The sequence below is a fragment of the Podarcis cretensis genome (genome assembly GCF_951804945.1).
Source record: "Podarcis cretensis genome assembly, chromosome: 7".
Taxonomy (NCBI): domain Eukaryota; kingdom Metazoa; phylum Chordata; class Lepidosauria; order Squamata; family Lacertidae; genus Podarcis; species Podarcis cretensis.
Window position 1 is genome coordinate 88,002,818 of NC_137176.1, and position 72,089 is coordinate 88,074,906.

Sequence of the window (72,089 nt, forward strand, 5' to 3'; positions counted from 1 at the left end):
AGGCCAAGAGAGCTTTCCAGGTCATGTGGCCAGCAGGACTAAACCGCTTCTGGCGCAATGGAACACTGTGATGGAAACCAGAGTGCACGGAAATGCCGTTTACCTTCCCGCCACAGCGGTACCTATTTATCTACTTGCACTGGTGTGCTTTCGAAAAGCTAGGTTGGCAGGAGCTGGGACAGAGCAATGGGAGCTCACTCCATCATGGGGATTTGAACCACCGACCTTCTAATTGGCAAGCTCTAGAGGCTCAGTGGTTTAGACCACAGCACCACCTCCTTTACCTTCCCTAACTACCCCCAGCTGATTCCCTACAAGTTGACACAAGCCCTGCAGGGATGGAAATCAGATAAGAAGGGAAACCGCAGCGAAAAATCAGCAGGCAGAGAAGGGGTTAAGAATTCTCCCTCCCTCCCTCCCTCCCTCCCTCCCTCATTTCTTTGCGGAAATATCCTGGTTTTACTTTTTATCCCCAAAATAGTTCACTGGGGTCTTTCTTACATCCGAGTGCCTGAAAAACACAGTGTGCCCACAGCTATCTTGGGTGACTTTTTCCAGAAATAATAATATTCCTGAGAAACAAGCCTCATAGTGAATCGTGCTTATAAATCTCTTGTTTATTGCTCTCTTGACTTTTTGCATTCAGTTGGGATACACATTAAAAATAATAATAATACCACCACCAATTTCTCAAAATTGTTCATCTCCTTTATTATTATCCTTCAGAGTTCTAAGTTATTGGTTGCTTCCAGACAGCGTCCATTCTGATTTATTTGTGCAAAGTTTGTCGGGCGGTGAGACCATAGTGACTGTTTATTGAGCATCCATTCTGATTTTTTTGTGAGTCGATTGTACAAACGTTGCATAAAACAATTGTTATCTCACACTCTCCACTGCATTTCCCCATCAATCTCCTTATTGCAGAAAATTAACGATTTTGGAGAGAAAAGTGGATTTGCTGCATAAGAATGCCAAATCAACTGAAATTTGCCGGTCCATGGCTGACTTCCACTTGAACATAGCAATAGTCTGGAAGCACCCATTGTTAACATTTCCTTCGGTCGTAGTTGAAACTGTCTATAGGAGTGGCATCTGAACAAAAAAGCAAAACACTCTTCTATGTTTCAAGTTCTCTCCAGGTGATTGTGGAGAAGTGGACAGACCTGCCAAAATATGTAGCTGGTACTGTCCTTTGCTGTGCGATTCCCAGGTTGAGGGAGCTGGTGCTGCAAAGTCGGGATGCAGACTCCGTCCTAGGGTGCAAACCCAGGAACTGGCAATGAAGTGGAGACCTCGCCATATCATCCCCACAAGAGAAAGCCAGCCTGCCATTCTTGGTGCCACTGGAGAACCCAAGGAGTGTTGCTTCATATTTGATGAAGGTCCACGTGATGTTCTAAATTACTCTTAGGAAAGAGAATAGTGTCGCATAGTCTGACATTTACAACAATGTACATGGGGACGCACCAGCCTTTAAGAGCTCGCTGTACTATTTGGTGAGGGCAGGGCCAGTGGGGTCCCTACAGCATTTGAGAAGGCCATAATGGCATTTGAGCCCGAGCCCTTGTTTACGCTGATGATGTCTCCACTGGTCTGCTCAGGCTCAGACTTCCTGAAGATGTTCTTCATGGTTGACTGGAAGTTGTTGGTGACAAAGCAGTAGACGATGGGGTCCATGCAGCTGTTGAGGCTGCTCAAGGTGACGGTCACGTGGTAGACGACCAAGCTGATGTCATTGGGCATAGCCGGGTTGATGGAGATGGCCAGCTGGCGCACGTGGAAAGGAGTGAAGCAGATCATGAAGATGATGAGGACCGTGATGAGGAGCTGCACTGCCCTCATCCGCCGCTCGCGACTCTGGTGCATGAGCGTCGGCTTGGAGAGGGCGCACATGATCCTGGTGGTGAAGAAGGTGATGATGACAAGGGGGAACAGGTACTCACAGACCATGAGGGGCAGGATCTGGGCGATGCAGCAGTCTGAGAACTGCATGGCCATGGTGAGGATGGAGAAGGTGACCACGGTGGCAAAGACCCAGATGAAAATGCAGATGCCTTTGGCATAGTTGGGGTTCCTCCACCGGCGGGAGGCTTCCACCTGGACAATGGCCAGGTACCGGTCGATGCAGATGCAGGTGAGGAAGAGGATGCTGCAATACATGTTGACAAAGTAGGTGAAGATGTGGACGAGGGCACACCTCTGGCAGTTCCTGGCGCTATAGTGCATGATGATCCGGATGGGCAATGAGAAGCCCACCAGCAAGTCGGTGATGATCAGGTTGATGGTGTAGATGACCGAGGTGGTTTTCGTCTTGGTGCGGAAGCAAAAGACGTAAAGAGCCAGAGAGTTCAACACCACGCCCACCAGGAAAATGATGGCATTGATCACCACCAGCACTATCCACAGGGTATAAAACGTGTCCGACAGTTCTCCATCGAGGTGGACAAATTTGTTGAACAGGCTGTAAGTGGTGTAATTGGACGAGACTGTGGAATCATTGGAAGATGCCATGGTCGAGTGTTTTACAGGCACCTGCAAGACACCAAGCAAAGAGTCAGTCTCAGTTTCACATTTGCACAGAACTGTAATGTCAGATGCGGGTGGTGGTTGCTCGTGAGTAACCAGGCAGGACTCCGACCTGTCTTTTACAGGTTTCATTTGTGCAAACGATTTACAGTGCAGATCTACAAAATTCATGTCCGTCTTAGTCACTTGCAGAATCCAGGAGTGGCCCCTTCTGGTTTCTCCTCCAACATAAGAACATCGGCACCCCAAGCCTCCCCCCCCCTTGCGTTTCACCCGTCTGCGCAAGCTGGGCGACGGAAGGGGCGTGCATCCCTCCTGGCCAGCCTGGAGCTCTGGGGCTCTCAGCAGCATCCTCAAGCCCCCTCCTCGCTTGGCTGGCCCCTTCCCTCTGTCATAGCCTGGGATTCGGACTCAGAGGCTGAACCTGAGGGATCCCAGCCTGCATAGGATTCCCCGCCTCCAGAACCAGCTGAGCCGGGGCTGGGGCATGAGCCTGAAGGGTCCTCACCTGTGCTGGATCCTCAGGTGCAGGCACCAGCTGAGTCTGCTCTGGCTCCTGAGGTGATGGAGGACCCATTGCCCGCAGGTGCTCCACTCTCAGCCCCGTCAGAGGAAGCTGAGGCTGCCTCTGGGTCTGGTAACCCTCCAGCCTCTCCTGAGCTGCAGAGGCTCAGGGCAGAGAGGCGGAAGGAACTAAGTTCCCGCAGAAGGAGTGCTCGCCTCCAGGCCAGGAGAGGCGAGTCACCAGAGGATCGGGGCTGCCCTATGCCTCGGGGCAGATAAAAGCCAGCCAGCCCCAGTCCCAAGTTGCGGGAGCAACATTGTTGGTTGCTAGTTCCTGCCTAACCCTGTCCTGCTTTCCTGCCTGAGCTCCTGACCTGCCCTGGCTCCCTGCTTGCAAGCCTGTTCCTGACTTCACCCCACTCCCTGCCCTGCACCCAGCTTCAGCTACTACGGACTGCCTCCACGTTGCACCTTTGACCACAGACCGGACTTGGACCTCGCCTCTCGGGTAACCCACGGGACCAGCACACCCTCTCTTCTCCACTGGAGGTGTGGCTTTTATCACAGCTGGAAGAGGAACTGCTCCTCAGGAGTTTTGGAGGCTCTCTGTATCCCAACAGCCCCCCCCCCGCCTTCCTCCCCTGTTCCGATGGCAATCCCCTGACATGCAATGACCATAATACATGTTGAATCCCATGATTCTTTTTCAAATTTGGAGATGCAAGGACTCAAAACCTGGCCTGGCCCTGCCCTTATTTCCAGATATGTCTGGATGCTCAGTGGTGAGGGAAACGGCAATTTGCACATGCCCAGAGAAACTGTTGTTGCTGTTGCCATATTGTTCTTACATGAAACAGGTTGCAGGGCTTTTGTAGGGAAACTAGGCTGAAAACCAAGTCTTGACTGTGCAAGGACTCTGGGCCAGACTCCACACAGGCAATTGATCTGAACATGTTGTTTTGTGACCCAGCATAGGTCTTGGTGCAAAATCCCTCTACTTCCGTGTGCAAATCTTTCTACCTGAATAACAGTGCAAATGAGGAGGGTCAGTTGGGGACAGTGAGAAATGTCCCTATTTACCTTTCCTGGCCACAATGATCCATGCAACAGTCACCTCCAGGCTTGGCTACTGTAACTCGCTCTACGCGGGGCTGCCCTTGAGACTGTCCCAGAAACTCCAGTGGGTGCAGAATGCTGCAGCGAGGCTCCTCACTGGGTCCTTGCCATGGGAGCATATTCACCCAGTGCTCTACCAGCTGCACTAGCTCACGGTGGAGTACAGGGTCAGGTTTAATGTGCTGGTTTAAAGCCCTATGCAGCCTAGGATCCTCGTACCTACAGGACCGCCTCTCCTGGTCTGCCCCGCAGAGGACCCTAAGGTCCATGAATAATAATAGCTTAAAGGTCCTGGGCCCTAAGGAAGCCAGACTATCCTTCACCAGGGCCAGGGCTTTTTCAGTGATGGCTCCAACCTGGTGGAATGCTCTGTCCCATGAGACTAGGGCCCTGCAGGACTTGATCTCCTTCCGCAGGGCCTGTAAGACAGAGCTATTCCGCCTGGCCTTCAATATGAATTAGCCTGATCCTCTATTCCCTTTCCCCCTTTCCTCTTCTATGAAGAAACCCTCTCTGGGACCCCGCATTTAAATTCTTCCCTGGTCTCCTTGCTGGCCCTAGTAGGACCAACTTGGCCAGTTAGCCCTGGTGATCACTTGATGTCTACTGACTGGGTTCTTTCTTTCTTTCTTTCTTTCTTTCTTTCTTTCTTTCTTTCTTTCTTTCTTTCTTTCTTTCTTTCCCAAAATGACCCTTGAATTTTAGAATTTTATTGCTATTGACGCTGCATTTTATGTTGTATTTTATGCTGTTTTCAAGTCGCATTTTAATCAAAGTTTTATATTTGCTGTTAGCTGCCCCGAGCCCGGTTTTTAAACCTGGAAGGGCGGGGTATAAATAAAAATTTGTTTGTTTGTTTGTTATTTTGATCTGTGTTGTGTTGGAGGGTACATGCCTAACCCAGAGACTGTGAAGTTGCGGTGCTCATCTCGCTTTATCCAAGGGAGCCGGCGTACAGCTTCTGGGTCATGTGGCCAGCATGACTAAGCCGCTTCTGGCGAACCAGAGCAGCGCACGGAAACACCGTTTACCTTCCCGCCGGAGTGCTACCTATTTATCTACTTGCACTTTGACGTGCTTTTGCACTGCTAGGTTGGCAGGAGCAGGGACCGAGCAACGGGAGCTCACCCCGTGGTGGGGATTCAAACCACCGACCTTCTGATCGGCAAGTCCTAGGCTCTGTGGTTTAACCCACAGCGCCACCCGCGACCTTAAGGACCTGAAATCTCCAGCTGCCTATTGGACAACACTGGACTAGATGGATTGATTGTAAGACCACTCTGAGAATGGCATAGGGCACACCGGTTTTCTAACAACTCCCAGCTCCTCTAGCAAACTGCAGCTCCCAGAATTCTTTGGGAGAAGCCATGGCTGTTTAAAGAGGTATTGGAGCGAATTCAATGTATGGTGGGAACACAGCCTCAAGTATAAGGCACCCTCCTACATTCCTGAGAAAGAAGGCGAGATACAAAGATGCATTTTCCTGGCGTGAAAACTCAAAAGAGCGCAATTTAAACAAACGGTCTGCATTAACATTTCTGGCTTCCTGCATCTCCCAGACTTGAATCAAAGTTATTATTATTATTGCCTCTTCCTTGCTCCTGCTGCTGGGCAATCCCCCCCCCCCCAACCCTGTTTAATTCTACAAAACCTCTGTGTTTAAACTTTCTCCCAGTGATTTATCATTTTATTTATAAATGAAGGGTTAAAACTTTCTTTCTTTCTTTCATACGGTTCGCTTTGTCTCTTGGCAAGTTCTTGCTCTGCTCCAGCTCAGATTGGCCAAATATGGTATTTTACTTTTGTGGAAAGTGAGAAGGGCTGGCTGTGCCTTCAGAGAGGGCTCCCCCAGTGCCCTGGTGAAGGGTGAGAGGCAGGAAGAAGAGGCTGCTGTGAAGAGCAGAAGAGAGAATCTCTGCATGAAACTGGGAGAAAGGACTCAGAGCCAGGCAGGGCAGCAAGGGGAGCTGCAACAACCCTGAAGGCAGCGGCTGCTTTTGGTAACGTGGCACCCCCCGCAAGTAGACAAAATTTGGTGCCCCCCAAAAAATATTTCTTATTTTCACCACAATTCCTTTTGGTACAGTTGCTTTTTTTATTGATCTTCTCAGTAGGTTGTTTTTTTTTTTCAAATTTTTTTTTTTTTAATTTTGCACCCATTTGGCTGAGCACCATGTGCACCAACAGGACACTTTGGAACTCCTTGCTTATTAAAATCAGGAAAATGCCTTCATTGTCCCCTCTTTTGCGCTGGCGCTGTGAGTTAAACCACAGAGCCTAGGACTTGCTGATCAGAAGTTCGGCGGTTCGAATCCCCGCCATGGGGTGAGCTCCCGTTGCTCGGTCCCTGCTCCTGCCAATCTAGCAGTTCGAAATCACGTAAATGTGCAAGTAGATAAATAGGTACCGCTCCGATGGGAAGCTAAACGGCGTTTCCGTGCACTGCTCTGGTTCACCAGAAGTGGCTTAGTTAGTCATCCTGGCCACATGACCCGGAAGCTGTACGTCGGCTCCCTCGGCCAATAAAGCGAGATGAGCACTGCAACCCCAGAGTCGGCCATGACTGGACCTAATGGTCAGGGGTCCCCTTTACCTTTAAAATGTTTTTGTTTAGACAAGCCTACCGAGATGTTTAGAAAGGTGGTGTGAGTTTTCATCTGTTTCTTGTCTATTGTTAGTTTAACTTTTTTAAAAGCCTTGTGTTGCGTTATTCTTGCTAAATTTTCTTATCGATAATAGCATTGTTTTATCTTTTTAATAAACCGCTTTGCAGGTTGTTGTCCCCCCCCCCTTTTAAAAGTCAAGTGGTGTCACATTTTATGAAATCAACCAACAACCTAGTGTCTAGTGTCCAGTACAACTTATTACCAAACTGAAAACTATGGAGAGACCTGGTCTGAATAGAGATATTGGATTCTTGTCACATTACATATGCTAAAGCTATTTTTGATCACCTGCATACTATCCCTTCCTTCTTCCTGTAGGACTAATTGCAGTCATTATCAGTCGTCAACAGGTTTAACATACCCATTGAGCCAATCACCCATCTCCTACTACCCTTCTGAGAAATACCCCACCCTCCCACTATATATAAGGGTCTGGTGACTTCTGTTTCAGTGTATCTGAAGAACTGTGCATGCACATAAAAGCCCAACAAACTTAGTTGGTCTTTAAGGTGCTACTAGACTATTTTTTAATATTTTTAATCAGTTGAAGGGAAGTGATAGTGCCACTCTATTCTGCTTTAGTCAGACCACACCTGGAATACTGTGTCCAATTCTGGACACTGAAATCTAAGAAGGATGTTGACAAGCTGGAAGGTGTGCAGAGGAGGGCAACCAAGATGATCAAGGGTCTGGAAACCAAGCCTTATGAGGAACAGTTGAAGGAGCTGGGTATGTTTAGCCTGGAAAAGAGACTAAGAGGCGATATGATAACCATCCTCAAATATCTCAAGGGCTGTCCCATGGAAGATGGAGCAAGCTTGTTTTCTCCTGCTCTGAGGGATAGGACCTGAGAACCAATGACTTCAAGTAACAAGAGAGGAGATTTTGACTAGATATATGGAAGAGATTTCTGGCAGTAAAAACTGTTTGACAGTGGAACAGACTCCCTTGGGAGGTTATGGACCCTCCTTCCTTGGAGGCTTTTAAGCAGAGATTGGATGGCCATCTGACATGGATGCTTTAGTCGAGATTCCTGCATTGCAAGGGGTTCAACTAGATGATCCTGGGGGCATAGATGTCAACTTTTCCCATTTTTAAGGGAAATTCCCTTATTCCGAATAGGATTCCTCGCAAGAAAAGGGAAAAGTTGATAGCTATGCCTGGGGGTCCCTTCCAACTCCATAATTGTATGATTCAATCCATCAATCAAAATATCACAGAACTTGCTCCAGAACTTACCCCGCGCAAACCCGCTCTTTAAAGTTCAATTGGAGCAAACACAAATCTGTTGGGAAACCGGAATGGAAATTTGATCCAATTCAGCTTCAGAGAGTGGCTTTTTGCGGGAAAAGCTCTGATCCAAACAACCCACATACTCAGACATGGAACATTAAAGTGGGGAGCTCTCCCTGGAAAGAGCAGGGAGTGTGGCTAAGTCCTTCTTGTTGGGTGGCGCATTTGGGGTGGTTGTTGTTGTTTTTATCTCCCAAGCTTTGTCTTCTCAGGGTACTTTCCCTGCTGAAGTCACAGCGGCTAAAAATATTCCCTTGATTTGAAGAGCTCTCTTAAAAGAGACACTGAGTCGGGGCTGAGTGGAATTGGTTCCTCACTCATCTCTATATTTAACGGCGCACACACTTAAAGCCTCGTAAAAAACATTTTATTGGGGAGGCTGGGACAATTATATTGTGTGTACACATCCCCTCAGCTCCCACACACAAGCCCATCACAAGCTTTGGGAGGAAAAGTCAGATAGCAGCTCAGGGCCAAAACAAGACAGCCTCTAAATGTGTCACATTGAGCTACAAATCTTGATTTTTCTTCCCAAAGTATAGGTATACATGGGTTGGGCTGGGGGAGCAGGGAAGGATCTTAATAGGGAACACAGTACACAGAGCGGGAGGAGACACATATCTCTTCCCAGCACAGTACAATTGATTTCAGTCCCCAAACCAGGCCAGGCACCAACGATGGTCACCAACTTGGATGACTTCCAAAGAGGATTGGACAAATTCATACAGGAGAAAGCTATTGATGTCTTCTTGCCAGGATGGCTGTGTTGTGCCTCCACTGTTGGAGGCAGCAATTCTTCTGAATACCAGTTGCTGGAAACCACAGGAGGGGAGAGGTCCCTTGGGCATGAATCCGGCTTGCTGGTTTTCTGCAGGCATCTGGTTGGCCACTGGACTAGGTGGGCCATTGATCTAATCCAGCAGGTTCTTCTCGTGTTCTATGACGAGAATGGGTCCAGATCATCCATTTTACGCAAAAACACTTGGAACCTCACGGCCACCACCTACCAGAACACCTTGCCCCTCAAAAGGGAGGTTGACCATTGGCCAATAGTACCCCAGATCTCTTTCCTGCTATTGGCACCATATGTTGATGGATTCTTTTATTTTGCTGCATTCCCATCCCACCTTCCCTGCAAGAAGCTCAGGGCAACTTGCATGGCTCTCCTCCATTTTATCCTCCCAACAACCCTGCGAGGTATGACAGACTGAGAGGCGGTGATGGACCCCTTGGCCAAAAAAACAAGGACACCAGCCAGGAATACCAAAGCAAAACAGAAGCCAGTAGGCTTGGTCTTTATTGAAGACTGTCGCAACAGGACTCCTACCTGCGACCAGGTGAAACAAGATGGAAGCCCCAAACAAAAGAGAACCCAAACTTTTATTAGCTGCTAATCCCCTTGTTACCCCCCCCAAACTACATCACTCATACATCACAATTACATCATGAAAGGGGAGGTCTGGTTGCAGTAATCTGAGCATCCTGGACCCTGCCCCATGGTTCCCCTTGCCCTCCACCAAACACCCATCAAGTGTAACAAAAGAGATATTTACATTTCCCTGTTTCCCAGCCAAGTTACTCACACCCTTTTGTCTTCATCTGGGTTCGTTATTTCTGGAATGGCTACCTGTCTGGCACTCAGGTATCAGGATGCCAGGAATTATCACTCAGGCAGAGGGGCTGCTGAGGAGCTGAGCTCACATGTCTATATGAATTTCTGAAGTTTTCCCTGTGAGCCAGTACATAGATACATTTATCAGTGAATTCTTACATTTGGTATCGTGCAGCAAAGGCCCTTTGAATTGATAGGAAGAAACTGATGAAGTGTTTTGTAGGGACAAATCACAAAAGTCACAAAAGTGATTGTGCTGATTTTGGTAGTGGGCTGCATGTGCATGATATCTGCTGGAGGGGCAACCCCCCCCCAACATATACATGAATTCCTGCAACACACCCAGTGTCCTTCATTGTTGAAAGATTCAGTACACACATAAAAGGAACTGATTTCCCCCCTGCAGTGCAGCAAATATGGAACTTCCTTCCCCAAGAAGCAGTGAGGGCCACCAGTTTGGATGCCTTTAAAAAGAGGATTGGACAAATTCATGGAGGAGGGGAGGGCAATTGATGCCTACAGGCCGCGATGGCTCTGCTCTGCTTCTGGGTACCAGTTTCTGGAAACCACAGAAGAGGAGAATGCTCTTGTGCTTGAATCCAGCTTGATGGTTTCTCACAGGCATCTGGTCGGCCATGATGAGAACAGGATGCTGGACCAGATGGGCCACTGGCCTCATCCAGCAGGCTCTCCTCATGTTCTTACGTAGCACAAGATGCTGAGACTCCATAAGAAAATCAGAGCCCTGCTGAATCAGACCAAAGACCAAGCCAGTTTAGTGTCCTGATTCCTACATTGGCCAACTTCGCACCAAACAGGAAACCCATCTAAGCCGATGAGAAGAAGAAGAAGAAGAAGAAGAAGAAGAAGAAGAAGAAGAAGAGGAGGTGGAGGAGTTTGGATTTGATATCCCGCTTTATCACTACCCGAAGGAGTCTCAAAGCGGCTAACAACCTCCTTTCCCTTCCTCCCCCACAACAAACACTCTGTGAGGTGAGTGGGGCTGAGAGACTTCAGAGAAGTGTGACTAGCCCAAGGTCACCCAGCATGTGGAGGAGCGGAGATGCGAACCCGGTTCCCCAGATTATGAGTCCACTGCTCTTAACCACTCTTAACAACTACACCACACTGGTTCTCAGTGCTGCATCTTTTGGTACCGAATTCTGTAGTTTAACTATGCCAGGGGTCAGCAATTTTTTTCAGCAGGGGGCCGGTCCACTGTCCCTCAGACCTTGTGGGGGGCTAGACTATATTTTGTAGGGGGGGGGAAATGAACAAATTCCTATGCCCCACAAAGAACCCAAAGATGCATTTTAAATAAAAGGACAAATTCTACTCATGTAAAAACACGCTGATTCCCGGACCATCCACAGGCCAGATTTAGAAGGCGATTGGGCCACATCTGGTCCCTGGGCGTTAGTTTGCCTATCCATGAACTATAAAGAGGTGGCTCCTTTTTCCCTCTCCTGCATCTCCCTCCTGCCTCAGAATAAACACAGCACCGTCTTTCAACCACCAACAGGGCATCCCCATCAACAGGGCATGAAGGCTGTAGCAGGAACCCCCCACCCCAATCATTCAGTTTGTACAAACTTCACACACACTCACACTCACACTCAGACACTACATACGCTACGCTTCTGTTATAAATTCATAGAAAATCAACCATACATCGGTTTTGCACTGTTCCACTTTTATTTTACTCCATGAAGGAAGGACTCCAAAATGGGGAAGGTTTGATACAGGGCAGCCATAATCCCTTCACCATCCCAGCACATCCACAGGAGCCCTGCCCAGTTGCTATGCCAACCCTGATGGTCCTAGACAGAAGACAATCAAGATGACAAAGAACTTGCATATGGGAGTGGATTCAGCATGGACTGAAAAAAGGACAATGATCAGATCTTCCCTCTGGGGGCAGGAAACTGCCAACTCCCCTTTGTCTCCTGGAAGTGACTCATGGGGAGGGGGAGAGAAGGGAACCAGCCAAGTGACAAGACACTCAGGTTACCACCGCAACTCCTCCCTCAACCCCTCCTTTCTGTAATGTATGCATGATGTTTCTGGGGGTGGGCTTGACCTAGAGGAGGGGGATTTCAAAAGATTTATAAGGTCTTGCACACCATTTTTCTGTGTCTTTCCTCTCACCTGCAAGTGAGGGGAGCACCCTGTTGCAACAGTCAATAAAGGCCAAGCCTACAGGCTGCTGATTTGCTCCAATTTACTCTGGTTGGTGTCTTTACTTTTTGTCCAAGGGAGCCCTCGAATTTTTCCGGTAACAAGGCCATCTCTCCTAGAAATTTGGGTGCAGGGAATCCCGGCCTCTTGACCAAGAGGTTCCATCTCCCAGTAAAGAGCCGCTGATCCTCCTCTGTCTTCCCTTTGGAAGACGATGCGATGCTTAAATAATTTCCGCGCTCCCAGTTCTGTAGCACGGCATTCAACGGGGAGCGTGGCTTGTTGCCATATGGACGAGTTACCCGAATCCAGCTTTGAGTGGGGGAGGGGGTAGCCCCCACCCTCACACCATACTACATCTGGTCACCTTGAGTGCAATGAAAGGTGTTTATTCTAAGGACACAGTGGCAAATACACACACTGTAAACATCCTCTTGTTGCGCTAATCCCCAGACAGATGTACTATTTATATAAAACTGTTAACTGCCTAATAAGGGTGAAATGACACTGGGGAAGATTTACAGACACCACACGGACTCTCTCCCTCTTGGCTGGGCTTTGAGAGGACACTTTGCAGTTGCTGCAAGGCTGCTGACTTAAAGATACAAGGCTGCTGTGTTAAAAAACAACAACACAAACATCAGCACCCACAGGTTACTCTGAGCTTGAGCAGTTTCTGATGTACCCACAGCTGATTGCCTGGGGGGCAAAGATGGAAAGATTTAGAGCAGGCTAGCATAGTATAGTTAAAGCTATGGTTTTCCCAGTAGTGATGTATGGAAGTGAGAGCTGGAACATAAAGAAGGCTGATCGCCCAAGAACTGATGCTTTTGAATTATGGTGCTGGAGGAGACTCTTGAGAGCCCCATGGACTGCAAGAAGATCAAACCTCTCCATTCTGAAGGAAATCAGCCCTGAGTGCTCACTGGAAGGACAGATCCTGAAGCTGAGGCTCCAATACTTTGGCCACCTCGTGAGAAGAGAAGACTCCCTGGAAAAGACCCTGATGTTGGGAAAGATGGAGGGCACAAGGAGAAAGGGACGACAGAGGACGAGATGGTGGGACAGTGTTCTCGAAGCAACCAGCATGAGTTTGACCAAACTGCGGGAGGCAGTGGAAGACAGGAGTGCCTGGCGTGCTCTGGTCCAGGGGGTCACGAAGAGTCGGACACGACTAAACGACTAAACAACAACAACTACAAGCATTAATGATATGACCCTCCAAATCAAATGCCTGCAGCGGATCATGCCCTGACAGTCTCTCTGTTTGTCTAGTCCCAAGCAGGACCAAGGTCTGCCTTGCCCAACACCTGCACACCAGGTGCCCAGGAAAGGTCCCAACAAGGCATGTGTTAAAAACCCGTTGCCGGGCACTTGAGGGCAAAAAGACAACCCCAAAGGCCAAAGATGGAAGATCTCAAAAGCACCCAAGTACAGGTATTTGGAGGCGGGGGTAGGATTCCGGACTAGTCCTGCTTCTGTACCCCTCTTCTTCCTCTCTTACAGCAGCCGCAGCAACAGAAGCCAAGCTTCCAGGAAACACCGTGGATTTAGACAGCTGGCACCTTCCTGTATTACTAATGTTATTATTCAATTGACATTCATAGCCTTCAAAGAACTTCAGGATGTAGGCATGGATTTCCCCCACTAAATCATCACAACTGCCCTTCTAGTTGCTAAGTGTGAGAGCCAGTGTGGTGTAGTGGTTAAGAGTGGTAGACTCGTAATCTGGTGAACCGGGTTCGCGTCCCCGCTCCTCCACATGCAGCTGCTGGGTGACCTTCTTTGAAGTCTCTCAGCCCCACTCACCTCACAGAGTGTTTGTTGTGGAGGAAGAAGGGAAAGGAGATTGTTAGCCACTTTGAGACTCCTTAAGGGGAGTGAAAGGCAGGATATCAAGTCCAAACAACAACCCTTCTTCTTCTTCTTCTTCTTCTTCTTCTTCTTCTTCTTCTTCTTCTTCTTCTTCTTCAGTTGGACTGCCTGATGGTCCTCCAACAAGCTTCATGGCTGGATGGGGTTGTGCACAGGTGAGGCGCCAACAGCAGGTGTTTGTGTACGATGGGCAGGGAACCTTGGAAGGTGACTCGGAAACTACAACTAATCCAGAATGCAGCAGCAAGACTGTTGACTGTGGGTGGTTGCCTGGACCATATCACACTGGTTCTAAAGGATCTTCACTGACTCCCAGTACGTTTCTGAGCACAATTCAAAGTGTTGGTGCTGACCTTTAAAGCCCTGAACGGCCTCGGCCCAGTAGACCTGAAGGAGCGTCTCCACCTTCATCATTCAGCCCAGACACTGAGGTCCAGCTCTGAGGGTCTTCTGGCAGTTCCCTCACTGCGAGAAGTGAAGCTAAAGGGAACCAGGTAAAGGGCCTTCTCTGTGGTAGAGCCCTCCCATCAAGTGTCAAGGAGATAAAGAACTACAGTGGTACCTCAGGTTACATACGCTTCAGGTTACAGACGCTTCAGGTTACAGATTCCGCTAACCCAGAAATAGTACCTTGGGTTAAGAACTTTGCTTCAGGATGAGAACAGAAATCTTGCTCTGGTAGCGCGGCGGCAGCAGGAGGCCCCATTAGCTAAAGTGGTGCTTCAGGTTAAGAACAGTTTCAGGTTAAAAACGGACCTCCGGAACGAATTAAGTACTTAACCTGAGGTACCACTGTACACACGTTTTAAAAGACATTTGAAGGTAGTCCAGTATTAGGAATTTTTTTATGTTTGATTTTTTAAAATGTTTTTATATTCCGCTGGAAGCTGCCCAGAGTGGTTGGGGAAACCCAGCCAAATGGGTGGGATATAATAATAATAATAATAAGAAGAAGAAGAAGAAGAAGAAGAAGAAGAAGAAGAAGCATGTTCTCCACATGCAGGTGCAAGGCTGTTCTGGAAGCTGCTGTCCAGTTTGCAACTCTAAACCATCTTCCTTGCATGACCCATCTGGTTGGGTCCCTGCTTGGCTCGTGGATGGAGGATCTGCACAAAAACATACTTCTGGTTTCTGGTTGGCTCCTCAGAGAAACATTTGCTAAGGGATACTGAAGGGGAGCAGCTGGCATGGGGACCAGGGTTTGAAGGTAAAAAGGGTCTTGCCCACAGGATGTGTTATTGTTGTTGTTTAGTCGTTTAGTCGTGTCCAACTCTTCGTGACCCCATGGACCAGAGCACGCCAGGCACTCCTGTCTTCCACTGCCTCCCGCAGTTTGGTCAAACTCAAGCTGGTAGCTTCGAGAACACTGTCCCACCATCTCGTCCTCTGTCGTCCCCTTCTCCTTGTGCCCTCCATCTTTCCCAACATCAGGGTCTTTTCCAGGGAGTCTTCTCTTCTCATGAGGTGGCCAAAGTATTGGAGCCTCAGCTTCAGGATCTGTCCTTCCAGTGAGCACTCAGGGCTGATTTCCTTCAGAATGGAGAGGTTTGATCTTCTTGCAGTCCATGGGACTCTCAAGAGTCTTCTCCAGCACCATAATTCAAAAGCATCTATTCTTTGGTGATCAGTCTTCTTTATGGTCCAGCTCTCACTTCCATACATCACTACTGGGAAAACCAGTGAGATGATGCTTCTTGTCAAGGTGAGAGGTTTGTGGAGCCCCTGGGAGCTTCACATGGGTTTCTAGAAGGGATTCAACACACATAGGCTACTGTGGATAAAGAATGGAAAGAACTGTCTCATAGAGTTGGAAGGGATCCCAAAGGTCATCTAGGAGTGTCAGAGAAAGCATCCATGACAGATGGCCATCCAGTCTCTGCTTAAAAACACCCAAGAAAGGAGAGTCCACAACCCGGTGAGGAAGGTTGTCTCATCCTGAGTCAAACCGTCAGCCCCCACTAGTCTGCTGTGACTTGCAGAATCTCCCTTCAGCTAGAGATGTGGAAGAAATTTGGTTTACCTGATCTGCACACCCTGAAACACCTTTCTGCATGTGGCTTTCACTAATATATTATTTTTTTTGCATATTACTATTGCTAACACAATGCATTTTTTCTGCATATACCTCATTATACACATTTTGGAGTTGGGGAGCTGCGTTGGAAATTTTGGAGAAAAATAGAAGCTGGGTATTGCTTTAGCTAACGTTCATTTTGCATTATTATATATCTATTGTAAGTTGAGCACACGTATACCCTGGCCAGTTTAAGGGGGAAAAGTAGCAAAAAATCAGAATGTAAGTAATAATAAAAATCAAAACATTATATATTTTCCTTTGGGGGGGGGATGTCAAATTAAAACCAGAAGTCATTTCTTAAATGAGAAACAGAAAGCAAGTTGAGGTCTCTGACCAGGGTCAGATGAGGACATTCTTTCACCCCAACCAAAGGATTCTGGGAACTGTAGTTCACCCCCACAAAGCTGCTGTTCTCAGCACTAATTACAGCTCCCAGGGTTCTTTGGGGGTGAGGGGATGTGTGCTTTAAAAGTCCAGTGTCCATGCAGTCTGGGCTGCGGAGAAGCAGAGACAGTAAAAACAAGAATAAAATCTTACCTGTGGAATCGGTGCTTTTCATTCAAGATGCTTGGGAGTTATTCCGAATGGAAAGCAATGCCTCTAGTAGAAGGAGGGGGGAAATCCCTTTCTTTCTTTCTTTCTTTCTTTCTTTCTTTCTTTCTTTCTTTGGACGCAAAGACAGGCAGCAGAGTGTGGAATAGGCACTGGAAACCGAAAAGAGAGAGAGGAGGGGGGGGGGAATGAAACTCCTTGTCTTCTGTCTGTACTCCAAACTGCTTTGCAATCTCCTGGCTCGCTGCCTCAAATCTCTTGGAAATTTATGAAGTGGCATGGGACTTGCTGAGTATTTAAGCCTTGCGGGGTGGCTCTGTTTATTTATTTATTTATTCCGGGCCAAGCCATGGGGGGGGGGAGAGGAACCCTCTGTGTCCCTTTGCTTGTGAGCAAATATGCTCAAGGTGGCTTAGAGAGACACAGAGAGATACGAAGTTAAAACCCAATAAACATTAATCTAGAATCCAAACACACACACACACACACACACACACACACACACACAATATAAAGAGGGAGGCAAGGCTTAAAATCTAGATTCTAGCCGCACAAAGGCCACTGGAAAAGAAGAATGTGCTTCTGGTTTTTCTGAATGGGTGAGTGAAACAAGACTGGGAGAGGGTTCTTTAACCAATGGGGCCATCACTAAAAAGGCTTCTGCTCTGGAAGAACTGAAGTGAATCTCATCTCAGATGGTGGTATTATATTTATTTTTATTTATAAACTGCCCTATACCGGAGGTCTCAGGGCGGTTCACATAAAAAGACCACAGCATATAAAAAAGCAGTTCTCACTGCAGAGGGTATTTGGGGGAATATGCTCTCTCAACTATCCTGAATCCATCACACCCTTCTTTTTTAAAGCAAACACTTTGAGTCTAGCCTGGAAACTAAATGCTAACCAGTGGGATTCTTTAAAAACTGATGTCATGTGTGCTCAGCTCAGCATGAGAGCCATTTTGTCAAATTGCTGCAAGTCACATCACCACCTTACATTTAAAGTACATTTATGGTGCTTTTACAGTCCTGGCTTCCTCCAAAGAATCCTAGGAGTTGCAATTTATCCTTCACACAGCTACAATTCCCAGCACCCTTAACAAACTAAAGCTCCCAGGATGTTTTGAGGGAAGCCATGTCCCTCAAAATGGGTATTGCCAAAGTTCCTGAACTGTCTCCAAGGGCAATCTCTCTCTTTTTTAATATAATTTTTATTAGTTTTTTTAACATATCATTTTCAACAGTAATTAAACATACTTTTACATCTTATTCAAATTTTTGACTTCCATCAATCTTGTCTGAAATTTTTTCCAGTCTAATTTCTCAGTATGCATTTCTTATCTTCCCTATTAGATTTCAAACTCATAACCAATATCTCTATCTTTTTCCACTTTGTAACACTTCGTATATTTCTCCTTACAAAACTTCTTGTAGTCCTACTAGCATAATTTGATTACAGTTGCTCTTCAAATAATTCATATACTTCTTCCAATCTTCTGTAAATCTCTGGTCCCGCAAGTTTTGAATCCTTCCTGTCATTTTGTCCAATTCTGTGTAGTCCATTAATTTCATCTGCCATTCTTCTTTCGTCGGAATTTCTTCTTATTTCCATTTCTGGGCTAACAATACTCTTGCCGGTCTCCAAGGGAAATCTCATATAGATCACATCACAGAAGTCAAGATGAGAAGTTAGCAGGACATGCAAAACAATAGTGGGGTTTTTGTTTCCCAGGAAGGGGCATTGCTGGGATACTCAGCATTGAAAGAAAGAGTTTTTAGTCACAGTACTGTCTGTGCATTCTCAAGCACTCTAAAACAGACTCTCTCTCTCTCTCTCTCTCTCTCTCTCTCTCTCTCTCTCTCTCTGTGTGTGTGTGTGTGTCTGTGTGGTGCGACTGTAAAAGGTAAAGGGACCCCTGACCATTAGGTCCAGTCGTGATAGACTCTGGGGTTGTGGCACTCATCTCGCTTTATTGGCTTTATTGGCCAAGGGAGCCGGCGTACAGCTTCCGGGTCATGTGGCCAGCATGACTAAGCTGCTTCTGGCGAACCAGAGTACAGTGGCACCTTGGGTTAAGTACTTAATTCATTCCGGAGGTCCGTTCTTAACCTGAAACGGTTCTTAACCTGAAGCACCACTTTAGCTAATGGGGCCTCCTGCTGCCTCTACACCGCCAGAACACAATTTCTGTTCTCATCCTGAAGTAAAGTTCTTAACCTGAAGCACTATTTCTGGGTTAGCGGAGTCTGTAACCTGAAGCGTATGTAACCTGAAGTGAATGTAACCTGAGGTAGCACTGTAGTGCATGGAAATGCAATTTACCTTCCCGCCAGAGTGGTACCTATTTATCTACTTGTACTTTGACATGCTTTCAAACTGCTAGGTTGGCAGGAGCAGGGACTGAGCAACAGGAGCTCACCCCGTCGCGGAGATTCGAACTGCCAACCTTCTGATCGGCAAGTCCTAGGCTCTGTGGTTTAACCCACAGCGCCACACACATCCCGAGATAGAGATGTATGGAGGGTCAAATATAACACAGTCCAAAGTTGACATTCCCTATTAGCCGAAACACGATCTTCACAGACTTGGTTGAGTGTCATGCCTAATGAGCACAGCAGCTCATTTCCAGTGGGCAATCATAGACTGCGCCTGCTGGCAGCCATCTCTCCTCCACCCTTTTCATGCCTCTCCTGGTGCTGGGAGACAAGGTGGGTACAGGAGGAGGGGGAGACCCCCATGACTCTTCACCAGACCGATTCATTTCTGCGTCTTCACTTCCCCCCTCTCCCTCGCCTGCTTCAGCTTCTACCTCTGATTCTGGACTGCTCTCAGCCACAGACTCTCCCTGCTCACTAAACCCTGTTACCCCTTCAGCTTCCGACACCTTCTCCCTGTCTTCTCCCTCTGCCCACACATTGTCACCCCACCACCACTCCCCAGGCTCTGAACCTTCTTCCCTTGGGGTTCCCCAGCTGGTTCCTCCCAACTTTCCTCTGCATCCAACCAGTCCATGACCGCATGCATCCCTTTCCAGGACAGATATATTTACTACCTCTGCAGCCAATGAACCGACTGCTGTAAGCATCTCTGTACTGTAGGAAAGGAGCTTCAGTTTATCCCCTTTCTGGTCCATTATTCCCTTTCTGCTCCACCTGAATTTGATGAAAAGGGGAAACAGCTAGACATCATCAGCGCCGCCCCCAAATCCTCTGATGATCTCTCCCAGTGGATTCATAGCTTTAATTATACGGACCTTTGTCGGCAAGGTGATGTCTCTGCTTTTTAATATACTTAAAGGTAAAGGGTAAAGGGATCCCTGAAGATTAGGTCCAGTCGTGACTGACTCTGGGGTTGCGGCGCTCATCTCGCTTTATTGACCGAGGGAGCCGGCGTACAGCTTCCGGGTCATGTGGCCATCATGACTAAGCTGCTTCTGGTGAACCAGAGCAGCGCACGGAAACGCCGTTTACCTTCCCGCAGGAGCGGTACCTATTTATCTACTTGGACTTGATGTGCTTTTGAACTGCTAGGTTGGCAGGACCTGGGACTGAGCAACGAGAGCTCACCCCGTCGCGGGGATTTGAACCGCTGACCTTTTGATCGGCAAGTCCTAGGCTCTGTGGTTTAACCCACAATGCCACCCGTTAGGGCCCGTTAAGTCACTAAGAAACTTGCCTGGCTCCTTCAGCAATGGAATTCACCCCAGACACGCAACACTATTTTACAGGGCTGGAACCAGAAAGACTCTCTTCCAAGATCTTGGAAAGTCAGATCTCAGAGAGTCACCAACAGCCCTGAGTTCCACAAGCCTGACTCAATATAAAAAAGACAATGTTGTGCCTGATTCAAAACAGCCCACCGACCTCTTGACTATCAGCTTCTGTGAGATCCGGATGGCAAAGTGTTCTGTGGAACACCCTACAGAAGCAGTTTGTTGCAGCCATGTCCAAAGTTGGGCAGCCCCCATCTGTGGCGTTGCGTCACTTATTCCCACAAGTTCCATCTTGCTTTTTCGTTACGACGAGCCATAAATATGCCTGGCTGGGATGTTGTTGTGGTCCACTCCTCACGGAAGGAAACCCAAGGGCTCTCGTTCATCTTAATTGGTGTCACCAAGGGCTCCCTCTTGCTATGTGCTCCAGAGGCAGCTGAGGACGGAGTCTGTTTACCCAACCAATTCCGATGCATGGAAATCCATTTATCAAATTGCTGCTACTGGAACTAATGTTGTGCTAACAGCCCCCAGGCGCTTTGCTGTCCTCATTTGATTTCCCAGTGCAAACGGAGGACAGAAGGAATGACCTTCTTCCTGTCTCCAGACGTCTGCCCCTGGAAAGCTTCTACAAAAAAGGAAGACTTCATTCTCAACTTACCTTCTGTCCTGTACTTTCTAAGCAAAGGTCCACATTTTCAAGCTTTGCATCTGAGTGCTTTTTCTTTCCTTTCCTTGAAAAACTGCTCTTTAATGCTGAATCGGAATAGCAATTCAGGTTATCCATGAATTGCCATTTGCTCCACTTCAGCAGTAAAGAGCAGGGTTTTTAAAGATCCTTAAATAATAGGGACGTGGGTGGCGCTGTGGGTTAAACCATAGAGCCTAGGACTTGCCAATCAGAAGGTTGGTGGTTCGAATCCCCGCGATGGGATGAGCTCCCGTTGCTCGGTCCCTGCTCCTGCCAACCTAGCAGTTCGAAAGCATGTCAAAGTGCAAGTAGATAAATAGGTACCACTCCAGCGGGAAGGTAAACGGTGTTTCCGTGCTGCTCTGGTTTGCCAGTAGCGGCTTAGTGATGCTGGCCACATGACCCGGAAGCTGTACGCCAGCTCCTTCGGCCAATAAAGCGAGATGAGCACCGGAACCCCAGAGTCGGTCACAACTGGACCTAATGGTCAGGGGTCCCTTTACCTTTACCTAAATAATAATAATAACGTTGGACCATAACTTGAGACAATGGATTCCATATATTAATAACACCTTTGCAAAGGGTGCCAGGCTGCATGACTATGCACACGGCTGCATTGTCTTCACACAGCTGTGCAGGATTGTAACCTGGGGGAACAGCACTACGGAACTGCAGCTGGAGAACTCCCAGGAGCTGGGTGATTTGGGAAGCTGCAGTACCTCCTTCCCACCAGTCGCACTGGCGGTGCCCAAGAGCAGCAGGGCAGCAGCTCCCTCTTGTAGTGAAGTGTCACAGTTGCAGCAGGAGCATAGAAGTGGAAGGAGGAGGGTTAAGCACCAGCGCTGTCCCAATGAAGAGTTGGCAAAGCTCAAAATGCATTTGGATTAGGGCTGCAAGCATGCGTCTCTTTGACAGGTAGACCGAATCCAGGACAGTGCAGGACACGGTATGCCAGAGCAGGCAGAAAAGGACTTCCAGAGACTAAATTAGGGATCATAGAGTTGGAAGGGACCATCAATATCAATTAAATTAAATTAAATTAAATTAAATTAAATTAAATTAAATTAAATTAAAAGACTCCAGCTTCTTGGGAGAAAAGTGATGGCAAACCTACACAGCATCTTAAAAGCAGAGACATCACCTTGCTGACAAAGGTCTGTATAGTTCAAGCTATGGTTTTCCCAGTAGTGATGTATGGAAGTGAGAGCTGGACTATAAAGAAGGCTGATCGCCGAAGAGTGGATGCTTTTGAATTCTGGTGCTGGAGGAGACTCTTGAGAGTCCCATGGACTGCAAGAAGATCAAACCTATCCATTATGAAGGAAATCAGCCCTGAGTGCTCACTGGAAGGACAGATCCTGAAGCTGAGACTCCAATACTTTGGCGACCTCGTGAGAAGAGAAGACTCCCTGGAAAAGACCCTGATGTTGGGAAAGATGGAGGGCACAAGGAGAAGGGGACGACAGAGGACGAGATGGTTGGACAGTGTTCTTGAAGCTACCAGCATGAGTTTGACCAAACTGCGGGAGGCAGTGGAAGACAGGAGTGCCTGGCGTACTCTGGTCCATGGGGTCACAGAGAGTCGGACATGACTAAACGACTAAACAACAAAAGGCTGGTAAAGAAACTATAGTTAGGATACTAACAGGAATATTATCTGCGAAACCATAAACTTGTCGATGTTTGTAAAATAAACTTTTTTTTTGGTTCACTTTTAACAACTGACTGTTTTTTCCCCAAGGTCTATCCTTCAGTTTCAAAGGAAGGAAAATAAAAATAAGATCAGTAGAAGATAAAGTAAAGTTTTTGTATAAATATGAAGAAGATCTGCAGAAGGGACTTGGAAAAGAGCCAAGTGCATCGGATAGAAGATCACCAGGATGAAGTTAATCAACTATATGAACTATACGGAACTGGCGGAAATGACTGGCAGAATCTGAGACCAGGGAGAAGAGTTGGTGGAAGAAGACTGGAAACAGTTTAAAGATTATTTATGGAAATACTGTAAATTTAATGAATGTTAGAAAAATGTTGGAATGAAGTTATATGGCTTTAGTAGAAATGTTATAAGGAATTAAGTATAAATAGATTAATAGAGTATTAAAGATGAATGTTAGAAAAATGTTGGAATGAAGTTATACGGCTTTAGTAGAAATGTTATAAGGAATTAAGTATAAACAGATTAATAGAGTATTAAAGGGAAAATAAGGTTAGAATGTGCTAAGATCATTATAGGATAGAAAACAGAGGAAGATGGAAAGGAATTGCTGAAACAATTAACAGAAGTGGAATACAAAAAGAGAGGTGTGAGGAGGTTGTGGAAATAAGTGAATGAAAGTTAAAATATTGAAAATATTTGATGTGCTTTAAATTGTCTTTGTTTTGTTTTGTTAGTTTGTTAGTTTAATGTGTTAGTGTTATGTAGTGTTTGTGTATTGAATTGTATTGTTCTTTTTTTTTTGTAGTGTTTAAATTGTTGGAAAAGTAATAAATATTATGTTTTTAAAAAACAAACAAACAACTGACTGTTTTACCAGAGAGTAACTGGTTGGTGGCAGCGGGGAAGCGATCAGAGTGGTGGCACAGGGATCAATAGACCGTTAAACGTCTGGGGACCCTGTGTGATCGCCACACCTGCCCTGGTGAGGACAGCACCTCTGCCCCCATGTAGTCCTCCTGAAGTCCTTTAGAAAGGATTTGCTCACCCGGTGATGAACAGCTGCGCAGCTTCAAGCTGGCTGTTGAGGCTCTGCCAAAGGAAGGCAGGATTCCCAGGCTATCATGCCTGACAGATGCCAGGCATGTGGGAGGAGACAGCGACTCCCGATCTGCCCGCAGCTCCCAGGGCCGGGTGGGAACCGCGGAGGAGCCTTTGAGGGGCAGGAGCGAGCTGCTGTTGGAACGTGGTCGCAGGCAATAATAGCTTCCCAGAGAAATGACTGATGGGGCTTAAAATACATTTCCTCCTGCTTGATTGAAACAGAGTCATATCCAGCAGTGTCTTGGAGATGTCATAAGGCAGTGTGTGACTGAGCAACGGTCAGTGTGTGACTGAGCAAAATCAATAAAAAAGAAATTAAAAAAAGGCAGTGTGTGTGTGTGTGTGTGTGTGTGAGAGAGAGAGAGAGAGAGAGAGAGAGAGAGAGAGAGAGAGAGAGAATGTACCTTTCCCAGCCTGAGTACCACCAGGTCTAGGACACGGGTGGCGCTGTAGTCTAAACCACTAAGTCTCTTTGGCTTGCCAGTTGGAAGGTCGGTGGTTGGGGTGCGCTCCCATTGCTCGGTCCCTGCTCCTGCCAACCTAGCAGTTTGAAAGCACGCCAGTCCAAGTAGATAAATAGGTACCGCTGCAGCGGGAAGGTAAACGGCGTTTCCGTGCTCTCTGGCACTCGTCACACTGTCCTGTTGCGCCAGAAGTGGTTTAGTCATGCTGGCCACATGACCTGGAAATCTGCCTGCAGATGGCTCCTTCGGCCTGAAAGTGAGATGAGCACCACAACCCCATAGTCGCCTTTGACTGGATTTAACCATCCAGGGGTCCTTTTTAACTTTTTTTTAACCACCTGGTCTACTCATGCCACCCACGTTGTATGCAGGGCTGATGTACTGGGCAAATTAATTGGTTCAATTAATCAATTGAAAGAAATGTGCTGTGCTGGTCCCGTGGGTTACCCGAGAGGCGAGGTCCAAGTCCGGTCCATGGTCAAAGGTGCAACGTGGAGGCAGTCCGTAGTAGCTGAAGCTGGGTGCAGGGCAGGGAGTGGGGTGAAGTCAGGAACAGGCTTGCAAGCAGGGAGCCAGGGCGGGTCAGGAGCTCAGGCAGAAAAGCAGGACAGGGTTCAGGCAGGAACCAGCAACCAACAATGTTGCTCCCGCAACATTGGGACTGGGGCCGGCTGGCTTTTATCTGCCCCGAGGCATAGGGCGGCCCCGGTCCACAGGTGACTCACCTCTCCTGGCCTGGAGGCGAGCACAACTTTTGCGGGAGCTTAGTTCCCTCTGCCTCTCTGCCCTGAGCCTCTGCAGCTCAGGAGAGGCTGGAGGGTTACCGGACCCAGAGGCAACCTCAGCTTTCTCTGACGGGGCTGAGAGTGGAGCACCTGCGGGCAATGGGTCCTCCATCCCCTCAGGAGCCAGAGCAGACTCAGCTGATGCCTGCACCTGAGGATCCAGCACAGGTGAGGACCCTTCAGGCTCAGGCCCCAGCCCCGGCTCAGCTGGTTCTGGAGGCGGGGAATCCTGTGCAGGCTGGGATCCCTCAGGTTCAGCATCTGAGTCCGAATCCCAGGCCATCACATGTGCTCTTGCTAGTTCCGCCACCCTCATAAATTCAGGGTGGTGGTGGCAGCAGCCCAGAGGGGAAAGGCCAGCTCTGTGGTAGCCATCAAGTTGTGGAATTCCCTCTTCACAGAGGTGAGTCTGGCTCAGGGGTCTGCAACCTTTAAGACAAAAAGAGCCACTTGGACCCGTTTCCGAAGAAAAAAAAACTGGGAGCCGCAAAACTCGTCATTATAAAAATAACTTTTTTGTCACTTTTTTATTATTTCTTTGTTTGACCCCTCAGAATTACTCCTCCTCATAGAAATAAACATTAAATTAACAAGTTACCTTTTTGTGTGTGTGTGTTCTTCACTCCCCTTCAAAACAGTGACCAGCGTACATGCCCCCTTTCAATGCAGTGACCAGCGTACATGCCCCTTACAATGTAGCGGGCGGGCGGGAAGGTGACGTCAGGACGGTGCGTGACTAACGCACGCACTGCCCCCATGCGACGTCACAGCCAGTACAGCGCCCGCCACAGTGGGGAGTGTCGGGGCGCACAATGTGCCTCCTCCCCTCACTAGTATCTGCCCCAGAGCCGCAGCAAAGGTGTAAAAGAGCCACATGCGGCTCCGGAGCCGCGGGTTGCAGACCCCTGGTCTGGCTTGAAAAATATACAATATACAGCTGTCGACAAAAGCTGAAGGCCGACATTTTCACTTCGACACCTGATATGTGTGTTTTCAGGACCTGCCCTATTCAGCACCTCTGGGTCATGTCCACCTTTGGTCCCCACCCTGCACTCAGCTCTCACCTGTGGCTCCTAGAAGCTTTTAGCGTATGACAATGGCCACAATCCAGGAAATGGCTTTGACTGGCTGGCTAAACCAGGTGAGGGTAGCCTACGGTCTCAAACCCTCGGTCAGTTAGGGACTTTCCTTGCACATGTAGACGGGCTCTGGCAGTTCAAACGGATGATACCAATGGTGGGTCCATTGGTCAAGAAGACATTTGGACTACTGCAATGCGCTCTGTGTGGGGCTACCTTTGAAGGTGACCCGGAAACTACAACTAATCCAGAATGCGGCAGCTAGACTGGTGACTGGGAGCAGCCGCCGAGACCACATAACACCGGTCTTGAAAGACCTACACCGGCTCCCAGTACGTTTCTGAGCACAATTCAAAGTGTTGGTGTTGACCTTTAAAGCCCTAAATGGCCTTGGCCCAGTATATCTGAAGGAGCGTCTCCACCCCCATCGTTCTACCTGTACACTGAGGTCCAGCGCCGAGGGCCTTCTGGAGGTTCCCTCACTGCGAGAAGCCAAGTTACAGGGAACCAGGGAGAGGGCCTTCTTGGTAGTGGCACCCGCCCTGTGGAACGCCCGCCCACCAGATGTCAAAGAGAACAACAACTACCAGACCTTTAGAAGACATCTGAAGGCAGCCCTTTTTAGGGAAGCTTTTAATGTTTAATAGGTTATTGTATTTTAGTGTTTTGTTGGAAGCCACCCAGAGTAGCTGGGGAAGCCCAGACAGATGTGCGGGGTATAATTAAAAAATTATTATTATTATTATTATTATTATTATTATTATTATTATTATTATTATTGTTATTATTATTTTCTACACGTGCTGTAGAGGGAAGTGAGGGGAAGATGGGGCTCATTCACTTGGGAAAGGAGTCCATCTAGCAGAAGGAAAACTCTGAACCTCTAAACCTCCTCTGCCTTGCGGCAATACTCAGTTGGGAGTAAATCCAGAGGAAAAATTTGTACCCCCTGCCTTGTGGGACATCTTCGGGAGAAGAAAGAGCCAAGGTTGTGGAATTATGTCTGGTCAGGCGCTCAGTTTCCTTCACGAGTGACAAGATTTCATTTTTTCCTGTCCTGTAATGGGTTTTGAGGTAAGCAGCTTGGAGAAGAAGAAGACTTTGGATGTGATATCCCGCTTTATCACTACCCTAAGGAGTCTCAAAGTGGCTAACAATCTCCTTTTCCCTTCCTCCCCTACAACAAACACTCTGTGAGGTGAGTGAGGCTGAGAGACTTCAGAGAAGTGTGACTAGCCCAAGGTCACCCAGCAGCTGCATGTGGAGGAGCGGGGAATCGAACCCGGTTCACCAGATTACGAGTCTACCACTCTTAACCACTACACCACACTGGCTCTCAAGAGATTGGAAATACTTTCAGAGGAAGATGGGACAAAACGAACGCCGGCCAGACCTTCAAATACAGAGCAAACTGTTGTGTGTTGGGATAAGATTCCATTCTTATTTCCTAGATAGCGCATACCAAGCCTAGAGAACCTGTTGCCCTTGAGATGCTGCTGGATTATAATTTCCAGAGCTGGATTTAGGGCAGTTTTGGTGGTTCCTCCACACAGGAGGCCGAGCCAAAGGGGTACAAAATTGAGAAGATCCATAATGGAGAAGATCCATTTAGGGGTGCCAAATTTTGGGCTTGCATAGGGGCCAAAATTTGTATTATGAAAGATTACCTAAGCCCACCCAGTAACCTCTCATAATCCCTGACCCTTGCTACCAGGGCTTCCACTTCAGGCAACTGCTTTGTAACAGAGTTGGTTCACACATTCAGATGCTGAGTCTACATGGACTGCGAGCCCAAGTCACTGTGTAGGTGCATTTGTGAACCGGAGATACTTAGTCACAAATGCCAGCCACGATCTCTGTGTGAAAGTAGGGCACACTCTCATATTTCTCATATGATTATTCTATTTATCTATAAAACTTACTAGTCACTCCTCGGTTGCAGAAAAAGAAGATTAAAGCAGTAAAGACGGGGGGAAAGAACAGGCAACATTAAGACAACCAGCCAGCACACATGCAATTGGGAAACAAACTCTTGCCAGAACTGTCACTATCTTCCTAGTAAAGTTTATCAGAAAAATAGCTCTTGTGTTGACGGATGTTTGTGGGAAGCTTTTTCACACTGAGGGCCACATTTCCACATTTCCCATTGGGAAACCTTTTTGGGGGCACTTATCAGTGGGGAGTGTGGCAAAAATGGGTGTAGTCTGGCATACCACCATCCAGCAAAGCAAGAGTTTGAGTGCTGGAATTACAGTAGCAAGGACCATTCAGTTAGTAACCAAAGGGTTAATTCTCTTGACAGTTACTCCACCAATGAGAGAGTGGCGGAGGTGTTGCTTAACGACCCATCAGAGTGCCATGATGCTCACTGAGGTAACATGTGCTCTGATTGGCTGTGTGGTACTGAGGGAGTTTTCCTCAGTACGTGTGGTTGAATGTCTTCCTACTATGAACAAGGCCAGACAGGAGAAAGACATAATAATAATAATAATAATAATAATAATAATAATAATAATATCCTTTTCAGCATTCAAAGCATGTTGCAGCTAGGTAAAAATCACTTGAGGGGAGTGCAGCACAGGGCCAGAGTTATGTGTGGGCTGGGCAGGGTCCCAAAGCCTGGATATATAGGTTTGGCAGGCAGCAAATGACAAACCTAGACAGCATCTTAAAAAGCAGAAACATCACCTTGCCAACAAAGGCCTGTATAGTTAAAGCTATGGTTTTCCCAGTAGTGATGTATGGAAGTGAGAGCTGGACCATCAAGAAGGCTGATTGCTGAAGAATGGATACTTTTGAATTATGGTGCTGGAGGAGACTCTTGAGAGTCCCATGGACTGCAAGAAGATCCAACCTTTCCATTCTTAAGGAAATCAGCCCTGAGTGCTCACTGGAAGGACAGATCCTGAAGCTGAGGCTCCAATAGTTTGGCCACCTCATGAGAAGAGAAGACTCCCTGGAAAAGACCCTGATGTTGGGAAAGATGGAGGGCACAAGGAGAAGGGGACGACAGAGGACAAGATGGTGGGACAGTGTTCTTGAAGCTACCAACATGAGTTTGACCAAACTGCGGGAGGCAGTGGAAGACAGGAGTGCCTGGCGTGCTCTGGTCCATGGGGTGACGAAGAGTCAGACACGACTAAACGACTGAACAACAACAACAACAAATAGATGAATATCAATAGGCAGGGAGTTCCAAAGTGTAGATCCTGCTAAACTACACGATTGAATTTTTACAAATACAGAATGGGTTTTTTGTTAGGGCTACCATTCCTGGACATTACTGGGATTTCAAAGGTGGAAGTGACATCCGGGGGGTTGTCTGGTTTGTCCTGGATCTTGGCACGTTAACTGAAAAATCACAGGTCTTCCTACTTCCAACTTTTGGGGTGTCCTGGTTTTTTACTTTTTGAAATATGGCAACTGAAGGAGTGTGTCTACCCCCATCGTTCTACCCGGACACTGAGGTCCAGCAGCGAGGGCCTTCTGGCGGTTCCCTCCCTGCGAGAACCCAAGTTACAGGGAACCAGGCAGAGGGCCTTCTCGGTGGTGGCACCTGCCCTGTGGAACGCCCTCCCACCAGATGTCAAAGAGAACAACAACTACCAGACTTTTAGACGACATCTGAAGGCAGCCCTGTTTAGGGAAGCTTTTAATGTTTGATGCGTTATTGTATTTTAATATTGTGTTGGAAACCGCCCAGGGTGGCTGGGGAAACCCAGCCAGATGGACGGGGTATAAATAAATTATTATTATTATTATTATTATTATTATTATTATTATTATTATTAAACTTATCTTATGTGTCGCCTGTAATGATGATGATAGCAACCACAACCACCAGCAGCAGCTGGTTTCTTTTTAACTTATTTGCCAGAGACCTAGTGAATGCTGTTTTATTCCGAATTGTTATTGAATGCTGTCTTGTTGTTGCATGGGAATAGTGGTACAGAAACAGGTGAATAATGGAATAAGTGAACTTAAAGAAAAGCCATAAAGAGTACACAGACTTCCTCAGACGCCTTCAGTCACAGTCCAAAGTGTCGATTGTAACATCTGGAGTGTATAAGCCCAATTCTGCTTAATCTTCTAGTCAACAAACACCAACTATCTTCTAATTTTTACAGGAGTGTTAAGGTTTTTTTGCAGCAAATGAATGAGAAAAAGTTTTCTGGGATGTTAAAGAGGAAACTATTTATTATAGCATGAGTATTCACGTTTTGCAGTCCCATCAGACGCACAGAGCATTATCCTGAGTCATAAGAACGTAAAACACATGGGTTTGGGGGTGGGGGAGGAGGAGCGGTTGTAAAAAGTGAGGTCAGAGCGAAATGAAATCCAAAACAGTACAAACAGGGATGTGTACATACTTAGCAATTGTCATTCACAAGGCAGTTCCTGTTGACAAAGGCATCCTAGTGTTTGTAAGCCTAAATTTGTTTTGGCTCAGTCCATGAGTGATATATTATTATTATTAATTACTTAAATGTTTATACTGTCCTGTACCCATAGATCTCTGGGTGGTTAACAACACAGAACTCCAATATAAAAGAAGCAAGACACATAATAAAAACAAAAACAGAAACAACCCAAAAATCCCCATTTCCACAATGTCTCAGGGTCCAGGTAGGTTTATATGGAGAAAGGTTGTCCTTAAGGTATTGCTGTCCTGAGCTGTAGGATTAATATAGGTTTGTGGGCAGGCTTATCTAAGCAAAAATGTTTTGAATAGGTGCCAAAATGAGCTCAGTGCCTGATATCAATAGGCAGGGAGTTCCAGAAGTGCAGAAATGCTCGATGTACTGTAATTCACATTTTACACCCCTACAACCCATAACCCAGGATAACACTCCATGGATCTGGTGGGTTGTAGGCTGCGAAAGCTTACACCGCAATCTATTTTTTGCAATATATTTACCTTTCACCTTCTGCAAGACTCTATGTCCTTCTACTTGCACCAACAGCGGCAATGATAAAAATTGCAATCTGTTCACAATTCCTTTTCACTGAAAAAAAAAAGCTGCCTTCTTATGAGACCTAAGTAGCAACCTCAGTTCTTAAGCTGAATCGATTCAGGAATTAGGGCACAAGACATAGCGGTGTTCTCCTCATTGCACTTTTCTCGTGATCTGATCTCCAACAACTTTCTGCTCGAGTAAATCTTTTCCACTCCACGGTGCACGCAGCACGTTTAATGGATGCTGCCCAGCTTTGCTGTCTCACACACCAGTGGCTTAGTGATTCAGATACCTTCCTACTAGTCCTTTGTACCTTAAAGGTAAAGGTAAAGGTACCCCTGCCCGTACGGGCCAGTCTTGACAGACTCTGGGGTTGTGCGCCCATCTCACTTAAGAGGCCAGGGGCCAGCGCTGTCCGGAGACACTTCCGGGTCACGTGGCCAGCGTGACATCGCTGCTCTGGCGAGCCAGAGCCGCACACGGAAACGCCGTTTACCTTCCCGCTGGTAAGCGGTCCCTATTTATCTACTTGCACCCGGAGGTGCTTTCGAACTGCTAGGTTGGCAGGCGCTGGGACCAAGCAGCGGGAGCGCACCCCGCCGCAGGGATTCGAACCGCCGACCTTTCGATCAGCAAGTCCTAGGCACTGAGGCTTTAACCCACAGCGCCACCTGCGTCCCCCTTTGTACCTTAAATGATGAAAATACACAGCAGAGGATGAGGGCCTCCAGACTCTCAGTATTTCACAGAAAGCTCAGTTGGTCGAGCACGAGACTCTTCACCTTGGGATCGTGAGTTCGAATCCCACATTGGGCAAAATATTCCTGCATTGCAGAGGGCAAGACGAGCCTTGTGGTCCCTTCAGACTTTGCAATTCTACAATTCTATGAAACGCACATCAGAAACTCACACTCTGGGGCAACACATACCCTTTAAAAAAATAAAATGACTTTCAGGAGTTTAGAAATTGATAGGGAAATGCGCTGGGAAATGTGAGGTGCATGAGTGACCAATTGTAGGATTGGGACCCCTGACAGGTGGCCATTGAACCTTTGCTTAAAAATCTCCAAGGAAGGAGAATACATCACTTTCCTGCCCCCCCCCCCATTTTTTTATTGGTTTTCCAATAACAAATATACAAAAGAGAAAAAAGAAAAAAAAAGAAAAAAGAAAAAAAACATACAAATAAACACTTAATCCTTCTAAAAATCCAATTTAGTTTTCATTTGTTAATTGACTTCTTCAAATCCCCCCTAACTGAATTCCATTGTATCCCCTTGTAACAGTTTTCCAATATCTTCTTTCTAACAAAATTTACTTTTTCAAATTACTTTCTTCACTTCTTTTCATAGTTTCTCCCATAATGTTTTAATCATATTCTATTCCTAAGCCAATTTGATAAATTCAGGTTGCTTCTACTTGTCTTATATTACAATATTTAGCTAAATAATCTTTAAATTTCTTCCATTGTTCCTGGTGGAATCCACCGCTTTCCAAGGTAGCATGGGTGTAGCTGGGCAGGGGCGGGGGGAAGCTTCTCCCCCATCAAGTAATTAAATAAAAATACTTAACTAAAAGTAGAAATCGCAGAAAGATTTTGACAGACTTCCCCCCCCCTCGAGCACTCAAAAAAAAGTAATTTAAAACAACTGCTGTTGAGACATTTCATCATTTCGAAGCTGCTAAACAAAGCCAGGCAGAGGATGATAACCGAGAGGTGGGATCAGACCCAGGTCCCATCCAGTCCCGCACTCTGTTCTGATAGTGGCCAACCAGAAGCCCCCGAATGGATCCTGCAAGCAGAAACATAGCAGCACAGCACTTTCCCCACCTGTGATTCCCAGCAACTGTTGCTCAGGGGCTTCTTGCCTCCGACAGTGGGCTAGCAGTCTTTGATAGCCTCATCCTCCGTTTTTCGGTCTAATCCTCTTTCAAAGGCCATTGCTGCCTCTTGCGGAAGTGAACTCTGCCGTTTGGCAAACCAGGATGAGCAGAGGGCGAATGACTCTCGCCCTTGCCACCTGCCCACCAACAAATCACAACAAATGCTCAGTAGAATGGAACCACCACCATAGCAAGCAAATCAGCACAAACACTCAATAAACAAGTTTTCTGGTGCAGCCACTAATCTCTTTCTCTTTTTTTCCTCTTGCAAACCCAGCTCCCCACATACTATCCAGAGAAGATCGCAGTCCTTACCTGTCTACTCAGCTTGATGGAGAAAGCTTCGCTCTTGCTTCCAGATCCCTGAGTCAGCCCGGCAGCAGTCCCCTGTTACTCCAGAGTGCTAACTCAATGCCGCCGCAGCAGCCAGACTCCTTTGGTTTACTTTGACATTGACGTCAGAGTCCTTTTCCTAGCGTCCAAAAAAACTTTGACAAAAGGAAGGGAGGGAGGAATAAATATGCCTGCTGCAGAACCGCCTTTACGACTGGGAGAGACGTTCGGCCATGTGGGGGCATTTCCAGAAAGCAGCATGTCTAATCTCTCATGCAAAGGGTTTTTATTTATTTATCCTGTGCCCTGTTCTGCGGGGAAGTCGGGAGCAGCTTAGAGTGGGCTCCTTGGGCAGATTCCAGGCCCTGATTAGCCAGGGACCTGCTTAGTTTTAGCACAGTAACAGCTTTGTGCCGTTAGCAGGCCGTTTTTGTGGCAACGCATCTGAAAAATGCACCGCGTCAGAAAATATGGAGAGTGTAGTCCCGGAAATGGCAGAGGAATGGCCAACCCAAATGATCAGGATAGCTTCCTTATGAGGAAAGGCTAACACCTTTGGGGATTTTTAGTTTTTATGGGGCAGAGGGAATTCTTTGGCAATCCCTCGTAGCCAAGTAAGGTTGACTTCCATAAACATGGTTTTAACAATGAGTCTGTAAGTGAATAAAGGTAAAGGGACCCCTGACCATTAGGTCCAGTCATGATTGACTCTGGGGTTGCGGCACTCATCTCGCTTATTGGCCGAGGCAGCCGGCGTACAGCTTCTGGGTCATGTGACCAGCATGACTAAGCTGCTTCTGGCGAACCAGAGCAGCGCACGGAAACGCCGTTTACCTTCCCGCCGGAGCGGTACCTATTTATCTATTTGCACTTTGACATGCTTTTGAACTGCTAGGTTGGCAGGAGCAGGGACCGAACAACGGGAGCTCACCCCGTCACGGGGATTCGAACTGCTGACCTTCTGATCGGCAAGTCCTAGGCTCTGGTTTAACCCACAGCGCCATCCGTGTGCCTTCCGTTGAGGCATCTAATCATAAGCCTGCATTTTTATTGAGGCTTGATCAGGGTCTGTATTTTAAAATGAGCTTAAAGATTTTCAAATGTTCATGCCAGGCAGAAGAGCAGCTGCCTAAGAACCTTGGCAAAATGTTTTTCCTCCTAGACAAGGGGGCCCCCTGATTTATAGCAGAAAACAATTCTCAAAGTCGTAAAAAGGGAATTACAGGCTGACAGCCAAGGTTACACTGACCCTACATATTACAGAAGCCGCCCAGAGTGGCTGGGGAAACCCAGCCAGATGGGCGGGGTACAAATAATAAATTATTATTATTATTATTATAAAAAAGGAGATAAACATAATTAAGAGTGGGTAAATAGTAAAATAAAACCATGTGCCTCCCATTAAACTTGAGCCATATTTTCCTAAGGTTCAAAGGTCAAGAGCAATGGAAAAGCATCTAGCTGGCAGAAAGGAAGAGAATATTTTGGGAAGTCTTTTTCTAAAGTTGTTTCTTTCTTAAACTGAGATCCTTTTAAGATTTTTTTTCCTTTTAAAAGGTTATTTATGTTATGTTTTAAATATATTGGCTTAAATGTAATTATGCAAAGGAATTAGAAACTAAGAAATGTTAAATCCTTATGCTAGATTCTTATTTCATATAGTTGGAAGAGATCACAGGGGCCATCAGCCTAGCCCCCCCCCCCCTTGCCAAGCAGGAAACATCATTAGAGCATTTGTCAAGCTTTTGTTTAGAGACCTCCAAAGGAAGGAGATCTTTCAATGATGATCCTTGACATCTGTTTAAGATAAAAATTTAAGATTAACCATTTGTTTTGGAGGGCAATAGAGCGAGGTGAGCTGGTAATTAAGGTTCCTTGTTGAGACACATGTAAGATATATTACTACTTATTTGTCATTTATAGATAGAAGAATATATATCTTTTTGATTCCCATAAAAGGACAAGAGGAAATGGGTGTATCTTTTGTGATTGGTTCTAGCAAACAGCCAATAGAATTTCAACCAGGCTGATTGGACAGAGGCAGCCACAGGAGGAGCAAGGGGGCTGGATTAAGGAAATATAAGTGCTGGCCAGAATGGCAGGAGGCCAGGCCAGAGCTTGGTAACCATATACCACTGTGCCTCATATTTATTTGTCTGACAAATAAATTATTATTTTAATTTCTCTATTGCTGCGTTGAATATTTCATTCCAGCTAAGCGTTAACCACAAGCAGGGTGCTACACCGTAAGTGAATGTGGAGGCCAATTCTGGATCCACACGTCCTTCCACAGTGGGGACATTGGTTTCCGGGCGGCAGTTGATCATGGTAAAGGCTGTTCTCAAATTGGAGCGCTCGCAGGCCAGTGTTTCCCAGTTGTTGGTGTTTATACTACATTTTAAAAGATTTGCCTTGAGACATTCTTTAAATCTCTTTTGTTGACCACCAGCATTACGCTTTCCATTTTTAAGTTCAGAATACTGTCATACCTCATGTTACGTTTGCTTCATGTTATGTTTTTTCAGGTTGCGTCCCGCGGCGACCCGGAAATACCAGAAAGGGTTACTTCTGGGTTTCGCCGCTCACACATGCGCAGGTGAGCTAAACTGTGCTTCACACATGCGCACAAGTGCCAAATCACATTGTGCACCTGCGCAGATACGGCGCTTCAGGTTGTGGGCTTTTCATGTTGCAAACGGGCCTCCGGAACGGATCCTGTTCACAACCAGAGGTACCACTGTAGAGTAGTTGCTTTGGAAGACTATCATCAGGCATCCGCACAACATGTCCAGTCCATCGAAGTTGGCTGCAATCCTAACCGCGTCTAAGCAGTCAGAAGCAAGGCCCACTGAATTCAGTCGGGCTCCTTAGGTAAGCGATATCAGGAGCACTGCCTGTATTTTTCTAACAAGAGTTTTATGCTCACTGCTTTAATGGTTAAGCAATAGTGAATATTGCCAAGAAAGAGGGTAGAGAGGTTTCTTTCTTCTCATCTCTAGGGAACATCTAGCTGGCCAGACCAGACCTTCCAGGGGTCCCAATGAAGCTCCTGAGGCCTTTAGTCTCAAATGTAGTGGTGTCCGGTGATATTTTAAAGTGAGTTACCAATTGCTCCTTTGATTGGAATAAGGGGGGACCTCGCTGCTCATCAGCTGAGGGGCAGAGAGGCCGTACCTTGGTCCAGGAGAGGGAAGCGTTTCCATCAAGACTGCTGCTAAATCTGAGATTTTACTTTGCATGGCTTTTTGATGGAGGCACCTGGAAACAGCCCCATTATCTTTCAACTGTGCTTCAATTTACAGCCACTTATTTAGATCTCTTTTCTCTCTCTTTATTACACAAACTATATATAATGGCACGGCAATCTGGAATGTAGGATATGTTTCTTGCTAGTCACCAGAATGGATTAATTTGCAACAGTGACGAAGTCCAGGAACAGGCTGCAGTCATCTCATTTGCCATACTGTTCTCCTTTTAGCGGGTAGTGCTGTGGTCTAAACCGCGGAGCTTCTTGGGCTTGCCGATCGGAAGGTCGGCGGTTTGAATCCCCACAGCGCGGTGAGCTCCCGTTGCTCTGTCCCAGCTACTGCCAACCCAACAGTTCGAAAGCACACCAGCATAAGTAGATAAATAGGTACCACTGCGGAGGGAAGGTAAATGGTGTTTCTGTGCGTCCTGGTTTCCGTTGTGGTGTTCCATTGTGCCAGATGCGGTTTCGTCATGCTGGCCACATGACCCGGAAAGCTGTCCGTGGACAAACGCTGGCTCTCACGGCCTGGAAAATGAGATGGGAATTACAGGGACAGAACTACCCAAACTGTAAAAGAAACTTATTCATGTCTGCTACTACAGCGACAAGAATGTTGCCCCAAAAATGGGAAGAAGAAGGAAGTCCCAGCAAAAGAAGAATGGATACAAAAACTCATGGAATATGCAGAAATGGCGAAACTTACTGGGAAAATAAGAAACCAAGACAACAAACTTTTTATAAAAGAATGGGAACGGTTTATTGAATATTTACAAACAAATTGTCAACAGATAAGAACATGGGCAGGATTATTGCAGCAACCTGCAGTTTCATAAGAGTATATATTTAATGCAGATGAATAAAGGAACAAATTGAGTTAATCTGGATATGCAGAAAATATTAAAAATACATTTAAAGAGCTGGAGAATAAGGGGCGAAGGAAGTCAAGTTTTGAAATGTTAAAAGGTGTAAACCTGAAACAAACAAACAAACAAACAAACAAATAGTGAGATGAGCGCCGCAATCCCATAGTCGCCTTTGACTGGACTTATCCTTTTACCTAGCTCCTTATCGATGGGAGTTTCAAAGAATGAAGAAGAACAGTTCCTAATCCTTGACTATTAGTTATTTAATTTATACTCCACCTTTCCTTGGAGGAAGCTCAAAGCAGCCATATTTGTGAAGGCAGGGAAGGAAGCAACAGTTTGGGGGCCGAGGGGTTGGCAGGCAAAGGGAGCCATTTAAAGTATGGTTACTAGATTTTCTTCAATGAATCTGGAGACACTTTTTTTAAAAAAGCTGAATAGCAACAGGGAGTAGTAGTGGGGACAGTGAGGCAAATGACTCTGGGCACAAGCACACATGCATATTGTATAAAGGGGCAAAGCCTTTCTTTCGCACCCTGTGAAACATAAATTTGCAGAATTTTTGAAAAATTGGGCAACGGTCAGCTGCCCGCAACTCCCGAGCCTCCCCCATCAGTCAAAACAAAGTGGGAGGGGGACAGGAGATCTGTACCGTCAGACGGCCCCAGTTCCCCTTCTGCAGTGGCAGTGGCAGTCAGCAGCCCAGAGCCAACCTGGTAGCGCAGTTGGCTCTGGCTGGCTTCTGGAGCTGCTCGTTGCCGTGGCGCCCACCATTTTTCCTCTCTGGAAGTCCCCACATGATCTGTTGCGCACAAGACACATAATACAGTGGTACCTCGGGTTACATACACTTCAGGTTACAGACTCCACTAACCCAGAAATATTACCTCGGGGTAAGGTAACCAGGCAGAGGGCCTTCTTGGTGGTGGCGCCCGCCCTGTGGAACGCCCTCCCAGCAGATGTCAAGGAAATAAACAACTATCTGACTTTTAGAAGACATCTGAAGGCACCCCTGTTTAGTGAAGTTTTTTAATGTTTGACTTTTTATCGTGTTTTTAATATTCTGTTGGGAGCCGCCCAGAGTGGCTAGGGAGGCCCAGCCAGGTGGGCAGGGTATAAGTAGTAGTAATAATAATAATAATAATAATAATAATAATAATAATAATAATTACTATCATCATCATCACAGTCCTCAGGATGGACAAAAAAAATACAGTGGTACCTCAGGTTACATACGCTTCAGGTTACATACGCTTCAGGTTATACACACCGCTAACCCAGAAATAGTGCTTCAGGTTAAGAACTTTGCTTCAGGATAAGTACAGAAATTGTGCTCCGGCGGCATGGCGGCAGCAGGAGGCCCCATTAGCTAAAGTGCTGCTTCAGGTTAAGAACAGTTTCAGGTTAAGAACGGACCTCCGGAACGAATTAAGTATGTAACCAGGGGTACCACTGTATGGGGACTTCCGGCAAGGAAAAATGGCGGGTTTCATGGCAGTGAGCAGCTCCTGAAGCCAGCTAGAGCCAACTGCACTACCAGACTGGTTCCAGGCTGCTGAGGCTGCTGCTGCCATGTTTCCCGGTGACAGATTTGCAAATCCGGGGACATTCCGGGGATGGAATTTGTCCGGGGACAGATTTGCAAATCCGGGGACGTCTGGTAACCCTAGTTTAAAGGAGAGTAGGAGGTGCTTCAGGGCAGTGGCGTTGCAAGGGGTGTGTGGGGGCGGTGTGCCCTGGGTGCCATGTCTGGGGGGTGACAAGAAGGCACCACACGGGGTGCTTGCCCCGCCACCCCTGGCCGCTGCGGCGCAAGCAGCCACCGTGCCACCGCCGCATGTGGAGGATCCCACCACCGTCCGTACGGTGCTCGGGCGCCGCCACTGGCAAACCGCTACGTACAACGCATGCGCGGTGTTGCATGCAAGAGCTGTATGTAGCAGCGCTGTACATGCGCTGCACATAGTGGTTTGCCGCCGGCACTGCCTGAGGCCGGATGGACGGCAGTGGGATCCCTCTGTTACCGCTACAGCTGCGAGCAGAGGTTCCCACCATCATACGTATGGCACCCGGGCGGCAGCGCCGGCAAACCATTACGTACAATGCATGCGCGATGTCGCACGCATGCGCTGTACGTAGCGATGCTGCACATGCGCCCTACGTAGTGACGCTATGCATGTGTCGTACGTAGCGGTACAACGTGTGCGCAACCGGCGGTTTGCCCCGCCCCAGGTTTCAGTTAGCCTTCATAGAATCATAGAGTTGGAAGAGACCACAAGGGCCATCGAGTCCAACCCCCTGCCAAGCAGGAAACACCATCAGAGCACTCCTGAAATATGGTTGTCAAGCCTCTGCTTAAAGACCTCCAAAGAAGGAGGCTCCACCACACTCCTGGGCAGCAAATTCCATTGCCAAACAGCTCTTACTGTCAGGAAGTTCTTCCTAATGTTTAGGTCTTTCTTATAGTTTGGAACATGGCTCCGTGTCCGCTTCTCTGGAGCAGCAGAAAACAACCTTTCTCCCTCCTCTATGTGACATCCTTTTATATATTTGAACATGGCTATCATATCACCCCTTAACCTCCTCTTCTCCAGGCTAAACATGCCCAGCTCCCTTAGCCGTTCCTCATAAGGCATCGTTTCCAGGCCTTTGACCATTTTGGTTGCCCTCCTCTGGACACATTCCAGTTTGTCAGTGTCCTTCTTGAACTGTGGTGGCCAGAACTGGACACAGTACTCCAGGTGAGGTCTGACCAGAGCAGAATACAGTGGCACTATTACTTCCCTTGATCTTCGTTCGCCCCAGCTTCAGAGAGCAGTTTGGCAAAGCGCTCTGTGAAGCAGCCCCCCAACCTCCTGTTAAAGGGGTTGGGGTGAGCTTTAGCCAAGGGGTCGGCAAGTTGAGTGAGCGGCGGCAGCAGCCCCCTAATATGTGTGTATTTCTCTGCTCCAACTTTTGTCCGGGGATTTGCTTGCAGTGAAACTTGCTAAATATTGCCTTAAATGCTCAAACAAGTCTGCTGTTGCGATTTCATCCACAGGGTTAAAAAACAAAACGAAATGAAATGAAATAAGGAGACCACTACTATGTAATCCTTTTCTTTGCTTTGAGCTTTTTCTGTGATGAATTGCACCCCTTTGTGTTTTGCCATCTTAAACCTAAAACATTTGAGTTTATTGCGCTCTGCCAAAAATGTTATTACAGCAGCTTTATGTTTCAAAGGCAGTTTAATTCTTTTCTTCATAGTGACCTTTGGTTATTTTTAAGCAGATTTTCCCCCTCGCTCCCACTCTTGTCTGGCGATCGTCAGCTCCTGAAATGAAGCTTTCAATGCCTCTAGAATATTTTTGTAAGAATGGTGGGGGAAAGAGAGAGAATTTTCCAGGGTCCAAATTATTTATACACTTCTTGTTGTGGCCAATAAAATGCTGACTCCAAACAAATCAAAAATCACCCCACCCCCTCCAGATATCATTTTTATTCCGTGTGCATGATGATTTGTGCTCATGATGGTATTGGAGTGGTTATATGTAATCCTGCTTTCATTACAATTCCACTATTATTTATTTATTTATATTTGTATACAGTGATACCTTGGTTTGCTTATGTCTTGGTTTGCATACGTTTTGGATTACAAACACGTCAAACCCAGAAGTGCATGTCCCGTTTTGCAACCTTTTTTTTGGATTACAACCCATTTTTTAGGGGGATTACGAATAATTTTTTTGGGGAGGCCCCATTGGCGAAAACACGCCTTGGCTTACAACCTGTTTTGGTTTACCAATGGACCTCCGGAACGGCTTATGGTTGTAAACCAAGGTACTACTGTACTACCCTTCATCCAAAGATCGCTGGGCGGTTCAGAACATAAAAATACAGAACGGAAGCACAAAATATACAACACCAAAAAAAAAAAAGCGAAGCGAAACAAAACAAAACAAAACAAAACAACAATATCTCTCCTCATCCATTCTAGAGGGGCTCAATGGCCAGTGTTACAGCCTCTGTAACACACTGCAGTTTTACCCTAAATGTGGTTGGCATGCGTCAGCCAATGATCCAACAGCTTTGCTCATTCTTGCAAATCTTGTGAGAGACTTGTGCAGTTCTTAGACCTGCGATCCAGGCACGGCCAAGGGCCAAAAATCACTTCCCTTAGTGGGGCGTGTCTCTTGTTGGTAAGACTGAGAAAAATGCAGATGAACTGAGACTGCTCTGGCCTTTTGCTATATATAGAGGGTCCAATGGCTATTTTTAAGTTGATTATTTGGAAAAGAATGGTAGCAGCGAGTCCCCTCTTGGGAATGTGGCGGAGAAAGAATAATAATGAGATGAAGTGGAGATAATTTAACAATGGAACTTGGGGCAAAGGCTGCCACCTAAAACTTTAAACAGACGATCTTTCTGATGAGACACAACATAGATCTACTCGAGTGGCAGTCTTGGATGTCGCACATCCTTGAGAGTGCTGTCTAAAACCACTGAGCTGTCTAAACATGCATATGTCGGAGCTATGTTGTCCTATGCCCCCTGCACGGTTCCAGGTTCAAATCTCAAAGTCCTTCGGTGGCTCTGCGCAAGCCAATATTCTCCTGAGTTCACAGTGCCTAACTGCAGGCTGTTGTGACCAAGATAATGTACTTGAACTGTGTCGAGCGGACTTCAGAAATGATAAGGACGATTATGGAGTAGTTTTCACCCTGGCAGCATGGGAATGATATACAGTGGTACTTAATTCGTTCCAGAGGTCCGTTCTTAACCTGAAACTGTTCTTAACCTGAAGCACCACTTTAGCTAATGGGGCCTCCTGCTGCCGCCATGCCGCCGGAGCACAATTTCTGTACTTATCCTGAAGCAAAGTTCTTAACCTGAAGCACTATTTCTGGGTTAGCGGTGTGTATAACCTGAAGCGTATGTAACCTGAAGCGTATGTAACCTGAGGTACCACTGTATTTTTTTTGTCCATCCTGAGGACTGTGATGATGATGATGATGATGATAATTATTATTATTATTATTACTACTACTACTACTTATACCCTGCCCACCTGGCTGGGCCTCCCTAGCCACTCTGGGCGGCTCCCAACAGAATATTAAAAACACGATAAAAAGTCAAACATTAAAAAACTTCACTAAACAGGGGTGCCTTCAGATGTCTTCTAAAAGTCAGATAGTTGTTTATTTCCTTGACATCTGCTGGGAGGGCGTTCCACAGGGCGGGCGCCACCACCAAGAAGGCCCTCTGCCTGGTTCCCTGTAGTCTCACTTCTCGCAGTGAGGGAACCGCCAGAAGGCCCTCGGCGCTGGACCTCAGTGTCCAGGCAGAATGATGGGGGTGGAGACGCTCCTTCAGATATACTGGGCTGAGGCTGTTCAGGCAGGGCCATCTTACCCATAGGCACTAGGGGTGCGGGGCATCCGGGCGTTGGGCTCTCAGGGGCGCTAGGCCGAGAGTCCGAGGCCCGAGAGTTGAGTCCGGGGAAAAGCCCGTCCGTCGGTCAGAGTGCTGCTGCAGGCAGCTCTGCGCCGCAAGTTCGGGGGAGACCGAGCCAGTGAGATGCTCAGGCGGCCGGCTGGCTCCACCCTCCTACGCACCTGGGACTGGGCAACCGGGGAGGGGCACTAGGTGGATCTTTGCACCTTGGCGCCACATATACTTAAGACAGCCCTGTGTTCAGGGTGTCAGGTGTGCGTGCAGGAGCCAGGCCCTGTGGCCAATCGGACTCTGCAGGACTGGGGCCTTCCTAAGTTTGCTCTGGAGAGGCCAGGTGCGGCCTCACAGGTGAGGCCGATTGGTAACTCACAGCACCTGGTGGCAAGAGCCAGGAAGGGATATAAGGTCAGCATTCCCCTTTGGCTCTTTGCCACAGCAACACATTCCCTACCCTGACTCCTTGCTTCTTGATCTTCAGACCCCTGACTTTGTGACTCCTTGCTTCTTGATCCTCGAACCCTTGGCTTCTTGACTCCTGGCTCTCTGACCCTCGGACTCCTGGCTTCCTGACTCCTGGCTTCTGGACTCCCGTTCCTGCTCCCACCCCACCATCTTGCCCCCGGTCCTGACGTCCCCTGCCGGGACTTCGATCACCCATGAACCGGACCGTGACACACGGCTTTAAAAGTCAGCACCAACACTTTGAATTGTGCTTGGAAATGCCCTGGGAGCCAATATAGGTCTTTCAGGACTGGTGTGATGTGGTCTTGGCGGCCGCTCCCTGTGGAACTTCCATCGCTTTTTACAAGTGTAGAAAACGAGCCAGCCAACTGCTGGGACTTGGGCTTGGAAGAAGGCTCTCCTCTTTCAAAAAGGCTTTACAAAGCATTTTCAAACAGGCTCCGAACCCCCATCCATCAAGTGGATTCAGCACTCCCGCTCGGAAAGTTGGCAGAGGCGAGGAGACCGGGATGATTAAGCAGTTGGGGCACCATTCAGATAGCACTAAATCACTGTTTAAGCCCCACTCCTTCCAGTGGGAGTGAGTTAACTGCACAATTCATGTTCCCATTGAAATGAACAAGGCTGACGTGTGCTCTGGATTGGCCTGGATCATGTCCCAACAACATTTAAGGGGTGGCCTTTGCTCTGCATTGGGCAGAATGCAGCAGGACAAACTACAGCCGTCAGGGTCAATAGGTGACATTCCAGGTATCTTAGGAGGCAAAAGCTGTTCTCTTCTTCAGATCTTTAAATAGGCACTTGCATCAATTCCTCCCATTGTGATGATGATCTTCTAAGGTCAAATATGGCCTGTATGTGGCACTGGGTCAGTTGATGGGTTAGCGGATTCAAAACCTCCATATGTTGTTGCATTAGAACTCTCCTACTCCCTCACCATTCATTGGAATTGAGAAAGGAGTACGACAAGGCTGTATATTGTCTCCCTGCTTATTTAACTTATATGCAGAATTCATCATGCGAAAGGCTGGGCTAGATGAATCCCAGAAGAATTGCCAGAAGAAATGTCAACAACCTCAGATATGCAGATGACACAACCTTGATGGCAGAAAGTGAGGAGGAATTAAAGAACCTTTTAGTGAGGGTGAAAGAGGAGAGCGCAAAATATGGTTTGAAGCTCGACATCAAAAAAATGAAGATCATGGCCACTGGGCCCATCACCTCCTGGCAAATAGAAGGGGAAGAAATGGAGACAGTGAGAGATTTTACTTTCTTGGGCTCCATGATCACTGCAGATGGTGACAGCAGCCACGAAAATAAAAGATGCCTGCTTCTTGGGAGAAAAGCAATGACAAACCTAGACAGCAACTTAAAAAGCAGAGATATCACCTTGCCAACAAAGGTCCGTATAGTTCAAGCTATGGTTTTCCCAGTAGTGATGTATGGAAGTCAGAGCTGGACCATAAAGAAGGCTGATCGCCGAAGAATTGATGCTTTTGAATTATGGTGCTGGAGGAGACTCTTGAGAGTCCCATGGACTGCAAGAAGATCAAACCTCTCCATTCTGAAGGAAATCAGCCCTGAGTGCTCACTGGAAGGACAGATCCTGAAGCTGAGGCTCCAAGACTTTGGCCACCTCATGAGAAGAGAAGACTCCCTGGAAAAGACCCTGATGTTGGGAAAGATGGAGGGCACAAGGAGAAGGGGACGACAGAGGACGAGATGGTTGGACAGTGTTCTCAAAGCTACCAGCATGAGTTTGACCAAATTGCGGGAGGCAGTGGAAGACAGGAGTGCCTGGCATGCTCTGGTCCATGGGGTCATGAAGAGCTGGACACGACTAAACGACTAAACAACAACAACAACTAAGGCTGGTGGGGATCACAGTCCTGACATCTGGAAGTGCAAAGATCAGAGGATAACAGTGCCAAAAACAGGAGATAAGCCTCTGCTGATCAGGTGAAAGACATGTGGGTGTTAGAAAAGCGGCCAGTTCTGGATTTGACTCTCTGGCTGACAAAGTTTCCATAGTATAATTTTAAATTAATGTCCTGCTTGTCCTCATTATCCCTCTACTTCCTGTAGCTTCAGGTCTGCTGCTTGGTAGCAACTGGGGGGGGGGAGGGATAATTGTCACATGTGTGGAAGGCTTTACCCAGCTCATTCTGTTGAATGTTAACTAACCCAACTGCAATTTAGAGAAATATAACACTGGGGAACAATTTTTTCATTTTCTGTGGCATGAGATTTTTGTTTACACATTTTTGTCTACTTGAAGAAGCCATGGTCCGATCTGAAAAATAAAAATATTTAGGTTACAAAACTGTAAAAATAAAGAAAAATTAATGATTAATTATTGTTTGCAGAACAATAATTACCATGTAGTTAGGGTAGATCAACGTGTCAGTGTCCACTTATCCCCAGTGTAAATATGACATATCGGCAAAAGTTGGAAATTGGAAGATAACTATAGCATGTACACGAAAATCGATTTCAGATTTAAAATCAGCATTGAAAGAACATATAAGAACAGTTGAAAAATCTCATGCAAAAGAAAAAAAAAATCATTCCCCAGTACTGTATACTGTGTATCCCAAGGGAATACATTTTTTTTTTTGCATACCTCCAACTGTACATAGATATACATGTCATTTTCAATGCTATACATGTCATGTTCAATGATATATGTCACTTACATTTATACTCATATTGTACTACTTTCGCTATGTGTTTAATGTAATATTGAATTCTTGCATTGTGAAAAAGAAAGATTATGGTGAAAAGTGAAAAACATGAATTGCAAAAAAGCTAGAGCTTACAGAACAAAACCAACTTCAGATATGAAATCAGCACGTTGAAATTAGGTTAGAACAACTGCAGGTGTCAATGCAACAAAAGTTTTGTTCCCCAGTGAGAACAAAATCCTTCCTTCCTTCCTTCCTTCCTTCCTTCCTTCCTTCCTTCCTTCCTTCCTTCCTTCCTTCCTTCCTCCCTCCCTCCCTCCCTCCCTCCAGCATATTTCTGACAATTATCTGAAATCAGATAATTTTGGCCTCTAATTTTTCCTTAAGTTAATTTCTCCATGTTTCTACACCCGCTTGCAATAAATAAATAAAACAGTCCTCCTGAAAATTCACCAGCATTGTAGGGGAATTTCTCCGAACAGTTTGGTGTGCAATTTTTTTGCAGAATATACACATTTCTGCAAAGCAATTTCCCCTTACCATAATGCATTTTTATATGCCATTTTCACTCATATATGCATTTCTATGCACGCTTTGCCTTAGCACGTGCAAATTTCTGTACGTATCGCTGGGCTGGAGAGTGGCGTTGCAAAATTAGGAGTGGTGCGAATTTTGAAGGATGGCTGTGTTTCAGTTCACAAATGGTTTCACAAAGTGCGAATTAGGTAGTTTCACTTTTAAAAGGGGGGTGAATTGAATCCATCCCAACTCTGAGGAAAGGTAGGTAAGGGGGAAGATGTGGGGAGGGTTTATCTTTCCATACCTGGGGCCCCCTTTTTGTCTAAAATTGTCTCTCTAACTCTCCTATTTTTTTTACATAGTTGGGGCAGACCTAGGCTTGCTGCTTTTCCAACAGTTAAAATCTGGACCAGAAAGTTAAGCTTTTTTTGGGCAAGGCTGTTCTACCCAAAACTGTTGAGCTTTACAGTGGTACCTCGGGTTACAGACGCTTCAGGTTACAGACTCCGCTAACCCAGAAATAGTACCTCGGGTTAAGGACTTTGCTTCAGGATGAGAACAGAAATCGCACAGCAGCAGCGTGGCGGCAGTCCCCATTAGCTAAAGTGGTGCTTCAGGTTAAAAACAGTTTCAGGTTAAGAACGGACGTCCAGAACAAATTAAGTTCTTAACCCGAGGTACCACTGTATTGGCAAAATAATGCCATTTTTTTAATGGAAAATCGGCAAAAACGGCAGTGGCGTAGCGTGGGGGTGCAGGGGGGGCCGGCCGCACCAGGCGCAACATCTGGGGGTTAGGGTTAGGGGGCGCAGATCCACGGGTTAGGGGGCGCAAATTACTTGCCTTGCCCTGGGTGCTGACAACCCATGCTACGCCACTGAAAAACGGGACTGCCAACTTGGACTACCATACTGCCAATTTTTGTACCAATTTCCATCTGGACACTGCTGACAACTGCAGTAATCCGGATATGTCCAGCAAGTCATGGACATATGACAAGCCTATGCTTTTGTGACAAGTCTTGTGGAAACCTCCTAGAAGAGATTACAGTGGTACCTCGGGTTACAGACACTTCAGGTTACATACGCCTCAGGTTACAGACTCCGCTAACCCAGAAATAGTCCCTCAGGTTAAGAACTTTGCTTCAGGATGAGAACAGAAATTGTGCTCCGGCGGCACGGCATCAGCAGGAGGCCCCATTAGCTAAAGTGGTGCTTCAGGTCAAGAACAATTTCAGATTAAAAATGGACCTCCAGAACGAATTAAGTTCTTAACCCGAGGTACCACTGTAAAGGCAATGATTTCGCAGCAGGAAGAATCAAGAGCAACACCCCAGCAAAGGATTTTGGGTTTCAGGCAGACGACTGGCAAAGAGGTTGCTCAGCAGACGGGACATTTCGGCGACATGGAGGAAGGCTGTGCCTGCCGATCTCAAAGGCGATGGGAACTTGGATTAAGACTTTGCATGGGATTGCTTCCTGCAGACTGCATTCTTTATCCTTCCATCACCTACTTGATCACTGCGTTTGCCAGAGAATTTGACGGAGGGTAGATATTTCTCTTTTCCCACCACCAACCCCTTTTCAGGCCAGACTGGGCCTTTAACGATGTCTGCTTGTCATTCACAGCTGAGCTTTCTTCCTAACTCTGAGTGGATTTCATGGAATAAAGGCCATTTATCAGTCTAGGTAAGTACAAGGCCTCATCTTGACTTGTTACAGAGTCCAGTCCCACAAGAAGCAGCGGGGGCCACCAAGTTGAGTTGCCTTTAATAGAGGATTAGGCCAGTGGATAATCACAGGCTGCCAGTGACAACAAGCCCCTGAACAACACTTGCTGGGAATCACAGGTGAGGAAAGTGCTGTGGTGCTAAGTTTCCGCTTGCAGGATTCCACCAAGGGCCAGGGCCTTCGCAGTGATGGCTCCGACCTGGTGGAATGCTCTGTCCCATGAGACCAGGGCCCTGCAGGATTTAACTTCCTTCCGCAGGGCCTGTAAAACAGAGCTGTTCCACCTGGCTTTCAATTTGAACTTACCCTGTGTTATGTACTGAAGTTCTCACCCTGGGCCAGCAGGGGGATACTGTAGATAGTTTTCACTCAGGTCCACATATGCAAATAAGGGATTGAAAGTGATGTTCAGTGATTGCATAGATACAGAAAGTGGTTACTGTTGCATTGTAGTGGAGCTCTATATAAGCAGGCTGGCTGAACCCTTCAGTTCAGTTCTGTTCTGGCCTGTGAATAAACAAGAACTATTTGAAGAATCACTGTGTCATCTGATATGTTCACCCACAACTTAACAGCCTGATCTTTTATTCCCCTTCCTTCCCACCCTCTCCCCTTTTTATGAAGATTACCCACTCTGGGATCCCACAGCTAATTCTCCCCGGTCTCCTCACTGGCCCAAATAGGACTAATTTAGCCAGCTAGCCCTGGTGATCATCTAATGTTTATTGGATGGATTTCCCCCCTAAACTGATTTTGAATTCTGAATTTATTGTTATTCACATTTTATACTGTATTTTATGCTGTTTTCTGTTGCATCAATTAAGTGTTTTAAATTTGTTATTAGCCTCCCTGAGCCCAGTTTTCTGAACCGGGAAGGGAGGGGGTATAAATAAAAAGTTATTATTATTTATTATTATCTGGTTGGCCACCATCAGAACAAGGTGCTGGTCTGATCCAGAAGGGCTAAGAGTAAGAGCTGTTCCGCAGCGGAATGGTCTCTCTTGGGAGGTTGTAGAATCTCTTTCCTTAGAGATTTTTAAGCAGAGGTTGGATGGCCATCTGTCATAGATGCATTGCAGTGGGTTGGACTAGATGACCCACGGGGTCTCAACTCTACACTTCTATGATTCTACGACAAGCTCTGATAGATCTGATGAAGGATCCTTCCAGGGAAGCCCACAAACACGGTATGAACCCTGTCCTCCAGAAACTGGTATTTACTGAACTCATGGGGTCCCCAAACTAAGGTCTGCGGGCCAGATAAGGCCCGAGGGACTTTTTTATCCGGCTCGTGGCGACCCCCGCTGCCTGCTCTTACCGACGCTGCGCTGTGTGCCTGCCCACTTCCGGGCCGGAGGAGCACTGGAAATAGCTTGTGCGCATGCGCAAGCGTTATTTGCACATGCGCAAGCGTTATTTCCGGTGCACATCAGGGTCGGAGGAGGCCCGTGCACATGCACACAAGCTATTTCCAGTGCTCCTCCGACCCAGAAGTGAGCCGGAAATAGTGTGGGTGCATGCGTATGGGCACCGTTCCCCCACCCTCCGGCCCGCCGTGCAATCAGCACTGGAGACACCGGCCCGAGGCGCGGTAAGTTTGCTGACCCCTGATTTAACTGTTGTGACTAGTACCTTCTCCACGAACTTGTCTTGTGCTCGAATCTTGCTTGAGGGTTTGCCAATGGCCACTGTGAGAACGGGATTTTGGACTCGATGGGCCTCATCCAACAGGCTGTTCTTATGTTCCCCGGAGCCACAGCCACATCCAGTGGTTTAAGGCTTCTTTGGTTTTCCTTTGCGTGTTTTCAAAAATTGAAATAAATAATGTGGGGTCCTTTTTCCCCCAGCCCAACTTTTGCCTTCCACCTTGGAAGGCCACCTCTCACCTTGCTTCAAAGAGCTCGCTGCCTCCTCTGTGATGGAGTTTTGACACTGCTGTGAAGATCTGCCAGCTTCTCTGCAGCTCAGCCACAGGGCAGAAAACAGGGGCACATTCCTGGTCGGCCCAAGATAGAAAGTTTCCCATAACTTGCAGCCAGTGGGAATGCAGCTATTTACGAGAGCACCGCTACATCTGAAGTTAAAATAATCACAGAGAGAGAGAGAGAGAGAGAGAGAGAGAGAGAGAGAGTGTTGAGATCCATTGAACTTGTCATACTCAGTGTCTTTCCAAGTTCTTTCAAAATCATTCTATTTAGGAACAGAATATTGCCCAATATAAATGCCAGGGGAAGGACAATAGCCCTGTGGTGGAGTATCTTCTTTGCATACAGAAAGTCTCAGGTTTAATCGCAAGTATCTCTAGTTACCAGTGGGCAAATCTGTCAATCTAGGCTATTGTCAGTTTCTGACAGGAGTGAGCCAGCGGTAAATTACACCAAGCAAGTTGGAGTCAACTCTTTGTTATCAAAAACAGGATAATATTAATAATAATAATAATAATAATAATAATAATAATAATAATAATAATAATTTATTATTTGTACCCCGCCCAGCCACTCTGGGCGGCTTCCAACAAAGATGAAAGATACACTAAAATGTCACATATTAAAAACTTCCCTGAACAGGGCTGCCTTCAGATGTCTTCTGAATGTCAGGTAGATGTTTATCGCTTTGACATCTGATAGGAGGGCGTTCCACAGGGCGGGAGCCACTGCCGAGAAGGCCCTCTGCCTGGTTCCCTGTAACTTGGCCTCTCGCAGTGAGGGAACCGCCAGAAGGCCCTCAGAGCTGGACCTCAGTGTCTGGGCAGAATGATGGGGGAGGAGACGCTCCTTCAGATATACTGGACTGAGGCCGTTTAGGGCTTTAAAGGTCAGCACCAACACTTTGAATTGTGCTCGGAAACGTACTGGGAGCCAATGTAGGTCTTTCAAGACTAGTGTTATGTCGTCTTGGCGGCCGCTCCCAGTCACCAGGCTAGCTGCCGCATTCTGGATTAGTTGTAGTTTCCCGGTCACCTTCAAAGGTAGTCCCATGTAGAGCCCGTTGCAGTAGTCCAAGCGGGAGATAACCAGAGCATGTACCACTCTGGCGAGACAGTCTGCAGGCAGATAGGGTCTCATCCTGCGTACCAGATGGAGCTGCACAGGAGTGCCTGGCCTAATGAGCATAGCAGCTCATGTCTGGCAAGTTCTGCCCCCATGAAGCAGTTGCTGAGACTGAAAGTCCCTGCCTCTCCTCTTCAGGGTTTTCCCCAAGCCATCTGAGACTGCATTAAGTTCTCCTCTGCCCTTTCCTGTCTCTTCTGCTTCTGGAAGACAAGTGGGGAGTAGAGCTTGTGGCAGTGGGGGGGACAGACACCCATGACTCTCCACCAGTCTGAATCATATCTGCCTCATTTTTTGGCTCCACAGTCTGTCGGTCACCGGCAATGGTGTGAGGTGCAAGGTGCTTTGAAGTCCCAAAACCGGGCCTTCAAAGCACCTAGCAAGGTGCTGCTAAAATGGACTCTCCGCCTTCCGTTTCAGCAAGGTATTCCATACAAACCCCTTCCTGGAAGGAATTTGTTCCCGAGTTTGTTGATCTAGAGCAGTAGGACACAAGCAACGAGAACAAATGAGCAACGTGTTCGTGTCAGAGCTATTACTTCTCCATCTGGGCTGAGGCAGCACCATTTGACGTCCCCAGCAGCCCCGCGGCATCTTGCCGAATGCGGAAAGCTGTGTTAGGTTGTGACCTTGCGCGTTTCCTGCTTAGACAGGTTGTCAGACAGACACCGAGCAGAAGAGAGTTTCAGGGCTCAAATAGTGAGAAAAAGCACCGTTTACTGACAATGGCTTTGTCAAACAAGATAGGGGCAAGGCAGGCGGGTCACTGGGTCGGCTGCTTTAGAGGAAATGGTGAGGAAAAAGCCAGTTCCCTTCCTATCAGTTGCTCCTGCCTGGGGACCTCAGAGAGAATTTGGGGCCCCTCAGGAGTCCCTAATGGAACAAATCTTGCATTTCCCACTGGACAGAGAAGAATGGGTTTATCTCCAGTGTTTGAGCAGGTGTTTGGAAAATAACATTTCTCTGTTTCCTCTTCCTCAATTAATCTCTTACCACGGCTGTTCTTCCAGAGGTGCCTTTGGTTTAAAATAAAATACAATCAATTGCTATTAATAATATAAATTGCACAAGGCTTTGTGGAAAGTCCCATTCATACACATCAGCTCTGGAGAGAGATGCTGTGAATTTTGGCAGCTGTGGGAGAGCTGCGCATGTGTTATGCTAACATTTTATTCTAGAAGGTATTGTGCGGCAGAGGAGGAAAAATGGAAGCATCATGGAAAATGGGGCGGGAAGCTGAGAAAACACAAATTTATGGTGTACTGAAGTATATATGTTAAACTTCTGAAAATTCAATAAAGAATGTATTATAAAATAGAAAAAAGAAGATAACATTTTGTTCTCTTGCTAATTAATCTAGCCGCAGGACCCTTCTTACAATAACACTAAAAAGAAACAACCTTTTCCTGTTTTTGTTAGTTAATTCACATACTGTATATTCTGTCTTAATGAATGACAGATGCCAGGAATAAGCTTTATCGGAAGAACTCTGTTGCAAGGAATGGGATGTTGAGTGTTTTCCCCCTCAAGCTCTCCACGCAATTGCTTGGGACACAAGGGCAAAACTCCCGCACTGATTGCTCCTTAGAGGGGAGGAAGTGGCAGAAAGAGAAACGGTCATGGAAAAAGCGTATAGCCGCAGTTTCATTGGAGGGCGAAGGATGGAGTGTGAGAACCCTGGCAAGATGGATGTTGAAATAATAGACAAATGAGCCTGGGAACGTATAGCAGTGTGGAATGATACGCAGGATATCTTTTCCCCCACTGGGGTTTCCCGTCCATGGAATTCGCTTTCAGGTAAACAAGTCAAATGTCTGGATGTTGTGCCATTATTAGGGACTGATTGCGATTCCCCACCTCTTGCGAGGATTTACCCTTGGGCCAGCCCCGAAGGGACCAACATCAGTGCAAAATATCTGGGTTCTGTAAGTTCCAACTCTCCACTGACTTAAAGAGAAATTCCTCCCACATTCCATCTCTTTGCAGAAGAGAGACACTTACTTCTTTTTAAAAATGGGATTCGGACAGTCATGGTGAGACTCTCAAGGGGAAAGTCCCCTGGCTGTACCCAAATTAGTTCGCTTGACGTCACAAGCCGCTGTCCGCAACAACCCCAGTACCATCGCAACCAGGCCTTTTGAAGATCTTGGGCGCAGATTCAACAAACAGGTTCTGCTAGCGCTGCAGCCTTTCTCAAGCTGTGGGCCCCCAGATGTTGTTGATGCTGTGGGCCAGAGCTCAGGGATGATGGGAGTTGTAGTCCATCAACATCTGGGGACCCACAGGTTGAGAACCACTAGCAGCAGAAGCACTGTGCAAGGACTTGCCCTGACAGAATGGGACTTTCCTGCCTCTTCAACTTGCATAAAGGGACCCCTGACCATTAGGTCCAGTCACGGATGACTCTGGGGTTGCGGTGCTCATCTCGCTTTATTGGCCGAGGAAGCCGGCGTACAGCTTCCGGGTCATGTGGCCAGCAGTGCACGGAACCAGAGCAGTGCACGGAAATGCCGTTTACCCTCCTGCCGGAGTGGTACCTATTTATCTAATTGCACTTTGATGTGCTTTTGAACTGCTAGGTTGGCAGGAGAAGGGACTGAGCAATGGGAGCTCACCCCGTCACGGGGATTCGAACTGCCAACCTTCTGATCAGCAAGTCCTAGGCTCTGTGGTTTAACCCACAGCACCACCCATGTCCCTCATCAACTTGCATGCCCCCCTATCAGAAGAAGCCCTAGAACAACACACAGGAATAGAAGAGGGGAAATCTCCTTAGATCTACATTGAATTACTCTCCTTGTTTTATTTTTATTCATATGAGAAATATACAAGAAGTTAAATAGAGAGATAAATATCGTATCTCCCAAGTGCTCCAGAAAAAAAGGACATCCCATTTTTTCACATGAGACCACAGCAGACATTTTGGGTGCTCTCTTATACCGTAATCTCACATGGTCCCCCAAAATATGCATTTTGGGGGTGCCTCACAAGATCTCACCCTGGAAAAAGCTCTTTTCCAGGTTGAGAGCACGGCATGGGTCACATAACTCACCCAGGTTTTGGCTCCGGAAAAGTTGGAGGGGACAAAATACGAATAAATCACAGCTCTACACATTTAATACAGTATGTGGGCCTGATAAATATTGTAATGAACAAAATGTAAATATTTTAACAATCAGTCAAACATGAGCTTTCCTATCCCTACTCAAATAAATCACACAATTCTATTGACTTCATGCCTTTCTAAGAAAAATATTACCTGATCTGTACTCCCAACTGATTATATGGAATTAAAATCCCCTCCCCCCAGCAAAGGGCATATATTTGCAGAATCCTGAATTTCATTCTCACAGAAGAAATAAGATCTTGTGACTTTAGTCCCTGTGGAATGAAGCTGGTGGTTTCAGTGCTTGTGACTTTGTTCTATTCTGTGCTTGCCTCTCTCTGCCTGGGGTTTGACACAGGGTTAGGTTTTAAAGGTTTATTATGGATTTTCTATTGTATTACATTTTTAACCGATCCTGCATGCTGCACAGAGAGGGCTTGTTTTATGAGGTTCCTAGCAAAGTACATGCAGCCACAAAATTAAAAGATGCCAGCTTCTTGGGAGAAAAGCAATGACAAACCTAGACAGCATCTTAAAAAGCAGAGATATCACCTTGCCAACAAAGGTTCGTATAGTTAAAGCTATGGTTTTCCCAGTAGTGATGTATGGAAGTGAGAGCTGGACCATAAAGAAGGTGTATTGCCGAAGAATTGATGCTTTTGAATTCTGGTGCTGGAGGAGACTCTTGAGAGTCCCATGGACTGCAAGAAGATCAAACCTCTCCATTCTGAAGGAAATCAGCCCTGAGTGCTCACTGGAAGGACAGATCCTGAAGCTGAGGCTCCAAGAATTTGTCCACCTCATGAGAAGAGAAGACTCCCTGGAAAAGACCCTGATGTTGGGAAAGATGGAGGGCACAAGGAGAAGGGGACGACAGAGGACAAGATGGTTGGACAGTGTTCTTGAAGCTACCAACATGAGTTTGACCATACTGCGGGAGGCAGTGGAAGGCAGAAGTGCCTGGCGTGCTCTGGTCCATGGGGTGACGAAGAGTCGGACACGACGAAACGACTAAACAACAACAACAAAGCAAAGTACATAAAAACAATGATTGATTGATTGATTGATTGATTGAATGAATGAATAGTTTAGGGCTAATGTGACGGGGAAGAGAAAATAGAAGTCCCGTCCCCCCCCCCAATAGCTCAAATATTTGACTGAAAGTTCTTTGCTGAGTCCTTTTGGTTGTCTTCAGGGTGGAGAAAGTCACTTGTGAAACTGTTCCTCTGTTCTGCATTTGGGAGGTACAAAAGAAATGTTGGGGGCAGTGGCAAAGGTCACATCCTGGTTTGTTTGGGGGGTTTTTTTTGGTTCTGCTGGCCACAATATTTATTACCCCAAATCTCCTTTCTGTATTCCAGATTACAGCAGTGGAGAGCGGAGAGGAATGTCTGTGAGTTTCATCTTCTCCTGACAAAATTTGCCCCACTCTTGAAAACAGGTCCCCTGTTTCATGGCCTAATAATATGGAGAACATCTTGTATCAGTTAAAAGATGTTAGGAGGAGGGAACAGCCCCTTTTCTCACAGTGGCCAAGCAGATACCTCTATTACGAAACCTGCAATCAGGTTTCGAACACAAGACCACTCCCTGCTGCTGCAGTGACCAACATCTGGAATAGTCAGAAGCATGCTTGTTGTCGTTTTCCATCCCTCATAAACAGTTGCCGTGGAGACTGAAAATGCTAAGAGGGGACGGGAGGAAATCTGCATACCCTCCAACATTTCTTTGACGAAAATAGAGATGTACCATTCCATAATAATAATTTTACTATTATCTTACTCAGCAGGCACCCCCAAACTCGGCCCTCCAGCTGTTTTGGGACTACAACTCCCATCATCCCTAGCTAAGAGGACCAGTGGTCAGGGATGATGGGAATTGTAGTCCCAAAACAGCTGGAGGGCTGTGTTTGGGGATGCCTGTCTTACTGGATTGCCCCACCCACTCTGGGTGGCTTCCAACATATATAAAAAACATAATAAAACATTAAACATTTAAAAAACTTCCCAATACAGGATTGCCTTCGGATAACTTCATACCCGCCAACATTTTTCCAATGAAAATATGGATATCCTAAGGAAAATAATAATAATAATAATAATAATAATAATAATAATAATAATAATTTATTTATACCCCGCCCATATGGTTGAGTTTCCCCAGCCACTCTGGGTGGCTTCCAATCGAGTGTTAAAAACAATACAGCATTAAATATTAAAAACTTCCCTGAAGGGCTTCCTTCAGATGTCTTTTAAAGATGAGATAGCTACTTATTTCCTTCACATCTGAAGGGAGGGCATTCCACAGGGCGGGCGCCACTATTCAGGACCGAGGCTGTTTAGGGCTTTAAAGGTCAGCAGCAACACTTTGAATTGTGCTCAGAAACGTACTGGGAGCCAATGCAGATCTCTCAGGACCAGTGTTATGTGGTCCCGGCGGCCGCTCCCAGTCACCAGTCTAGCTGCCACATTCTGGATTAATTGCAGTTTCCGGGTTACCTTCAAAGGTAGCCCCACGTAGAGCGCATTGCGGTAGTTCCAAGCAAGAGATAACCAGAGCATTCACCACTCTGGCAAGAGAGCCCTCAGGAAGGTAGGTTCTCAACCTGCGTACCAGATGGAGCTGATAAACAGCTGCCCTGGACACAGAATTGACCTGTGCCTCCATGGACAGCTGTGAGTCCAAAATGACTCACAGGCTGCACACCTGGTCTTTCAGGGGCACAGTTATCCTATTCAGGACCAGGGAGTCCTCCACACCCACCCGCCTCCTGTCCCCCAAAAACAGTCCTTCTGTCTTGTCAGGATTCAACCTCAATCTGTTGGCCGCCATCCATCCTCCAACCGCCTCCAGACACTCACACAGGACCTTCACTGGTTCTGATTTAAAAGAGAGGTAGAGCTGGGTATCACCCGCATACTGATGAACACCCAGCCCAAACCTCCTGATGATCTCTCCTAACGGGGACATTCTGAGATCAGATCAGAAATCGGGACAGCTTCTCTTAATCTGGGATGTCCCTGGAAAATGGGGACAATTTGGAGGGTCTGCAACCCCCTCTCCAGGGCTACCTCCTTACCAACCGAAACCTGAAGCAGAAAAAAAAAATGGGTGCCATTACGACAGCAAGGAAAGGATAATGGCTGGATGGTCTCCTTCCATTGCTTTGAAAGCATGCTGTGGAAGATTCTCCAAGATGCGAGAGCCACACGGGGCCTCCTCGGCTGCGGTTTCCTCGCATTTCGGGCGCACTGGGTTTATTTTGCTTTGGAAAGGGGATTTGTAAAGCCGCTGACATGGTTTACACAGCTTAAACCACAAGGAACACAAAGCGGCCGGCCTCTCTTCCCGTTATGTCAAACGTTCACGGTTTGCTTTGACGAAATCTCTGCCGAGATGGGTCTCGCCTTGTATTTGAATAAACAGAGAGAGAGAAGGGGAAACCACATTCCTGCCCTCCTGAACTGGACGAGACAGAGGAACTAGACAAGGGAGAGGCACATGGAGAAAGCAGCGGCCACACAGACTGACCATGGAAGGAATGGGCCTGGTATTTTACGGAAAGGGCCATAGCGCATTAGCTTTATATGCAGAAATTCGCAAGTTCAATCCTTGTTGTTTTTTTATTAAATATTTTTATTAGTTTTTTAACATAGTTAAAAAAAGTTGTGGGTGAATATATCAGACGACACAGCGATTCTTCAAACAGCTCTTGTTTATTCACAGGCCAGAACAGAACTGAACTGAAGCAGCCAGCCTGCTTATATAGAGCTCCACTACAACGCAACAGTAACCACTTTCTGTAACTACCCAATCACTGAATGTCACTTTCAATTCCTTATTTGCATATGTGGACCTGAGTGAAAACTATCTACAGTAGCCCCCTGCTGGCCCAGGGTGAGAACTTCAGTACATAACACTAATCTTCTTGTAGTCCTACTAGCGTAATTTGTTGATTACAGTTGCTCTTCAAATAATGCGTATATTTCTTCCAATCTTCTGTGAATCTCTGGTCCTGCAGGTTTTGAATCCTTCCTGTCATTTTATCCAATTCTGCGTAGTCCATTAATCTCGTCTGCCATTCTTCTTTCGACGGTATTTCTTCTTGCTTCCATTTCTGGGCCAACAATATTCTTGCAGCTGTTGTTGCATTTAAAAACAATTTAATGTCCTGTGTATTAATGTCCTCACTTATAATTCCAAGTAAAAATGCTTCTGTTTTTTTTTTTTAATGTATAGTTCAACATCTTTTTCATCTCATTATATATCATTTCCCAGAAGTTTTTTACGGTACTTTCTTACATTCCCACCACATAGGATAAAATGGTCCTTCTTTTTCTTTACATTTCCAGCATTTATCACTTGTCTTACACATTTTAGCTAATTTCACTGGTGTAATATACCATATAGTGGGACATTGGTGGAGCTGTGGGTTAAACCACAAAACCTAGGGCTTGCCAATCAGAAGATCGGTGGTTCGAATCCCTGTGACGGGGTGAGCTCCCGTTGCTCGGTCTCTGCTCCTGCCAACCTAGCAGTTCGAAAGCACGTCAAAGTGCAAGTAGATAATTAGGTACCGCTCCGGCAGGAAGGTAAACGGCGTTTCCTTGCACTGCTCTGGTTGGCCAGAAGCGGCTTAGTCATGCTGGCCACATGACATGGAAGCTGTAGGCTGGCTCCCTCGGCCAATAAAGCGAGATGAGTGCCGCAACCCCAGAGTCGGCCACGACGGGACCTAATGGTCAGGGATCCCTTTACCTCTAATATACCATCAATACATCATTTTCATCATATTCTCTTTCAAAGCATTACATGCTGCAAATTTTATTCTTTCCACAACCTCTCTCATTCTTTTAGCTGTATATTATATCCAAAATCTTTTGCCCATTGTATCATAACCGATTTCCCATTCAGGTTCGGTCCTTGTTGGCGGCATCAGTGGTAAACCTTTAGGTCTTCGGTTTCAGTGGCAATGGCAGAATTTCACCTCTCCCCTTCCATTCTGCAACCTAGTCTGCTACCCCCTGTGGCTCTGCACCCAGTGCGACCGAACCTGTTTCACTACCCTAAATCTGCCTCTCACTTTCTGTGTGTGCAAGTGTGTGTGTGTGTTATTGGGCTGTGGTTGACCAACCAAGCTGTCCTACTGGAACACTATAGCCTTTCTTGATTGCTTCCTTACCCTTCACAATTCAAGGTGAATAGGATCTCAGAGCAGAGCTGGCGAGTCTGAGAGGTCTGCCAGCAGGATCTGACCCTCTAATGCAGGGGTAGGCAACCTAAGGTCCGTGGGCCGGATGCGGCCCAATCGCCTTCCCAATCCAGCTTGCCCATGGTCTGGGAACCAGTGTGTTTTTACATGAGTAGAATGTGTCCTTTTATTTAAAATGCATCTCTGGCTTATTTGTGGGGCCTGCCCATAGCTGTCAATGTTTCCCTTTTTTTAAGGGAATTTCCCTTATTCCGAACAGGATTCCTTGCAAGAAAAGGGGACAGTTGACAGCTATGGGCCCGCCTGGTGTTTTTACATAAGTAGAATGTGTGCTTTTATTTAAAATGCATCTCTGGTGTTATGTACTGAGTTGAATACGATCCAAAATGCAGCAGTCTGATTGGTCCTAGAACAATAGGATTCAGAATGAAGCAGTCTGATTGGTCCTAGAACAATGCAGCAGTATGATTGGTCTGCAGGAGCCACCCAATCCAGCTCCAGATGGAAGTGAATCCACAACCTGATTGGCCTATAGGAGAATTCCGGAATTAGCCAATCACGCACAGCCCATTGTGTAAATAATGTATATAGAGCAGATACTTTGGGGAAACTTTCATTCCTCCTCACTACTATGAGCTAAATAAAGAGCATGAAATCCACACTCGACTCTGAGTATATTTCATCTGGGTTATTTACGGGGCATAGGAATTCGTTCCTTCCTGCCCCCGCCCCCCCAAAAATATAGTCTGGCCCGCCACATGCTCTGAGGGATGGTGGACCGGCCCACGGCTGAAAAAGGTTGCTGACCCCTGCTCTAATGGAAAAGCAGCAGTATACTCCATTAGCTATGAGGACAAAATTGCTGCAATTCATCTCTTTGACTTATTAGCATGCTGGCTCGAAAGAAGATGTTTAGCACTGAGGGTGGAAACTGCGTCCCTTTGCAAGAAGAAAAAATCATATTTTTTTTTGGCCAGGATAAAAAGCAGATTGCTTGTCCTGCTAAACACAGGAGGACGGAAGATTGATTCTGAACCTTAACTGCACTAATATCCATCTATTTGATCCATCAGTCTTGTGCAGTTCCTTTTTTCTCCTGCTTGTTACTAGAAGGGAAGTTGTGGGGGGGGGGGGGGAGAGATAGCTCTGTTGGTAGGGCACAAGGCTCTCAACGTCATGATTCTGAGTCCAGCGTTGGGCAAAAAGATTCCTGCATTGGACTCGATGACCCTCATGTCGAAGAATTGTGGTTTTTGTTGCTATACCATCATGGTACATCAATGAATCTCACTGGACCTGCCACTGCTCTGCAGTGTTCTCTGCTTCCTTCATCCGCATAAGCTCTGCTGTTAGTTTCCGTCTTTTGAAATTTTCCGACTTTTGAAATTTTGGGGTCTCCATACCAGCACTGCTTTATTCTATATGTCCGGATGTCAGGGACTCAGCGGGAGCGCAGGGAGGAGAGGAGATGGAGAGTGAGGGGGAGCAATCCGAGGGCAGCGTAGGAGAGGATGACAGCAGCCCAATAGATTCCGTGAGCCTCTCCAGCGAATCGGAAGATTCACAGAAGGGGGCGCCGATGGGCAGGGCAAGGGGGGACCCAAGGGAGACACCCCAGAAACAAGGGGCCAGCGGGGACTCCCAGAGCAGCAGTTGGAAATCAGGACCAGCTTCCCCACCAGAGCGTAGTGGGGGGGAGGAGTCCCAGGTATCAGAGCCCACATATTCACCACCAGCGAGAGAAGAGGAGTCAGGGGTGGCCACGCCTCCATCGGAGAGCGAGGGAACGGTCAAGAGGAAAGTTGCAGGCTGGGCGCGCGCGCCAAGTTCAAATGTACAGGTGAGCGGCACAGAAGGTAGCCCGGATAGGGAACCAGGTCCTAAAGCCCGCCGGAAGGAGGGGGAAGAATCATCAGGGTCAGCGTCAGAGGAGTCCAGGAAGGATGAAACCCTAGCGGGCAGGAGGGCCCAGAGGAGAAAAGAACTTAGGAAGAGGTGGAGCAAGGCGAGAGTCTTAAACTGGTGTGGAAGGGGCGGAGACTCAGACGGGACTTCGCCGGTCTAAGGTCGAGACGTAGAGCTGCGCGCTGCGGCTTTAAAATGGAAACTGAACCTCAATAAAGACTTTTGTACATAACTACAGCCTAGCGTTGGTCCTCTGTGAGCTGGGACCTGGAGGCAGCTCTGACACCTGCATATGTCCATTTCAACAGCCTTTTCCTACACACCCTACACCCCAAAGTGTTGATCTTTGTTATATCCAATTATGTTGCATGTTCAGACCCAGAGTCCTCCCCCCTAAGTAAGCACACACAATTCACTCAAATTTAAGTTCTGGTTTTTGGCAGAATTTAGGCCACAATTTTATTGGTTACAGAAAAGTGAGTGGTTGCATAGGCTCTGGTTCGACTAGCTCCCTGCACCCTTGCAGGTAGCTCTGACCCAAAGCTCCATCATAGGGCAGCCAAGGGTGAACACCTGAGGTAGGTGAAAAGCCCAGGAATAGACTCTGTTCATGCCCAGATGCTCCCCTGGACTAAGACACGGGCACAACCCCCTCCCAAACCAAGCTGAGTCCCTGGATTCCTTTAACGGAATACCCTTCCCATAGGGATAGTGAGAACGTTCTCCCATCCCTATCACCAGAACCAGTGCCTATCCGCGACCTTATAGGTTGTGACGATTTGCTATGCAGCAGGCAAAACCCAAATGGCAACAGCCAATCAGCCAAGTGGGGAAAATCCCTGCCGTGCCCCTGTCCCAAAGACAGACGACACACGTCGGCATAGCAAGGTCAAGCGCAACAAGCCCTAAAAGTGAGGTGGGTGGGTGTTCTGAATGCACGCGCCGAAAGAGGAAGCTCTGGGTCACGTGCATGGGCATAAATAGGTCCCTCGGTCCATTTAGTCTGCGTCCCATTGGCCAGATTGTACCCAGCTTTGAGGGACCTACCAATCAGGTGTTGTGGCTAACCAGTTGTACCCACCCACAACACAGGGTGTCGGTTGTCCAGGTCTCACCACAATTAGTGGTCTCTTTAAGGGAGAAAACAAATTTGCATTACCTGGGCAGCCTGGCCATTCTTTTGTGATGGTTAATACTTTAGTTCCAGGTCACAGGCTCACCCTATTCATATGCAAATACACTCTTAAGACAGGATTTGTAAGGGGAAAGACAAAAGGAAGCCTTTCCCCATTTGCCTCCCTTACTGCAGAGGAATATTTGAGGTCACTGGGAGAGTCAAAATGGCTTCAGGTTTGCTCTCTCATACTATTTCAGACACATAGTTCATATATTTAGATATGTGTGCATTTATGAATATTTATTCTGTATTTGAGACCTTAGAATTATAAGACCTTAGAGACATAACACCTTCGCCGTGGGAATCCTGGGAGACATAAAATGGCGGCCACCAGCCACGGAAACCTGTGTGTTGTTGTCTGTGTCGTGGAATTGCAGACTTAGAAGGGACCATGAGGCTCATCTGTTCAAAGCTGGCCATGTTCACAAACACTAGTTTCTTCTGGTGTCGGTTGTCCAGGTCTCCCCCGCAACACGTGCCCTCTTTTAGGGAGGACACAATTTGTTGGTTTTTTCCTTTCAGCATGACATGTTGTGTTGTTCTAAAGCTGTCTGTGCTTCTCTGGGTCCTGATCCAGTTCTCCTTTCCACAAGACATCACAGTTAACACGCACATATTGAATATTTTTTGCTTCCAAATCTCGCCCAGCTTAATCAAACACTTTTATCAAATGGGACCTAGCCAGAATGATCTGCGAGAGAAGCTACTTCATTAAACACACACACACACACACACCCTGTTTTTCAAAAATCACCCTCTTCAGCTTTCTGAAGCTCTGTGGAATCCTGCCATGTTTCGGCTGGTCTCTTGCCTTGAATCAATCAGGGTCATCCTAACCTTCTGCGAAAGAAGCTCTACTCCAGTATTGCATGTTAGAAGCCAAGGCAGATAACAGCAGCTAAAGCATAAGCTGGCCAAATTCTCTTGCCAATGCATGCTGAAAGTCAAAATCATCTGCTTGGCTATGGATGCACATACAGAAGGCTCTGGAGCTTCCACTTGGGGGTTATTTTTAGTGTTGGTGCTGACCTTTATAGCCCTAAACGACCTCGGTCCTGTATACTGAAGGAGCGTCTCCACCCCCATCGTTCAGCCCGGACACTCAGGTCCAGCGCCAAGGGCCTTCTAGCAGTTCCCTCGCTGCGAGAAGTAAGGTTACAGGGAACCAGGCACAGGGCCTGGCTATGTGTTTTCGTTTTCTATATGGCACTGATCATGGGGCCAACTCTACCATTGGGCAAAGTGAGGCGTTTGCCTCAGCTGGAAAATTCAGGTGGGTAGGAGGACGACTAGTGGACCACAAATCCCAGCATCCCTGTCCATTTGCCATACTGGCTGGGCCTGATGGGAATTGGAGTCCAGCAACATTTTAGCAGCTTAGCCAACCCCACCTTGAAGTAGTTGTGTGTTGTTGGTGACAGGCGCTCTTCACTCCTGTGTGTCCTTGAGCCCCGGGATTCCCAAAACAAGGAAAATGGTTTCTTCTTCCCTTTGACTATCCAAGAGAGCTTTGTTCCAGTGTGCAGTTCCATCTTTGCCAATTTGGATTCCCACCTGTTATGTACTAAGTTGAATAGGATCCAAAATGCAGCAGTCTGATTGGTCCTAGAACAATAGGATTCAGAATGCAGCAGTCTGATTGGTCCTAGAACAATGCAGCAGTATGATTGGTCCACAGGAGCCACCCAATCCAGCTCCAGGTGGAAGTGAATCCACAACCTGATTGGCCTACAGGAGAATCCCGGACTTAGCCAAGCACGTGCAGTCCCTTGTGTAAATAATGTATATAAAGCAGATATTGTGGGGGAACTTCCATTCCTCCTCACCACTATGAGCTGAATAAAGAGCATGAAATCCACTCTCGACTCCGAGTATATTTCACCACCGTTGCACGTTTGCACCGGCCACGTTTGGGCCTGGTGTTAAACAGCTGCAAATTCTCCTGACGTTCAAGGAATGCCTTCCTGTTATGGAGATTTCAGCCCGTTTCCAGGACTGGGTCTCCGTGGGACACCGGCCAAGGACTCATTGCTGGGAGATGCTGTCAGGCTATAGTCGGGCTTTATCTATCCCCATGAAAACTGCTCACAGGCTACGGGCTCATCGTGTACCAGCAGAAACTCTTTTCCTGAATCACTCTTTCCCGTCGGTCTCTGAAACATAGCACTCGCCTGAGTCCAGCAGGATACAGAGAGATGAGCGATTTATAACTTGGCGAAGTACTATAAAGTGGGAAGGGTATTCCCCAACACCCCCAAGATTGTGTCCGTGCTTTCAGAGGTGCATCATTTGAGTTATGTTAGTACAGAGATCTCATTTTTGTGGAAGAGAGCAGACTGGGAAAAGGCAGGGATCCTGCTTGTATACTACATCTCGGACTGTGCTAAAAAATATAAGATGCTAAAATACCCTAAAAGGCAACTCAAAGCGAGACTGGCTCTCTGCTTGTTTTTTTATTATTACAGTGGTACCTCGGGTTACATACGCTTCAGGTTACAGACTCCGCTAACCCAGAAATAGTGCTTCAGGTTAAGAACTTTGCTTCAGGATGAGAACAGAAATTGTGCTCCGGCGGGATGGCAGAAGCAGGAGGCCCCATTAGCTAAAGTGGTGCTTCAGGTTAAGAACAGTTTCAGGTTAAGTATGGACCTCCGGAACGAAATAAGTACTTAACCTGAGGTACCATTGGATTAAAGATTTTCTTGATTTACAAAACTGTGTGCAATATCTCTCTCTCGTATCCCCCCCCCCATGTAACATTTTTACAAATCAGTTTCCTTTGTTGAGACATTAGGAAGAAAAGGGGGAAAGAGGTGGAGGGGGGGGGTAAAGATGGGTGGGGTCGGGTGGCGATGTTTCTATTTTACTTACTATATGTAGGGTTTGGTGTCAGCGTTGCTTGTGCAGGTTCTTTGTTGTTCACTTGTGTTCCTTTGGTGGTGAGAGAGGTTGGGGTTGGCCTAGGGTGTGGTTGTTCATTTGTGGTTGGCTGTGGTGGTCTTTGTTTTCGTGTGTGAGTTGGGTGGGTGGGTGTTTTGGATCAGCTTAACCATATTGATCTGTATGCTGTTGGTGGATTTTTGTCGTCTTGTTGGGCTGTGTATGTGATAAAGGGGACCCACAACGGGGGTGAAAGGGTCATGGGTGGCGCTGTTGGTTAAACCACAGAGCCTAGGACATTTTTTTAAAATAATATTTATTACTTTTAAAGCTTACAGAAAAGAAAAGGAAAAAAGAAGACAAAAGAAAAAAAAGAACAAAAAAGAGAAAAAACAATACAATACATAAACAATACAAAACACAACCTTAACACATTAAACTAACACAATAAACTAAACCAAACAAAACAAAAACAATTTAAAAACATACATCATACCTTTTCCATATTCTATCTTTCATTCCCTTGTATCATTGACCTCCTCTCACCTCCCACTTTGTATTCCACTACCATTAATTGTTTCAGCAATTCCTTTCCATCTTTCTCTATTTTCTATCATATAAATGTCTTAACATATTTTTAATCTTATTTCCATTAAAATTAGTATACTTATTTAAGCTTAACTCCTTATAGCATTTCAGCTAAAGCCATAAAATTTCCTTCCAACATTTTTCTATCACTCATTAATTTTACAATATTTCTATATATAGACTTTAAATTTCCAATCTTCTTCCACCATCTCCTCTCCCCAGAGGAGCCTAGGACTTGCTGATCAGAAGGTCGGCAGTTCGAATCCCCAGCCTGACTCATCTCTGCCTCTTCGTCTCCCTCATCCCTTTCTCCTGCTTCAGTTTCTGCCTCTGCCACAGACTTGCCCTGCTCACTAAGTCTGTTATGTAGTGAAGTTTCACCCTGGGCCAGCAGGGGGATACTGTATATAGTTTTCACTCAGGTCTGTAGATAGTTTTCACTCAGGTCCACGTCAGTTATTTTAGGCGGGAAACGCTGGGCTGTTGTTGCTACAATGCTGACAGCCGGCTGCCTATAAAAGCAGACCGGCTGAGCTGTTTGCAGTCAGTTCGATTCCAGCTTACAAAATAAAGAGCTACTTGGAGAAATCGCTGTGTCGTCTGCTATGTCAACCCACAACTTAACACTGGCGACGAGGATGGGATTGATGGACATCAGAGCACAGCCAGATGCGGCCAGCCTCTGAACTGAGCTGAATCACTGAGCTGAATCACAGAGCGAAATCACTGAGCGAAATCACTGGACAGAACCAATTCAGAGCTGACTGTTCTGGCTAAGAGCACTGTGTTCCATCCATCGCCCTTCACGCCGGCATCGGAATCATGGCTCCACTTGTGCCTCTACCGCCGTTTGCGCCAGCCTCTGAATCATGGGACTCCTACCTCGCTCGGTTCGACTGCTACCTCCAAGCCAACGAGCTGACAGCAGTATCAAAGGATCGGAAGCGGGGCCTATTCCTCAGCCTCTGTGGGCCTGAGGTGTTTGAGACGGCCCGAGCATTGGTTGCGCCTGAAGCAGTCCAGGCAACACCATGGGACACGATCCAAGAGAAGCTCCGCAACCACTACGCACCAAAGCCGTCCAAGATTGCTGCCCGCCATGCATTCTACCACCGGAACCAGGCAGAGGGGGAGTCAATCAACAACTACATAACAAAGTCCTATCCAGTTCCCAACACCTCTTTTCCCCAGTCTGCTCCCTCTTCTCCCTCATCATTGTCCCGCCACTAATCCCTGGGCTCTGAGCCTCCCTCCCTCAGGGGTTCCCTAGCTGGTTTCTCCCAGCATCCCTCTGCTCTGTGAGAGCAGGGCATATTTCGTTTTCCTTCTTAGATGAACCGGATCATTCTGATCAGAGAGAGGATAGCAGATTCCTGGAAGCTGGGGATAAGTTCAGCTCAGAGAAAGGAGGTCACGGAAAATACAAGCATTTCAGAGGGATAGTTAGGTCAGGGGCTCACACATCTGGGTTTTGTGCCACACTGGGGAAGAATTGTGGAAATTCAGACGTCGCGGGGCAGTTTGGGAGTCTCTATAAGATGTTGTGAAAATTGTAGTAGGGTTGAGGCAGAAGAGATCTGGGAAACATCAGTTCAATTCCAATTTCCTCTACACACACACTGCGATGGCCTGGGAATCCGATTCAGAGGCTGAACCGGAGGAATCCCAGCCTGCACAGGAGTCCCCGCCTCCAGGGCCAGCTGAGCTGGGGCAGGGCCTTGATTCTGAAGCACCTGCACCTGTGCCGGATCCTCAGGAGCAGGAACCAGGTGAATCCACTCTGGCTCCAGAGGTGGTTGAGGACTCAGTGCCAACAGGTGAGTCTCCCCCTGGGCCCAGTAACCCTCCAGCCTCTCCTGAGCTGCAGAGGCTCAGGGCAGAGAGGCGGAGGGAACTGGTTTCTCCCAGGAGGAGTGCTCGCCTTAAGGCCAGGAGAGGCGGGTCTCCTGGGGGCCGGGACCGCCCCTGGCCTCAGAGAAGATAAAGGCCAGTCAGCCCGGTCCCAGGTTGTGGGAGCAACGTCGTTGAAAAGCTGTTTCGGCCAGCATCCAGTCCTGTTCCTCCAGTGCTCCTGTCCTTGCCCGGCTTCCCTCTGTGGACCCCGCTTCGCCCGAGGAGGACTGTCTGCCGACCCTCAACTCAGGTCCTGGACCTCGCCCCACAGTAACCTCCTCCCCCCTGGACCAGCACACACACACACACACACACACACACACACACACACACACACAGGGTGAGCTTGTTGTTACTGGATGCAATCCACTAAAGTTTTAGCACTGACCATCTTTGATGTGCCTTGCCGTTTGATATCTTCTTGGATTGTTTTAAGATGCACAGGATCGTTTGAACCCAGAGTGTAGGAAGTACAAAAAAAAAAAAAAAATTCCTTCCAGAAGCACCTTACCAATAACAAACTTAGTTGCTCTCTAAGGTGCTGTGGATTAAACCACAGAGCCTAGGGCTTGCCAATCAGAAGGTTGGTGGTTCGAATCCCTGCGATGGGTTGAGCTCCCATGGCTCGGTCCCTGCTCCTGTCAACCTAGCAGTTCGAAAGCATGAAGTGCAAGTAGATAAATAGGTACCACTCCAGTGGGAAGGTAAACGGTGTTTCCGTGCGCTGCTCTGGTTTGCCAGAAGTGGCTTAGTCATGTTGGCCACATGACCCTGAGCTGTATGCCAGCTCCCTCAGCCAATAAAGTGAGATGAGCGCTGCAACCCCAGAGTTGTTCGCGACTGGACCTAACGGTCAGGGGTCCCTTTACCTTTAAGGTGCTACTGGAAGGGGGGGGGAATAATATTTTGCTTTGACTACATCAGACCAACACAGCTACCTACCTGTAACTAGAACTGTAGGAAGTACATTAGGAATGTTCCATACTGGAGAGAACCCACAACCCAAAAGTGTGGGACAAGTACTCCCCGCCCCCATCTCACAAATTACACAATGTGCTTTTTTTAAAAAATCCCACTTTATTTTTCTTCCTTTGAATTCCTGGGTAGAGCTGGGCACTTCTGGCTAGTCTTCCCTTCTCCACATTTCTCAAAGGCTCTCCAGTCTGCCCTCCGTTGCTTTGCTAACTCTAAACTTCACCTCCTTCCAATATTTCAGGCTCCTCAAAGCAAACGCATGGAGTTTTTAAACAGTTATTTTTAACCAGCTGTCAACAACGACAGGAGAAAGAGAAGTGCGGGGAGTGCCAGAAATCTAAACATCCGTTCATAGTGCCTGTCCAAACGTGATGGCAATAAATTACCTCCATGTGTATCTTTTTCTTTTTCTTGTTAAAATAAGCAACGCGAGACACAAAACAGAGGAACGCGGCATGAGTTGTGATGGTTGGTGCAAACATAGGTCGGTGTAAATTTTCTCCAGTCGCTGCTAAGAACAGCTCAGTAAACTCCGAGCTCAACTTAAAATGTAAAAGGACAGAAATACCTAAGGGGGTTTCGTTTTTGCCAACAGCCTCATTCTTGACGTAGCCTCATCCTGCATCTTCCATTTTTTTTCCTAAAACACCTGGGTGGATTGCATTCTGCAAACACCCTAGCTGATGATGTCAAGATGCATCTGCGTCTTCAGATATTTTCCTGAAATTCCTTAGTGGATTACGTTTTGCAAATGCCCTAGTGACGTAGCATCATCCCTTCTATGGGATGCATCTGAATCTTCCAAACTTTTCCTAAAATACCTAGGTGAATTACATTCTGCAAACACCCTAGTTATTAACGTAGTGATGCATTTGTGCCTTCCAAACATTTCCTGAACCACTTCCTTCTGCTACAGTAATTTCGGCCCAGTATACTTGAAGGAGCGTCTCCACCCCCCATCTTTCAGCCCAGACACTGAGGTCCAGCTCCGAGGGCCTTCTGACGGTTCCCTCACTGCAAGAAGTGAGGTTACAGGGAACCAGGCAGAGGGCCTTCTCGGTAGTGGCACCCGCCCTGTGGAACGCCCTCCCATCAGATGTCAAGAAAATAAACAACTACAGTGGTACCTTGGTTTACGAACTTAATCCGTTCCAGAAGTCCGTTCTTAAACCAAAGTGTTCTTAAACCAAGGTGTGCTTTGCTATAGCAATGGAGGACTCAATTTGCAAATGGAACACACTCAGCAGGAAGCAAAACATGTTGTTGTTGTTATTTAGTTGTTTAGTCGTGTCTGACTCTTTGTGACCCCATGGACCAGAGCATGCCATGCACTCCTGTCTTCCACTGCATCCCACAGTTTAGTCAAACTCATGCTGGTAGCTTCAAGAACACTGTCCAACCATCTCATCCTCTGTCGTCCCCTTCTCCTTGTGCCCTCCATCTTTCTCAACATCAGGGTCTTTTCCAGGGAGTCTTCTCTTCTCATGAGGTGGCCAAAGTATTGGAGTCTCAGCTTCAGGATCTGTCCTTCCAGTGAGCACTCAGGGCTGATTTCCTTCAGAATGGATTGGTTTGATCTTCTTGCAGTCCATGGGACTCTCAAGAGTCTCCTCCAGCACCAGAATTCAAAAGCATCAATTCTTTGGCGATCAGCCTTCTTTATGGTCCATCTCTCACTTACATACATCACTACTGGGAAAACCATAGCTTTAACTATACGGACCTTTGTTGGCAAGGTTATGTCTCTGCTTTTTAAGATTCTGTCTAGGTTTGTCATTGCTTTTCTCCCAATAACTGGCGTCTTTTAATTTCGTGACTGCTCTCACCATTTGCAGTGATCTCACCATCTGCAGTGATCAATATGTTCTTATTCCAAGGCAAAGTTCACAAACCAAAACACCTACTTCTGGGTTTGCAGCATTCTTAATCCAAGTTGTTCATAAACTAAGCTGTTCTTAAACCAAGGTACAACTGTATTTGACTTTTAGAAGACATCTGAAGGCAGCCCTTTTTAGGGAAGTTTTTAATGTTTGATGTTTTGTCGTGTTTTTAACATTCTGTTGGGAGCCACCCGGAGTGTCTGGGAAAACCCAGCCAGATGGGCGGGGTATAAATGAGTTGTTTTGGGGTGAAATCCTCTATACAGTGGTGCCTCTGGTTGCTGACGGAATCCGTTCCAGAGCCCCATTCACAACATGAGTAGAACGCAACCCGCGTCTGAGCATGCGTGGGTCGCAATTTGTCCCTTCTGTGCATGTGTGTGACGTCATTTTGTGCGTCTGCACATGCGCGAGCGGCGAAACCCGGAAGTAACCCTTTCCGATACTTCCGGGTCGCCGTAGGACGTATCCTGAAAGAACGTAACATGAAGCGGACGTAACAAAAGGTATGACTATAAAGGCTTTTTGCCGTGCTCTCTTATAGCAGGACATTACGGTAGCTACCTTGAGGTCCTCAACGGCTAAGTTCTACTTCCACTGCTGGAGGCAGAAGACTTCTGGATTCCAGTTTCTGGGAATCCCACAGGAGAGGAGTTGCTGCACTCAGATCTGGCTGATGGGCTTCATCTTGGAATTTCTGTTTGGCCACAGTTAGAAGAGGATTCTGGGCTACATGGGACTTTGGCTGACCCAGCAGCCAGATCCTCTCACGTTCTTGAGGAGGCCCAACCGATGAGGAAGTAGACTCACTGTAGAAGCTGAGCAGAACAGCCTCTTCTTCAAGGACCCTCCAAAAGCTGGCTGGAAAGATCCACGAGGCTGCGTTATTTTCTCTTGGCAAAATAAGACAGGCAAGGAACTAAGCACATAAGCTGCCCTTGCAATGATAACAGCCTTCAGGCCAACTGCAACCTTCTTCCCACTGCGCGAGCATCCCAGTGAGTAAACGACTCCTTTGCCAACAATTCTCAGGGAAATATGAAGCAAAGTAACCTCTAGCCTCTGTAGTCTGGAAAAACGTGCCCCCTCCCAAAACCCTGCTAACTTTGAAGTTGGTCACACTGGACTTCTGGAAAGAGCTTGGGGAGATCGGAAAGGGCAAACCGTTCCAACCTAGAGAGAGAGAGAGAACAATTTCTATGTACCATACAAGCTCTGTGATGTGAGAAATGTTGGCATCCTATTCTAAGAGCGAGTCGGCCATTTTACCTATGTCCTTTAATTAGGCAGAGTGACTCTTTCAGTAAATCTTGATGATGTCTGGTTCGTAATGGGCCAACCAACAGGTCTGTATGCTAGACACCACAAGGGCAGATAAAGGATGTTACACACTCCTTCTTAGGTGAGAGCAAAGGC

At 46.9% G+C, this 72,089-nt stretch overlaps 1 protein-coding gene across 1 annotated transcript; it reads right to left on the reverse strand.

Moving 5' to 3' along the window:
* Positions 1–628: 628 nt before the first annotated feature.
* GPR20 (G protein-coupled receptor 20) lies at positions 629–33,187 on the reverse strand. Its single transcript, XM_079984466.1, has 3 exons — positions 33,049–33,187; positions 16,385–16,551; positions 629–2,532 (listed from the first exon to the last, which is right to left on the reverse strand). Exon 3 carries the CDS (start codon positions 2,509–2,511, stop codon positions 1,474–1,476), a length of 1,038 nt encoding a protein of 345 aa, XP_079840592.1. The 5' UTR covers positions 2,512–2,532; positions 16,385–16,551; positions 33,049–33,187; the 3' UTR covers positions 629–1,473.
* Positions 33,188–72,089: the final 38,902 nt, after the last annotated feature.

What these genes read in the sequence shown, in the direction of transcription:
- GPR20 (XM_079984466.1), bottom strand. Translation starts at nt 2,511, where the DNA reads ATGGCATCTTCCAATGATTCCACAGTCTCGTCCAATTACACCACTTAC.